Raw genomic sequence first — 72,089 nt, forward strand, 5'->3', positions numbered from 1 at the left:
TTATTTGCAATTTATTATTCCATTTCAGCAAAAATCTTAATCACGCATTCAGTTTTAAACACATCAGTAGACCTATAATTATTATTATGAGCAAACAGCTGCAATGGAACTTCTTTTGTACAACTTGCTTTAAATATTTTTTTATAGAACTCCTGAAGAATGTATTATTGCAATTGCTAAATATAGCAGTATTTGTAGTATTGCAGGTAGTATCTTGCTCTGGTGTCCATGACATAGTATTGGATAAAGTACACATACAATATGAGACTTATTATATGTTGTTAGAATTCTATAGTCCTTCTCTTTCTCAGGTTTCAAGAAGTTCTTCAGCCCCCTTTTTCTGTCTGCTGCAATTAAATTGAAAAAAGTGTATTGAAAATACGCATTTTGCAACCAGATTTTCTAAAGTTGCTCAAACTTTAAATTTATTTGATTTCCTTCAGCATCTTGTTTTATAGCTAACATCTTTGACTGAAAATCATTTCTAGCTTATATGAACTCAGCCAAGGTTTACCTTGTTTTACTGCTCTGTGTAAATACAATTGCAAACATTGGACAAGGCCTTCAAAATCTGTTTTAACAAATATAGCTGTGTTGTACTGGTCATCCACTTGACCCATCAAGTTTAAACAACTACGATTCCTCTGCTTGTTCTTTCTAAATTTAAGCAATCAGTGAAACTACCCTTCACAGCTACCTCTGCATTGCCTCTGCTTTAGTCTCACTATACAGAAGGTTCATACTTCTTTGATATTCCACTATCAAGTGTTTTGGGGGTGAGTCAATACTGCAGCTGATGTAATCAAATCTTACAATTTGAAGCAGGACTTAAACATATTTGTTGAATCTTAGTGAACTTAGAGTGCATCAAAAATGAAAAGATGAAGTCAGGGGCAGACCTTATCCAATATAAATGTATCTGCACAAGAGGTGTACATCAGTATTATGAGTGACAGACACTAGCACTGCTAGGAATATTCATAGTGGAATTTAAGTGGATTATCTGGAAATATTCTTATCTTTTTTTTTTCTTCTATAGTGTTTATTTCCTGGAAATGAAAGACCTGTCCTGGAGCTGGATCTTAAAAATCATATTTTCCAAAGAAATTTGGGGAAAATTTATACTTTTTAGAATTATTTAGGAGGCAAGTGATAGTCTTCAATTTAAGGCTGTATTTTATTATATATATATGTATATGTATATGTATATGTATATGTATATGTATATGTATATGTATGTATTTATCTATATCTACATCTATATTCTTATTTACATCTATATTTATATTTTTATTTATTTATTTATTTTTATCATATTTTTATGTATCATATTTATTATTTCTTTTCCCCATGAACTGAAATGTTTGTCTTCACTACACCATCCTTCCAAAAGAGAAAAGGACCCCCAAAAAGAGTTAGATGCTTCAAAAAATCCACTGGAGAATTTCTTAATGATTTTACTAAGAAAAAGCTTAGAAACTTTGGCATAGATGACAGAAAACTGGTGAATGGACAGACAGAGGGGCAGACAGAATCCTATTACAGTCTTCATTTCTTTAACTTCAGAAAAGCTACAATTAATTTATATATAATCTGAAGCTGTGTCCCTGGATCTCTTCTAGAATTATATTCTAATACATCAGATCTGCATATTAGATCTGTACATATTTAACATAAAGAAGTAGAAAATGGGAGATAAAAATAAGAATGATTTCAGCAGAAGCAAATGAAAGGAGGGAGTTGTAATCCCTGCTTCTGCTGCGGCAGAAATGTTGACTGAGAGTTGACACTGAGGCCAATACCCAAATTATATCACTGAGAACATATTGTGAGCCAATTTAAAACATTTCAGTACTATTTTTGACTCGTATCTCCACAATAGTCTCATTAGCTTTAAAGTTTCAGCCTCGACACTCAGCAGCGGTATCATTTACAACTGCTGCTTCTGCTATTGACTGAGGAAATTAAAATGCACTTAAATAACATTACAGAGAACAGGTTTGTAGAATGTTGATTGTGGATTGACATTACCAGGGGAAACAGTATTGATAGGTCATATTAATTTATGGGCTTATTTCCCTGACAAATAATATGCTATTATTTGAGAGGAGGAGGAAAGTGAGAAGGAGAAAACCAAAGCATGATTCAGTGTAAAGACCTGGGCATGGATTTCCTATATTTTCAGTAGAGTTCAGGAGGTGCAATATTTTTTTTTTTTTTAATGTGTGTGTTTAGGGAAGAATGGGAAAATCTTTTATACTACCTAGAAGTATGATCCTCAAATTTACAAGGGAAGCTCCTTGCGTGGATAGTTGAGAGTAGGAGAATGGCTATTTCCCAACCTTTCTGGACATATGAAGATTAAGAATTCATTTGCTTTTGCCTTAGATTGACCTGCCTCTGCTTTGAGCAGGAGGCCTTTCTTCTGCATTCTCTCACTACTTCCTCATCTAATGTGTAGAATAGCAAATGGAGCTAAATGAGCTTGTAGAACAAACTCACTGTTATGCCATTAATGTTTAAAGTCCTATTAACTTTCAAGATAAAAGGTTTGGTGTGAAATTACTGAAAGTGGGCTGTCAAAAATATCATTTTAAAAACACACTTTTCTCATAATTCTAGTATATACCGTTATTATCACTATTATTAGACATGCACGTAAATACAACTTAAAGGTTGTTTAGACTTAAAGGTTGTTTAGACTTGTTTTTAGTATTAGAGTTTATTGTTTTAATAGTATGGTAGCACTGAAAACCATATGTACATGTTTATAAATAGCAACCATTAACTTACTTGCAATGCAGACAGTATTACCATAATGTTAAATAGGATCTTTATTAGTTCAGCCTCATTATCTTAACAATTTTGGAGAGAACAAGAATATTGATGAGACAAGATGAGCCTGCTTGTCACTTAAAGTTGAAATAGTGAAGATTTTAATTTCATCAGTAAAATCATGTTTCTAACTATGTCTCATGCAATAAATAACTTTATTTGGGAACAGTGTTATACTGAAACATACTCTACAGTCATCATGGCAGATAAAAATTGTATACCTTAGATGTAAATGTAAGATTTTTTGTTTTTAAATTAAGCTGATCTCACTAATTGAAGTCATGACTCCAAGTATTCCTACCGAAAAGAGCTTAAGTCTTACATCACATTTCTGCCAAATACTAAACAGAAGAGATGAACAGCATAAAAGATTAAAATAGTTTTTTCAAGAAAATGAAAAGCCTCTTTTTAGCAAGAAGAAAAGAGGCATAAAATTTCTTTATGAAGTATGCCACTGCACATTAATGAAATCACTAAAAGATGTATGCAAATAAGTAACAGCATAACAGTTTTTATTTCTTTTAGTCCCTGAAAGTGTGGATATTCTGTGAGATTTTTTCAGGAAATATATAATTTATATCAGTTAGTGCTATAATATAGCACTCAGAGTTAAATCTTTTCATAGAATGCTCACAGATTATTAAAAAAAACTTTCTAAATGTCAAAGCTTAATGTTGTCAGTGTATTTCATTTATCTAAATCTTTTCCTCTGTAAATCAGGCTTTGGCATGACAGAATACATTTCTATTGAAGGCAATTTGGATTTGGCATATTACTTGGCTTGGCTGTCTACTATATCTTCTTCATGCTTCTTCCTATGCCCTAGTGAACAAAATCATCTGAGTTTGTCTTATTAATATTTGAAAAGTTTCAAAACTCAGAGAGTCTGCATTGTAATATTAGCTTTATTTTTACCCATCATCAGGAGTGCTGCTGATCAGTTAAGTTGCAAAAGAAAGCTCCATACAAAAATGCAACTTAAAAAAATCCATGAAATTCAATCGGCTTATATATTTGAATGTTCTTTCTTTTTCTCTTATGGTTTAAGAACTAGCACCTAAGCTTATAAAATGCTATATATAGATGATGTACAAAAGATAGTTTTAAAAAAAAAAGATAAGATAGACTGGGAATGAATAAACTGAAAAATATTATTTTAAAAGATGCATCTTTCCATGTTATTGAAGAATATATTTGTGCATGTTATGTCTTGACACTCTAGAAGAATTTCAAAGTGTTCTTGGCAAAGATTTAAACGTATCTTATTTCATTACAAACTTTAGAATGTGACCGCATGTATTTAGCACCATTTTGAATAAGCAAAATGTCTATGGAAGCTTTTCAGTGAGCAAATAGATATTTTGGAAGTATATTAAATGAATACACTATGAATGATTATTGTTCTATCTCAATTCTTATCTGCAATATGAAGATTAAATTCACATGCCTTAAACTAAGGCAAAATGTGTCACAAAAATGCTGATCTCACAGGTGGATTTTCTATTTCAGACAAGAAATTAAAGTCGGAAGAAAAAGAAAAAGAAAATATTCAATAGTGAATGGGTAGTAAAATATAAAATTCATGGGGCCAACCCTGTGCATTTCTTACATTTGTAGTCATAAAGCTCAAAGCTACAAAAATGTTACTTATACTGTCCCTTACATGGCTCATTATTACAAAAAAGCTGGATAAAAATGATTCCTAGGGAAAAAAAAGCCCATATTTGAAGAGGTGTCTATTCTTTAATAACTATGTCATACCTTGAGTTGTTTGAAAAGCAGTTAGTGATCACACTAATAAAGACTTTAATTTTATAAAAATTAAGGTGGGGAGGAGGAGGCTGATTAAGATAGTATGAGCAGACTTAACTGGCATGTACTTTCTTTTGCATACTTACCTTAAATTATTCTTATATAATTAGCTTATGCTTTTATATCAAACTTTATTTCGTACGTATGAAACATATATAAACATCTGCAACTACCTATTCCCACCACTTCATGATTTTGTGTCATCATTTTAACAGGTTTCTATATAACAGCATCATGTGGCAGTGTTGACCCCTTCCCTGCTGACTTCAGATAGGTCTAATTTAATTTGAGCCACCCAGCTATCTACTGAATTGGTGACCAGCTGGAGTACTGTGTCCAGTTCTGGGCTCCCCAGTACAAGAAAAACGTGGAGGTACTGGAGCTCAAGTCCAGCAAAGGGCTACAAAGATGATTAGGGGACTGGAGCATCTCTCCTCTGAGGAAAGGCTGGGAGAGCTGGGCCTGTTCAGCCTGCAGAAGAGAACACTGAGTGGGTAACCTGATCAAAGCGTATAAGTATCTGAAGGGAGGGTGTCAAGAGGATGGGGCCAGACTCTTCTCCGTGGTGCCCAGCGACAGGACGAGAGGCAACGGGCACAAACTGAAACCCAGGAAGTTCTGTCTGAACAGGAGGAAAAACTTCTTTCCTGTGAGGGTGACAGAGTACTGGCACAGGTCGCCCAGGGAGGTTGTGGAGTCTCCTTCCTTGGAGATATTCAAAAGCTATCTGGACAGGGTCCTGGGCAACACGCTGTAGGTGACCCTGCTTGAGCAGGGGTGTTGGACTAGATCATTTCCAGAGGTCCCCTCCAACCTCAACTGTTCTGTGATTCTATGTGAATTAATTTTTCTTTTGTTGGGGTCTGTTTGGTTCCCTGTCAAAAAGTAACCAAGGCAAAATTCTCCTTACTTTGATAAACAAGAGGAATGTTTTGTTGGTTTGTTTGCATTCAATTTTGAATAGTGGATGTCATATCCTAGAAGAGGTTTTCTTTCTTTGGAGAAATAAATCTGTTTGCAAGTATAACTCACATTTTTAGTAGATGTATGCCAAGAATACTGCTCTAACAGGACAATAGATAATATACTTATTTGTCAGCTACAAATTATTGCTGGAATACAGTCCAAAGTATTTCATACTAAGAAACAAACAAACAAACAAACAGACAAAGAGAAGAGTTCAACCATGTAAGGATGTGATAGCCAGAAAATTAAATCAGCAAAGACAAACTGCTAGAAAATTTATACTGAATTTCCACAGTGTGAATCTAGAGAAGAGAACTTCTTAAGCTGTGTGCAATATCTCAAGCTTACTATGAGCACAAATAGATATTTTGGCATGTGTTTAGAGATATTATTTAGGGATTTGGGGGAAGAGGCTGAAGAATGTCAATTTTACGTACAAATATCCTTTTTGTAGTATTCCTAGTTTTAAAAGACAATTCACAGGCAAGCATTTCTTGAATAAATGATGAAATTACTGATCAAAAAGGTCAGACTGACCCAGTACTAGGCCAAGCATCTACTGATTCAAACTTTCGGTTTTCTAACGCATTATGTAACCAAGGATATGCCCACTAGGTCAGAAAAAGAACAACTCTATAAACCAAGTGGTTAGAATTTAGAAGTGGCAGGATGATGCAGCTCTAGGTCCTATTTTCAAAAGGGATTTAATTATGGCTAAAAAGTGTAAACCTCTTGGCCAAGTGGCCTGCCCATGCACCTGGGATGTGAGAAAATGGCAGCATTCAGATTTAATGTGCACCTACCACGTCATGAGGGAGGTACCTCTACATTAAGCTAAATATCACTATGTAAAAAAGAAGCCTGAACAACAGACAGTCCCTCACTAAACTTGCCAAAATACAAAAAGCTGCTGTAAACAACAACTTTAAACAGTCTTGGGAGGAAAGTTAAAATACCGAAAAGAGAAATGGATTGGGAAAATTGCTTCCTACCTAATGTTCTGAGATCTACAACCCTTCCGGTTGCAGTAAGCAGACAGGGCAAGTTCATGTTTGGCATGCCACTAAACAGTGCCATGTACTAGTACATGGCCTGGGAGTGGATCAGTTACCTGTGTCAGACAAGATCAAAATCTCATTGCCTTGGGGATCCTATTTGTTTTGAAAGATAGAGGCATTTACATTGCTGTGGTTTAAACTCCAGCATATTTTAAAGATATCAAGATAAAATAAATGGGAAAATTGTGAACTTTCAATACTTATTAAATATTGTGCTTAATCCTCTAAATCAAATTCTTCTTTTTGGAAAAAAGTTACATAAATTCACAAATTAAAAACAATCAGAGAAAGTATTACATGTATTACAGACCGATAGGGAATTTTAGGCCTTTTCTCTGCGGAACCAGGTATGCTAATTCCTAAATATTATGATCATAATGCCTAGTTTACTTTATTCACAAATACAGGACACATTTTATGTCAATCTGTTGCTCATTGTATCTCTATATCTGTTGATATAATTTTTGTCAAACATTGCTGAGGTCTTGACAGTTCCTTCTCTTGAATACAGCAGTTATTCCCTTTCTCCTCTCTGGAGTTCCAGCACGGTCCTCCATTCAGAGATGTCTCTTTTAACCCAACTCTGATTTCTGAACAATTCAGTGATGGCTTTCATGCTTACATCGTGTAAAATGGCATAGTGAGCTTTACTAATATGGACACTGGCTCCACAGAAAATCATTCACCAGTGATCTGTGAATCTTTTCTATAAGTCCCTCTCTTCACTGCTTTGTGCAGAATGTGATTCCTGTGGGTCTCAGTCCCAGTAAAGGTTTAGAACCTGTCTTGTAGAGCCAGGTCACCATACATAGGGACATACCTGCAAAGCAGCTTGTGGAAATTGCATGTCCATTTCCTGAGGAATGAGTAAGAAAGCTTGTACCACTATTTCATCTGTCTGCAGAGTCTCTCACACACTTGGCTGAAAGTTTCCTCCTTAAAAAAAGAATTGTAGTGAATGAAACTTTAAAATCAATACAGCTACACAGGAATATGTGTAAATGTATAAAAAAAACTACCTTTTAAAAGAACCTCAAGAGGAAGTGCATGAGCAGCTCTCATAAAACATTCTTTAAAATTCAGTAACTGAAAATATGGATGTTGCTGCACGATATCAGCCCAGTTATCCCCTGTCATAAATGAAAACTTCCCTATTCTCTTTCCTTAAATATACAGACAACCTAAAAAATCCTCTCATTACGTGAAACTCAGACCAGTTCCTCTTCACGTTTTCCATCTCAACTTACCCAGTGGGCTCAGATGAGATTGCAAAGGTCAGAGTACTTGGCAGACTACTGCTCCAGTGGGGTATTCCACCCAGAGAAAGAACTGCAGAAGGTACCTTGACATTGTCTGGAATTAGATAAGAGTATTATAGGGAGAGTCCTGAGATGTTTCAAAGGAGCATCTCCTGAAAACCTACTACGCACAAACCGCTTCTAAAGTGATCGCACTTACAGTGGAGTTACATGAGCATGAGGCTAGACCTATGGGCTTGTAAATCAGTCCCTCTAATCTCAGACCTATCACAATGTTTATGTATTGTTTATCAGTATGGTATGAGATCAACTAATCAGGCAAATCTAATTTAATGAGGAATTTTATGACGGAATATAGCACTTGACAAAAAAACGTAATGAAAGACTTAACTCATTTATCAGGATACCGTTTACTTTCAACAACAACAAAATCCAAATACAATAAGTACAATCTTTGTTTACATACATTGAGATAAATATTTTTTCTTTGTGAGCTTCTGTGCATTTATTCTGAGAAATAAGTTCACTGACAAAATATTCATACAAGATGAAATCTTGAAAATATCATAATAAATCCAGACAGAGCAAATTCTGAAAATGTTATGTTCCATATTCATACCAGACTTAAATCATAAATATGGTTTCCAACCAGAAATATGTCACATAACAAATGTATTGAACTTAGAAAATGTTAGCCATGAAAAAAACATAAAAATCATCTTGAATGATTTTTTCTAATTAAAAAAAATCTTTCAATTTATTCATGGCAAAAATATTTAAATTCAAATTTAATTCAAAAATTCATTAACTGGAGATAAAAACAAAATAAAGCAAAACGAAACAAAAATCTATTCTGTAACATGTAATTACAGCAGAACGGTCCAAATATATATTACCTTTTCGTGTGTATGTTCCACTCTTTCATTTTTTGAGATGGGAGAGGGTATAAAATATGATCTTAAAAGACTGACCTCAATGAAAAATCAAACAACTGTCTGGAAAAAAGTTAATTAAGACATCATATAAAGTTTAAATATTAAAAACAATTTTAACAGGAGAAAATGGCAGTCAGGACATGGTGCTACTGATGTCAAGACATTCTGAATTCAGTGTTCTATGAGTGAAACGAACAGGCATGGATCTTTTCATTTTAAAGGAGTTATTCCAATGTACACCAACTGTTTTGAACAAGACATTGTTAAAGCAATAGGGTAATCCCTGCTGTAAAATATCACTACATGAAGAATGTTAAGTTTTTGAAGTGTCCTGGTGGATACCTTCCCCATAGGAGTTTATATGATTATCTGACTCTTCTCTGTATTACAGAAACTTTCAAAGGTGACTCTGAAGTGCCCTCTGCATCTTTCTGTTGCCTTGAAATGGCATCCTTTTGTGGCTGGTGGCAGGAATAATCCTCAGGATGTTTGATGCTTTACGAAGGGCACCCTTGAGGGTGAATGATTTTATCACCTTTAACCAAGTTTCGCTCTTGTCTTGAATTAGGGATGGTCCAGTCTTTCTCAATACAGGTGAGTCAAGCTGTATAATACAACAAGGATACATCAGAGAACAGAATCAGACAAAAGGATATTCTCATCCCAAAAATAAGAAAAGAAAAAAATGGGTTATTAATGGTGAATGGAATCTATTCAACTTCAGAAGTGTAGTTTGGTTCTAGGGATGAACAAAAGAACAAGCTGAAAAGTATTTTATTTTACCAAAGCAGCTAACTCAGCTCTGCAGGGCAATAAGGCTATCTGTTCAGCTATTATGAAATACTCATGGGTACAGGTCAGAACAAAACTTAACATGAATATAGTCTGGGTGTGCCAATTCCTAATGAGTTAAGATATACCTTCACTCAAAATTGAACAGCCTAGGAAGAATGATAACCTCTGACTTTTTGAAGTAGACACATGGGTGAACTAGATATGTGAGTGCTGAACCATAGAAACATTTGAACCAGAAAAAATGAACCAGAAAGAATGTAGAAACAACCAATGCAATTTTCAAAAAGCTCTATACCAAAAGTCAGTGATATCAACATCAAAATTGTTTCCTTAAGCACTTACATGCAATGTCTATTTACACGTTCTGCAGTTTCATAAAAGTGATAGTTTCCACTGAAAGGAGGCGAGGTTTGTTCAACAACACCTTCTTTTTAATTATGTTTTATCAAAAAAAAAAAAAAATAATGCCACAAAGTTTCTCTCTCAATCATTGCTTACTGAAGAAGGTGAGAGGTTTTCAAGTTGTCAACTTGTATAAATGAAAAATTTAATTCTACTTTCAAAGTGACTTTTTGTTTAGACAATTTAGTTACTTTATGCAAAATCTATTAAAAATAAGAAATTAGAAAGACTAGTTTTGACATACTAAAGTGAAACATTTTTATGGAACAAAATATTTTTTCTGTGGCTGATAGTTACTTGTTTATGAACATCAGCTCAAACGTGGGTGGAAGAATAAAAAATAATCTGAGCAGCAGCTAAAATCGATCTTGAACTGTATTTTCTTATGAAAAATATTCTGTTTCTAATAAAGTGATTCACTGCAAGTGGGTATATAAACATAGATTTTCTTCTAGATATTCTTTTTTTCCCTCTATGCTAATTTTCTGGCTTACAATGTTTTTTACTATTCCTTGTGTTTTACTGCTAAGCGACTTCAAACAGATTATCATAAAAAAGATTTGCATGGCAAATAAGATAGTTCCTTTACCAGTCTTTTCTGGATGTTTTGTTTAGAAGATGGATGAAAAAATATTTATTAGTGAATAATAATACTGCCAAATTGCTACAAGTGAGACACCGTAACTCTCTTTGAAGAGAACATTAGGTACAATATTCTTGATGCTGATACTAAGCATTTACAGATTGTTCAAGTATTGCTTTCCTAACTTTGAATTTTCTCAAGCCTAGAGTTATTACCTTTCCAATTTCATTTGCAAGGAATGTTAAGGCTGTGTAAGAAACACAGTGCTATTATTAATTACCATAGCTACCTTTAATAATCAAATATTACTATAATTAGGGTTTGTTTGCCCATTTTTCTCAAAATTAGATATAGAAAATTCTTAGTATTTAATACTAAATTAATAAAAATGCCTTGTATAAATCCGACATAGACTGATCTCAGAATTTAGGTTGATTAAAATTAGTGTGTCTCCATTGAAGTCAACGGAGCTGAATTTCAATAGCTATTGATCTGGTCTGTTTTTTCTAAAACTGCAAATTTGAGGCTATAACCTTGCGGACTGCCTGATCAAGGCATTTTAGAACTGGGACATATTAACTAGGGCCATAAAATTTTCAAATTTAAACCTTTTAAATCTAACTTTTTAAACGCCAGATTGCCAGACAGGAATACAAAATGAACAGCTTGGCTCTGCACTATGTGCTGGCAGTTATATATGTCAGAAATGAGAAAATAAAATGCCCAGTATGATGGATAGGAAGCATGCTAGCCGAGACAGAAGTGGTAGGAGAAAGAGCTGAAAAACTACCATTGTAGGGAGGACAGGTTCTTATACATTACCAGATGAGGCCAAGAGAGAAGGACCTAGGTTCAAGCCAATGTGGCCCATTACAACCCCAGGACTGCAAGTCCACGTTTATCAGCAGTGAAGTTTGCACTGATGAGTGCTAAGCATATGCCATATGTGCTTGGAGAGCCAACTGCTGAGGGGTTTTGCTTTCCCATTGTAGGTAGGGGGCTCCACGCTTGACCCCTCCACGCTTGACTTCAACCTTAGTCTCTTCAGGAGGGAAGCTGTTTAAAGCTCACCCATGCTGTTCTCAGAAGGATATTGCGAGATAACTAGTATAGACATCCTGCATTGTAGGATAGACTGTCAACTACTCTAGATTAAGAGAGATGCTTCCTTACTGCTGAATTTGGTGTAGTGTGCAAAACAATTTTTCAAGGTTTATGAGCCAGAAGGACAGTAAGAAACTGTCTGTGCCTCTATAACCTACCGGATAGGGCACTCACATGGGAGGCAAGATTCCTATAACATAACCTTGTTGCAAGAAATCTATCCATCTTACTTGAAACTTTTTAAAATGAGAAGACTTTTTTGCCTTTTATAAGGAGAGCCCAGAATCCAAATCCCTACTGCCAGCAGAGTGCCCTTACCAGAAGGGGGAGAGCTGATTGTACCTTCTTGCTTTTGTGCTGGGAAGGGTAAAACAGAAGCTCAATGCCCCTCAGGGTCAGAGCAGCTAAAGATGAGGTTTCCCCACAGATATACACTGATGACTTGGATATAACAGGCAGCTGACATTACAAAATCTACTATGCATACCAGGCATGTCAAACATACGCCTATTGGATCAAGCCTTCAGGGGATGTTGACCCATTTCTTTCTAGTTCCTGGATCCCAGTGTGGCTTGAAAAGGTATTAAATTCTTTGCTGCTTGCATGAGGAGACTTCTGACAGGAACAGAAGCAGAATGCAATCAGATACTGAGTTTTAGGCACCTGCAGGCATACACAATTACTGAGCTGGCTCTGTCAATCCTCCTTTTTGATGTATATTTGCCTATACCCTTTTTTAAGTGCTTAAGCCAGTTTTTAGATGTTCCTTTACACTAAAAACGGTTTTGTGTTCTTGAGTGAATCAGAGAATATTAAGTGGCATTTTAGTTGCTTTCATCATGACTAATTTCTGAGAAAAAAAAGGAGCTGTCATTTTTGCATTTTCAATATGCACTTGAAATTAAAATTTAACAACTAAAAATACAGAGGAAGATGCATATTAATTTTATTCTTCACGTCTCAAGTGTTCATATCATTAGGGTTAGTTATGCAGCAGTTTTAACAGTGAGTGAAGACTGCCATCTTCTGACTTCTGCAGTACAGCTGCATGATTCAATATACAGCTTAGTTTCCCTTACTCCTGTTTATCACAGTGTTTCCAACTGACCACGTCTTGATCCTACGCTCTAAAATACTGTAGCGCAGCCAGGGCATTGCACCCACAGTATGCTGCTGCAGCTGTGAAAGAGAAATGCCATCTGTAACAAATGAAACTAGCTCACTCTATTTTCTTGCAGTGGTACCTGTCACACAAATTTGCCGTTTCATCCAGATATTCATAGGTATATATTCTATCACCATCAGTTAGTTAATCAACTGATCATTTTCCAGGTATCACTAAGATTATTTGGTTCTGATACGAAGACATCAAAGCATATAGGTATGTTAGATTTCCATCTCCTGTTACAAGTCAGTGGTATCCAGGCAACCAACACTAGTAACTTTAGAACTCCAACCCAAAAATTTCAGCTATTTAGTATGTGAATTTAAAAGTAAGTAGCAGACATTTATCAATCGCCCCAAGCTGTTCGCTAAATTAAACCATCAACAACATAGACAGTATAGAAGGCCTGAAGCAAATGGAACAGATACAAGTATATACTTTCTGGCCAAGTTGTCATACATTTATTTGCAACTCAAACAATAGTGTGAGATAAAATAAATAGTCTCTTTTAGCAGCAGGAATGCAAAACCAGCTGCATCTAACCACTGTTATTTACCACACCCTTTATTCAGACTTATGCCCAGGGCATGCTGCTGACAGAAAGCACAGAAGGATCATTTAAACTCCAGGTCTGGGTGATCCAACTCTAAATCTTATCATAACCCAGATATCACAAGTGGTAATACAACTCTTATAGCAGGAGTTTGATGATCCTACTGCTAACACAGAAGAACGTCTGGTATATGCTCTGGATGAAAACACGTTTTTCACCCAGAGGTAACTGAGTGCTGGTAACGCAGCGAGCTTCCCTGCCTAAAAGGAAACTTTTTGGTTGGTCAAAGCTCATCTAATGAACTTATTTAATCACTTTATATCTGACCTATAGTATCTGCACCTATGCGCTTTCAGTGTGTATCCCCGTATACAACACAACTAACACAGCAGATTCAGAATCCTACAGACTGGTCAAATTCCATCATTTGCTCAGTAATTCTGAAGAGTAAAAGGAAAGAATATAAGCTTTTGAATGAATAAAGCAAATGTCTCTGTTTGCAACTGCTCTTTTACCTGTGTCCTTAGGTTAAGGACAACCTTCCTTCATATTCTCTCTCGTGACTCTCAGCATGTTTTTAGCTCATTTAAATAATCCAATACTTTCAACTTTTTCCTGAGGGAAAACCTACTACCTAGAAATAATTTATGCTGTATTATACAAGCTCACCTTTTGCGTTAGTTCATTTCAGTGTAATAAAAGTGCTAATCCAAGCTCTAATTGAACATAGGAGTATGTATGTGTATGTATCTGTGTATTTATGGAAGTATGGATAACTATTCTTTATGCATAGTGTTCAGTCATAAAAAAAAAAAAAAAAACACTGACTCGCCATTTTAGGTAGGATTCCCCTTATCTGCCTTCTCCCTCCAATTTTAATGTGCCACCACTTCAGCCATTAGGTATCCATTTAGTCCTTTGGGAGGAGAAATAATAGAGAAGCCAAGTCTCTGAGACCACATCTGTAGTCCAGCTGTGTCCAGTCCTGGGCTCCCCAGTACAATGGAGTCAGGGACATAGCGGAGTGAGTCCAGCGAAGGACCACAAAGACAATGATGGGGCTGGAGCGTCTTTCATATGAGGAGAGGCTGTGAGAGCTGGGACTGTTCAGGTTGGAGAAGAGAAGGCTCAAAGAGGATCTGATCAGTGTGTATAAACATCTGACGGGGGGAGTAAAGAGTCTGGGACCACACTCTTCTCAGTGGTGCCCAGTAGCTACACAAGAGGCAATGGGCACAAATTGAAATAAAAGAAATTCTGTTTAAAAAGAACTAAGAAGAAATTTTTTTTTACTGTGAGGGTGGTTGGACATTGGAATAGGCTGGTCAGAAAGGCTGTGGAGTCTTCATCCTTGGAGATATTCAACAGCTGAATGGACATGACCGTGAGCAACCTGCTGTAGGTGACTCTGCTTAAGTAGGGGTTGGACAAGGTGATCTCCAGAGGTGCCTCCTAGCCTCAACTGTTCTGTGCGACTCTGCCATCTTTTAGCGTGCTCTGAATGTTGACACAACTGGCTGCATCATTACATGGTCAGCATAAAGAACTGTGTATGGCAAAAGACAAGCAGATGAACCTCTCCGTCTAGATAAAATACTGAAATCTCTGGTAATGACAGGTGTCATGACATCACCCAGTCAGAGGGATTTAACAAAGCAAGTAAAGTTTGAGTGACTTCAGCTGTTAGAATTTTTTTTAGGCAAATTCTAGTCTATGACCAGCTGTGTTTAGCTGATTATTATTTTATTCACATTAGAAATAGGCCTATACCTACTATCAAGAATAAACCCTCATACTTCTAGGCTATGCATAACACTTCTACAGAAGTACTTCTGGCTTTAATATATTTCAGTTTGAATGGACAGGACAAAATATGAAAGAAAGTGTTATCTTAGGTTATTTATATAAGTAAACCCTTACTTTCAGCTCCCATGTAACAAGTTTAGGAGCTGACCACTTAATTATTTTTCCTCTCATCCCCATTTGAGTAAAAGAGGATTCTCACTGAAAATGTATAGTTTTCTGATTAATATCTCATTATCAGAATGCATATTGTTTTTACTTACCTTCTGAGAGATATGTGCAGCTGTGGGAAGATGTAAGTCTATCAGAAGGGCTCTGTAAATAATTGATTTTTCAAGTCAACAATCAAATTGAAAAATAGACAAACAAAAAATGAGTTAGACTAAGTCAAGTGCCACTGCAGAAAATCCTATATTTAAGTGTTAAGGATGCTTGCCACAAACCAGTCAGCTAAGCAGATCTACATCTTTGCTGGTTAGCAGAAAAAAAGAGAAGCAAAATGTCGCATCTATAAGTCATGGTGTAACCTGTATTGGTTATATTCTGCTGACCTATTTTTTCGCATTATACAAAACACAAAATAGAATTATATTCAATGAGGCATTTAAAGTTCCCCAACATCATATTGTTAATTTTATAGAAGATTATTCAGAATGAAAATGATTATGAATTGGGTCACAATCCCACTTCAGTGCATGTTTAATGATTTACACAAGCTAAAATAATCCCAGCAGAACACTCAGCACAGGGCAGATGGATTCAGTTCCAAATCTCACCAGGCAGAAGAGGGACTATCACCTCATTTCCACCTCCTAGGAGTAGGAGCATTGTGCTACCTTTAAAGACACTTAAAAAAAAAGAAAAAAGAAGTTAAATCTGTTATAAGATTACTGAACGAAAAGCCCTGCTCGCTTATTTTGACACAACTGAGAGATGGGTCAGTACCAACTTTATTTTTGTAAAGATTTTCTTTTTCTTGCCTGAAACTGTTCATCTAATAAATTCCAGTTCAACAAAAGCTGATAAATAACCCAGAACTATTTTCACTGGCTTCACTTCTCACTACAAGAATAAATGTTACTTAGCACAGTAGGTAGTCCATAACAAACACAACGCACATTCCACTTCAGTCCACCAATAGCATTAGAAAATTAATTAGCAGCTAGTCTGATCTCTATTATTGTTTAGTTATCACTGAAAAAAATTCTGAGGTCAGTAAACTTCAACTTCTTTCTTAGAAGACAGAGAGGGGAATAACCAGCCATAACATGTCTGACTACAAGAACATAAATGAATGCGTAATAATATAATATTTAAATTTCTTCTGACGTAAGATTTGCAGCGACAAGGATAGCACCTTCTCCTGTCTCACACCATGCACACAAACTTATTTTGGGCTTAAGGAATTCTGCAAAAGATCTTGAGCAATTTCATTCTTACCGAATTTCATTCTTGGACAATTTAATTCTTTCTTGCAGAATGAATAAAGCAGTATGTAACATTATATGTATGTTCTATGACACTGTATTTCAGTGTCTCATTGTCCAGAAGCTTTCTCAGCAGCCATGAGTATTTCATAATTTAATTTGCTTCTTAAACTATTACTTATTCTACTTAAAAGAATACATTTCTGATAATTCAATACAACTGTTACTTTGAGCTGTAAGGAAGAACCAGATTAAATGAGAGCCAAAAAGAAGTTCACTATCTATCCAGAAAATAAACATGTTCTGAAATCCCGTATTACACCTGTTAGTACTTTACCTTAACACCTCATCATTCAAATACATTCACCTAATGGATTCTGATTTCACTTTGAATGCTCACTTGCATGCTAACATAGACATTACTAACAAAAAAAAAAAAAAAGTGATCCTGAATTGCCTACAGACATTAGACTGCAGCAGCATGAAGTACATTCAAATTCTTTAGGATTTCATTTTTGATAATTTTTCCAGTGCTTACACAGGAGAGTGGGGGCTTTAGCATTCAAGGCTTCATATGTATGTAGATTTTTATCACTATTCCCTGTCCCCTTTGTCCCCCTTACTCCACCTTTGCCCAAGGTAAACACAGATATTCTTCAGAGAATGAATGATAATAAAAGTTAACCCAGGAATCACTTTATTTTCTAGATGAGAGGCACCAAAGTTACTTTGCAGTTCATTTAATATTATGGACATATCCCTTCTTTTTCATAAAATGGAGGATAATATCTTGCTGTTGAAAACATATTCTGAAAGCTATCAACAAGAAAGATACTCAATAAGGGATTAACTCTTTTTCGTATTCGCGTATGTGCCGTCATATATGCACCATACTTCACAGTCCTTTCAGTGCTGTCACAGTCATACTCACAACTTGTCTAGCTAGGATTCTGAATTGATTAACTACATTATATTAATGAGAAAAGCCTCTGGGAATGAGCTTCTGTAGATATAAACAAACAGTTTATTTTTGTCCAGGTATCTTATTAAGCAATTGCACATTTTTCTTCATGTTTTTTCTTTTTTTTTCCTTTTTTTTGGGGGTATCTTTAAATTAAGCAGTGGGATTGGAAACTCCAATAAGTGATTTTAATCCTCTCAATGTTCAAATCCTCGAGGAGAAGGTTGAATTACTGTATAGCTTACTATGAACTGTGTTTGATACAGCTGTCTTCAGCTTCCTAACGGGTGTTTACAGCACAGCTGGGCCAGACTCCTCTGAGGTGCACAGTGAAAGGATGAGATCGCAGCACAGGAAATGCCAATTGGATATGAGGAAAAAAAAAATCACCATAAGAGTAGCTAAACATGGACACCCAGGGAGGTCATGGAGTCTCTGTCCTTGGAGATTGTCAGGGCTGATCTGGAGGAGGCCCTGAGTAACTGCATCTGACTTAGATGGTGGCCCTGCTTGGGACAGGAGGTTGCATTGGGTGAGCTCCAGAAGTCCCTTCAGATTATGATGCTCTTTGTTTCCATATCATATGTCATGCAAAAATCGTAGTTTGTCCTTTTACACCATTATTTCTCAGGTACAACAGCCTGTTGCAGTAGAAGAAGTCCTAATCTCACACCCATAACACTTCAAATCACTTTGTGCCAAATTGGTTGAAAATAATATACTGGAACTGGCTATTATCGCTTGTCTACAAAGTACATGCTCTTCTAGGGCCATATTGGATTTCTTCAGAATTCCACTCCGTGCTGTGGTTCACAATATTTGAAATAGCTTTTATTATTTAAATTTTAATTGTATGGAGTTTTGCAAAAAGAACACCATGCAAAGGGACGAATAAGAAAACACAGAAATTACATGAAAGCAAAAGCCTTTGGCTTTATGTAGCGTCCTGTCGTTAAGCCCTAATAACCTTCTAGATCATCTCTGGAGGTTTTGCTAGGAGAAATATATTTTTTTAATTCACCACTTTTCCCTCTTACATCACTGGCAAAACTGGGATTGCTGTTGATACAATGGGTTCAAGTAATTATTCTCACATTATTTTAGGGGCCATCTGAAACTAAGAATGTTTTTAGTTGTTTCTTGTATCTGTCCTATAGGAGTGTTCTCACAGAGGGGATATTACACATCAAAAATATTCAGGTCCGCAAATTTTAAAACATTCATACACTTATGTGATATTTAACTGTAAAGCCTGAAAACAACAAGTAAGAGGAAGAGTACTGTAGCTGAAGACATCACAACTTTAGCATAAACTATGTAGATTATTCTTTGTTACAAATAGTATCTTATTAGAATTCATTATATATAGTTCAGTATGTACATGATGGAATATACAATGCATGCAGAGAAGAATATTTCTCAAATGCAGACCATTTTAGAAGGATTATTATGCACCTAGATTCAATACAACTATAATTGAATTTAACTAAATTGAAATGGAGATGTCCTAAATAGAGACACATAGTTTGAAAATATATTTTCATCTCATGTGAAGGGCCTGAATGCAATGCTTGTGGAGTTTACTTTTATTATAAGTTTAATGCAGGTTTAATAATGTAGGTTTAAACATGGCCTAATTCTTCATCAAATATATTTCAGCAGCAGGAGGGCCAGTGTTCAAATAATAGTTAATTGAAAACTTAATTAAATTCTTCAAAATGCACATGGAAGTGTTACGACAAAGTTTAAGGTCATGCAGGTTGCATCTGAAAGCAAGTGATGAAGATGAAGAGCCTGATCCAAAAAACATTCAAGTCGTTTATTGAAGTTGCTTAAAGCTGATGAAGAGCATCTAGCTTTTAATACATGCAGCAATAGTTTCTGGGGTAATTTTGCAAGAAAGTGTAACCTGCCAGCTTCAAATTCCTGAGTTTCTCTATTTCCCACACTGTGAAACACCTTTTTACAAAACTTTATCAGAAATTGCTAGAAAAATATTTTTCCAGCAAAAGTTGGAATTGAAACTAAAAGATTATTGTTTTCAAGTAAATAAATAAAGTTTTATAGCTTATATACTTTATTCTGCATGGTCAGTCACAACTACTGGTGCAGAGCAACTCATGCACTTATGGAAAACTTACAGATTGTAAAAATACTCCAATCCATTCACAATGGAAAATGTTTGTTTAGTTATTCTCAATTATTTTCTCCACCCACAGGTGACTTCCAGAGACTCATTTTATGCTATATAACTTTAGTTTAGTGCTATTTATAGCCGTCTTAGTGAAGAATCCTGGTGATGGCTCACTGACTCATTTTAAAATCTGTTATGGAGGTATACATTAACATTGAAAGTTGTATATACAGTTATGATTATGTGTGACCTTCACTTTATAAAATACTTAGGACAAAGATTCATTTTGGACATATAAAACAACTCTAGAGATATATAGAGCATAAGGGGAAAACACAACAAGAACATTTTATCAAAAGACTTGTTAGCAACTAAAAAAATATCCAAATCTGCAAATTTGAATGTAGAAATATTGCCTTAACAACTGGAGATGCACTGGCCATAAGCTACATTGTGCTTGCACGTGCACACCTGTGTTTGCACATATGCCTCTATTTGTGTTGGGATGAAAGAAATTAAACCTGCAGGTCTAGGGAAAGACGAAGGAATAGTTATCCCTTGTATTTGCAAGTTTATGATTTTCACTTCTGAGAAGAATGGTTGATGTGTAGGCTGTGAGCTGCTTCTACCTGCCTAGGCAACAGAATTGGTAAGATTCAATTCTCTTACATATGCCGGGAAGTGCGAATGTACCACAGAGTGGTGGCACAGCTCAGAGACGAGGACACAGCTGTCTCGGAGGAACAGCGCTCTGGGCTAACCGCTGGTAAGTGGAGAGCCATAAGGAAATTCTATCACTTCTGGATTGCTGGGCTAGCTTACCGGAAAGCACTGCAGGGATGTCTGCACTGCTCTATGCTGCACACTGCAAACGTGAAGAAGAATTTTTTACTGCTGATAGCATGGTTTCAGGAAGTAAGATCAGTAGCATCTTCCCTATGCCCGTATGGGAAAAAACAGCTATCGTGATGGAAATCCAGAGATTAAATGAGCCTAAGAAATAATTAAAGGAGGTTATGCCTCTTGTTTCAGCTGATCTTTTTTTTTATGCGACAGAGTAGCTAAAATGCATCTTTCATTCCTCTTTCAGCTAGTTCAGTCCACCATTGCCAGGTTCTGTGACATCATTTACATCAGTGCAAAGGAAATCTAAAATGCTTGATCAGGTAGCAAATTGTGCTCACTCTGAGCTAGTGCAAACAACACAGGCCAATAGTGAAACGGTTACCATGAGAGTTTTTTCCCGTAAGAATTTGTGTTAGGTGAGAAAAAGACTTACTTTGTAAACAAAATTGTCATAGCACAGATAACAGCAGCTAAAGCCTAAGAAAAAAGAAAAAAAGCTCAAGACCTAAAAGGATAACTTAATTTGGGTTGTGGGAAGCAAGACCTCAGGGAACAGCAGAAGCCAGTTTAAATAAATTACTCAAAAAAGAAGAGATTTCACTTCTTCTTTTGTATCTGTATATGAGAAGACTTACATAAAGCTTAGATGTCCCCATTTGCTTTTTTCCCTTGGATTATTAATAAATCTCATCTACTCTAGAGAAACCTGGCAGGGGAAGCCTACCCACTCCTCTCTGCAAAAGACCATGCAGGTATGTGTGCTGCCCGCCAGCGCAGTGAGGACAGCATACCAACGCCAGCATACCAATGACCAGCTGTCACCTGTGGGAACCTGCTGATTGTGCTCTGCCCGGCTTAGAGGCAAACACAACTGCTGGCAGGTTTTGTGGTCAGACCCCTTGTCAGCCTGCCTGACCCTTGTTAGCAGCAGGGACTACCTTCTGCCCGCCTCGCTGGAGTGTGACTGGGCACAAAAGCAGGTACTAGTATGCTGCTGATAGCTTGTGAGGAGGGATGAAAGCCGGCTAGATGGATCTTACCATCACAGCTGAACTTCAATAGCTGCATGTTGCTTTTTAAAGAGTAAGAGAACTCGGGCAGGAGCTGAGAAGGGAAGGTGGGAGGGAGTTAATTTGACTTCATATTTACGTTGAAACAGTAATTATCTTCTTATTAATGTGTATAAGAGCCACGGCCATTTTTCATGCAGGATGATACAGAAAAAGGTTCTCCTCCCAAACCCTTTTCTTGGTGTGCGTTTCAGACTGCTATTAAACAGAAACACTTAGTTAAAAAGTCATCTCTTCACTATCACTGTGTAGGCTGTGTTTGCCATACAGAGAAGCTGGCCGTGTGGACTGGCTTCCTGAAGGTGCACCCCTTCTCCTCTCCAGCTCTGCTTTGGACATGCAGAGGGCAGCGCCAACTAACTCACTTTAGAGTCCACCTCCACTTCAGTGTAGACACCTTCCCAAAGTGGAGCCAAAGTCCATTTATTTTATGCCTTATTTGTTAGCACACATCAATCATTCCAGGCAACGCAAACCAATATACGGCACAGAGTAATCACAGAACAAATGCTTTACCAGACTGCTGAAGATATATGCGGTCTGTGCCCCAAAGGGCTTACAGTGCCTTGTTAATGCGCATATAAATATGGCATATGTCTCCATGGTGGCTGTTATTAAGGTCAATTTCCGAAGCAGCTATGGATTTTATTTTTCCAGCTCCACTAAGTATTTCATTAAATTGTTTGATCGATTCCTCCCTTCTGTCTGGTTCTTGCTCCTGGATGCTTTGCTGTCTTTCTCTGAAGTATAGAAAGGAAATTTCATGATTAAATAGGGAAAAGAGGACTCCTACAGCTTGATTTCCACTGTCAGCAGCAACTGTAGCACATTATAGAGCTACATGTATCTGCCCTTTGTTTATTAAAATAAAGAAATTACACTTAATACAAAGCAAAGCTCCTAAACTGTATACCCTGATTTTCAGCAGAGATATATCACATTCTGGTTGCTATCAAGAAAAGTGAAAATGAAAAGGAAGGCCACAGATACAATTCTGAGCAAAGGCTTACAGCTAAACAATATGTTTCAGCCATTTACAAGAGTGCCTTAATATTTGAGACAATGCATCCTAGCTCGCTTTTTATATACTTCTCTACACTAAAGCTCTAATTTAACCTTCCCTATTTTAATGATAACGAAACTAAGCACAGTACCAATTTAAGAAGAAACAAAAACATAAAAAATCTGAAGGCTGTTATTTTCACCATTGTCTATTCACTGAAACTATTCCATTTTTTTAGCTTTCATTGTAATTGTTTTTAAAAGCCACCACCAACACATACTTTTCTTAATGTTACTGGCCGGATAATGGAGCAATTATCTCTCTATCTGAATTTAATGTTTCCAAACCCTGCCCCATTCATATTTTGTATGTTTAGAAGTGCAGACTCTACAGCTTGACCTTCAACTATAAAGCTGGTAAAAAAGCAGCCACATATTAGATTGGGTTCTGCCTAGAGAGAGCCCCGTTCCAGCAATCCCATTACTTTTAAAAGCAAACTGAAACAAAACACAAGTTTAGAGAACCAGAATGACATTGCCTTGACAACTCTCCAAACCAGCCCCTATGGAGTTGTTCTTCAGTCATTTCCTCCCTAAACTGCCAGGTTGCTCAAATTTCTGAAGCAGATGCTCAAATAGGCTGAGCCTACGCCTGCTCCAGCTAAGGAGCTGGAGCAAACTGAGCATTTATAATCCATAAACAGTTGTTATGATGGATTAGGAAATGACCATTTGGTGTAAAACAGATTTCATCCAGATGTTTTATCCCCTCCTTTTACACCCTCTCCTAGAAAGCCATGGAAGACTGGAAAACAGCGGTGAACAGAAGCATCCACTTGTGTCTGCTGCTGAGCTGGAATTCTGCCCGCCCCAAAGGTAGGTGTCCGAGGTGGGCCACCCTCTGTCTTGTTTGCTTCTCTGTTCTTTCAGTAGCAGAGAGCACATATCACGCTGAGATCCTCCCTTGAGTAGTTCGACAGATGGGCTCGACCACGTCATTTTATTGTTTCGACTCTTTCATTTCAAATAAGGTTAGGAGTAGTCACACAAAGGACATACCTTGGCATTTTGCTCTGTGTGGGACTGATTTCCTTACAGGCAGCCTGCTGCCCTGCAGCCGTGATCCCCCCTCAGCTTAATTAGTGTGCACAGATGTTCGGCACGTGTGTAGCATAGGTTGCTGGCAGGTTGATCACACTAGGACTCTCAAATATCAAATAACCCTGATCATTGATCTTCCTGACTCCCCGGGGAACTTTGAGAAACATTTGCCTTACATGTGCTTGTCAGGTACATCATCTCATCTGAGTTTGAATCTGAACTTTCTCCTATCTCTCTGCCTTTGTCTTACTGTCTGTCAGTGCATGGGACTGTGCAATACAAAAGCACGTTTCATTTTTCTTAAACCGTTTCCCCTTATCATAGTGACACATTTGTTTACAGCATTCAACAGAGGGTAGAGGCAGTGAGATTCAGGGTGTTTTCGCATTTTTCCTTTTGTTTCTATTCATAGCAAGCTGGTCTTTGGCTCATAAATGGTTTGTTTCATGAAATTCTGGGATGCTATATGAAAGGCATAAAATACTGCACTGGTAGCAGAAATTGCAAACATAAAGAAAACATTGTATTTTTCTACTCCTGCCTCACCTACGCCCTCTCTTATCCCTTTTCCTAACATTCAACATTACCTTCTATGTTTTCTGATGCTCCTCCAAACAGCCTATGAATAGTTCTTGTACCCAATCCCTTTTAGAAAATCTTTTGCCTAGACAAACACGTGTCTTTCCAAGTTTCAGTCTATTCATTTCTAAAATTGTGTCACCTTATTGGTCTGATTCTTTCCAGAGTAGATGCCATATTTTGCAGTCAATCCAAACTGACTTCAGCAAGACACTAAAAAAAAAAAAAAAGTCACTTCTGTGCTCTATCTTCCATTTGTCATTTTCTAACCATTTTCACCAGGGTTTGTTTAGCTTATCATCAAAGATCTGGACGTTATCATAAACTTCCTTTCCTTCTGTTTCTTCTTATTTTCTTAGCCACTGCTGTAGTTCTAATGAATGTCTCTTTAAGCTAAATACCTTGCTGCTAAAAATAGCTGTCTTACAACCAAATTGTTTTCCAACTCCTTGCTTTCCCTTTCTGAGTGATATGCAGTCTCACAGCTCTTACATCTTTGCTTCTTTTTTTCCCTCCCTCTCCTACTCTTCTCTTCACTACCTGCAGTCCCAAGAGAGCTTTGACTGTCAGGACAGAGACGATAAAATACATTCTCTTGCACTGGAAGGTAGTATAGAGAGAGGAGTACAAGGCTGCGTTTCCACAGGCAGCGATATTCCTAACCAAGTAAGTTAAGTAAATTTCACAATTAATTGCTTCTCTTATTTTGCATACGCAACATTTTCATATTCTCTGTTATCCCTTCTTCATCATCTTTGACCTTTCTCACATTCAGAGTAATAAGTTAGGAGATTTCACTATATGTACTGTTGGAACCCAATTAAAAATAGAATATTGTCGATTTCAGAAGACAGAATGCTAAGATTCTCAAAGCAGTTCTACCACTCATTTCTGGTTTCATTCACAGTGTGATAGTGTCTTGGAAATAGGGTTTCAATGCTTATGTCTGTAAAATAAATAGCTCATCTTCAAATCAAGCCTGGAACAACTTCATTTGCTTGCTCTTTCAACCCTCTAGGGTACAGAGAAAAGTTGACAGCTTCCCAGTGAGTGTAGCTGCTATGGAATTCTCTTTGCAATTTGCAACGCAGAAAACATGCCACTCTTAAAGAAAAGTTTTAATTTGTTACTGCTTATAAAACAATATGTAAGTGGAAAGGATTATTCTCATTTGCGGGCGTTAGCTGATTTCTCTGAGCAAGACAGATCCAACTCTCATCTCTTGACTTCAGATCAGAACACTTTTCCTGTGTTGTAGAATACTGATGCTTTTTTCTCTGTTTATTTTCCTCTGGTAATTCTAACATATTCTTGATATATTATTAGTATTGTAGAAAATTAAACAAAAGAAAATAACAATTGGAAAGCAGTGTAGGTAGAGAATTCTGCAGTGTATAGATTGATATAGACAACATAGACAACATAGATAGTTGCAAAGGATGATGGTCAAGATTAGCCATAAATATGACCCGAGATGGCAAACAACATTAGCCAATTGATTTACACTTGCCTTGGGTACCTTTTCCAGTAGTCTGAAATTGCAAGGGGAATTGTATTGCAGATGCACTTAAGCAGCTAGTGACAAGGAAAATCTACTACAGAGCTAGGAACTGATCTTCCGAGCCTTATGAGAGTACTCTAAGGACTCAGTGTTTTTCCTCTGAAAATTGACCTTCCACATGCATATTCCAGCAGGAACTGCTGAAGCCAACAGAACCTCATACTAACATCGAATCAAAAAAAAAAAAAAAAACAATCAGGTCACTTCAAAAAAATATATATGAAGGCAAATTCTGTCATCATTTTGAAAAGTTGGACTATTTATTATAATATAGTGAAATACCTACTTTGGCATGTTTCATTTCCTCATAACCAGTTAGCTCCTCTGAGTGATAGCAAGTGGAATAAGAATCAAAATGATTGCTATATTTATTTCCTTGGTTAGGTTCGTCATGATAAATTTATAAATGACTTTAACATTTAAGCAGCAGGATGTGATTAAAATAAAAGATGAATTTGTGTGCATCTGTCCACTGTGGGGAGTTATTATTTTGAGAACCAACACACAGAACTTCCTACATTATTTCTTAATAACTTTATATGTAAAACTTTTCAAGGGAAACTAATGGAATGTTGTACAATTTCCTTTCCATTTTAGGCTTCAAGACTTTATCCTGTAATACGTTTATTCAGATCATTACTACTTTGTTTTTCACTCCATCAATTTTTTAGAAAAAGCAAGCCCATCTAGGGCTGTGCAAGTTAATTTGTCTTTGCCCTTCTACTTTTTGATTTGGAAATGCACCCTAAAGTCTTTGCTGGTAAAATTTATCTAAAAAATGAAAACTGTCCTGATTTTGGTGAACATTTTTATTTTCTTTTTTTCAAAGGCAGCTTACCCAAAAATTTTATGTGAATTCCTGAGCGGCTGATAGATTCCACTGTACAAAGCACATGCTTCTCTTACAATTTCTGTTAGTCTTTAGGTGGATTTCCTTATAGTTGACCAGAAATTAAAGGGCAAAACACTTCCTACTGTAGTGGCTAATTTATCTATCTTTACCATTTTTGTCCTGTGGTTTATAACATTGTTTCTGTTCCTTCTTAAAAATGTTTGTAGAGTTTCCTTCAAAGAATTAACATAACTAGTTTGTTCTTTTTTTTATCTCTGGCGCTACCTACTTTATTCATCTGTACTTGCCTTAAACTGATTCTAAATGTGACTAATCTAGAATAACTCAGAATGATTTATATAATAATTCTTTCAGTGTTATGTAACAAGAAAAATGCAGACAATTCTCATCTTTGACTCATATTTACATAAGCCCTTTATTAGCATTTATAATGCAAGATGGCTTTAATAGCTTGTGTTATCAGGTAAGTCAAACATGGAACTTGATGGATATATTTTTATTTGTAAAAATTTGCTATTGTATTTGGAAGCAAAAGCATGGATAAGGCTTTCGACAACTTGTTTGTTTATATAATAGTTGTGTATCTACATTAGAAGTAATTTTGCAATGAAATACGAGTAGGCAGTAGCAGTGTCATGCTGAGGAAAGATCACCACTGAAGCTCCTGTCAGGATATTCCTAATAGCACTTAATATTAATGCCGTAATAAAGAATGAGATATTTAGTTTTAAGCACTTTTACTAACACAGTGAAGACATACATACATACATACATATATGCATATATATAAAAATATAGTTTTCCTACTGGTAGAAACATATAGTGTGCATGTAACTGGTGCTCATCTCTCATTTCTAGAAACAAAAAGGTATCTTTATATACCTTTGCATCTCACTATGAAATTACAAAAATGAAAGTTATGCATATTTGTTGTTAGACACCAGGATGAATGATCAATTCAATGGTGATAAATCATCAGTTCAAATATGATTGTGTTCAGATGTGGTGCTCTATTTTAGATTCATCATTAAATATATATATAAATTTCATATGCAAAATAGATTGCATATTATAGGTTAAATGGGGACTAGATATAACAACTAAAGTTCACAGATATGTAAACCTAATCTTAGCTATAGACTATAACCATAGCAGTTCCAGTTTATAGGCTAAAATGTTTCAAATTTGCTCATTTTGGTGATTTTACTTTTGGCAATTAAATTATATCAATTTTTTATATATCATTCAGAATAAACATGAAAACATGTGTTTGCATACAAAAAAACACAAATGAACTTCTAAATTTGAAATGCTATCCGTGAGGACTAAGTTCCTTAATGGTTATAATAGTTTTGTTCTTATATTATTTGACAGCAAAGGAAAAACATACCAAAAATTAAACAATGCACCACTTCATACAATATATTGTACGTATTATTGTGTAGAGTGGTACGTATGATATTTGTGTGAGAAGGAGCTGGCTGACTGAGAATCTCCACAGACAGCACTCCTGGAAAATTTCAAAACCTCATCATTAAAATTACAAGCCCTGTGTCGTGTCCCATTTCCGGCATAAACTTGAAGGATCTGGACAAAGCCAAGACCATCTAAATGGACTTGAGTCTTGTGACTTCATTTTGGTTCTTCTATCTCCTGATTTTCATGTAGTGCACATCCAATAAGTCTTTATCAACAATATATTTCCCACCAGCCAAAGCAACCTCAAGGTACGTTGCAGGAAAGTCTCCAGTCAGAGAAATCATCACCTCAGCATCAGATGGTCTCACGATACTGTAAGTTTTGGTGATTAGAATTGCAGAAATACCTGGACTCTAAATAGGGTAGGAAAAGCTGTCTAATAGCCTCACGCAAAGACAAAGTTGTCCTTTGTTCTGCAGGCTTGGAGATCAAAAATAAACCAGTCAAAATGCCCTACTTGTGCTGTGGCATCTTTTGTAATCAAGAGGAAGGAAGCGAAGTAGTAATGCAACAGGTATTAAAAAAACAAGAAATACCTCTCTATTAATTAACAGTTAAATAAGCAGAAGTTCTTCTATTTCATGCATACCTATTACACACAAAGGCAATAATTCTGTTATTCATCTTTGGTTAGAGTACCTGTCATCTAGGGGCACCAGATTTAGCTGTACTAACAAGCTTATGTAGTAGAAAATTAACATATGCACACATAGCATTAAAAAACTCTTCTTTGTTCTACATATGAAAGAAAAGGAGAATGATACCTGATATCTTTTAAACGTGGAAGGTACACAAATACGAAGAAGACACAGCTCAGTTACATAAATAGAAAGATAGGCCCATGGCTAGTTAAAATATGAATGCAACTTTTTAAAGCTAAGCCAAAGACAGTCACTGCAGTAGACAGACCTTCCTCACTGCTCCTGACTGAAAGGAATTTGCAGATGAACTGAAGGTGATTGTTTTTTCCATTCCAAACACAAGACAGAGTTCTTTAATCAGACTTTTCTAACACAAGAAGGAAGAAGGGGGGGGAGGGGAAGAAATGGCATGTACAACCAATTCTTCCCCTGAAGAGAGACCAAGAGAGAATGAAAACCACACAAGACTACCTATGCACATTGCTTAATGTATGTCTGGAAGATACTTTGATTTTATAGTGTTAAAGGTGACACAAGAACTCATATAGGAAGTAATTTCTTGTGCATTAACACTTGATTCTTTCTTCTATAATCTTATCCGTAATATTCTTGACTGCTTCATAACATTAAGGAGGATGAGAAACTGCATAATATTTTTCATGAATTAAAAGTGTACCTTACACTTGTTGTCTGTAATATATCGCACTAAACTCACTGTAGTCCTTTGAGCTTTCTTAGGGCTCTGCAGGTGTTACACAGGCACATTTTACAAAACCCCGGATTTCTTTCAATCACTGCATAAATCTTTCCTACTGAAGAGAGAGCATGGCACGACCTCTGTCTCATCATGAGCACTCTGAGTTCTCGTTACAGGATGCATATTTAAATACAGAATCATGCCTTTTCACTCAAAATGTCAGCCTATCATTTTGCATTGTATTTTCTCAATTAATATTTTAACCTGTCATTTATTAAAAATGACTTAATGATTGTGTTCCTTAGATAGGATTTGTATTCCCTAAGAGAAAATCTACTGGTGCATCCCATTCTAAATTTCATAGCTTGTTTTTATCGCTTTATTCCAGGTCTCAGAAGTGCAACAAAATTAAAGACTATTTACTTCATTTTTCTTCTTCAAGCAAAAAAAAAAAAAAAGACTGATTTCAAGTTCGCATTTTAGGATTGATGGAGCCAACAGGATCTATCAGCTTGCTGCACAAATGAATTCCAGTATAGTCCTAGTTTCAAGGAAACCTACCCCTGTCCCTAGTGAAGTTGTGGGAGTCTTGATTTAACTTTAAAGTTGGGAGCATCAGAGAGTGAAAGCTCTTTTCAAGAAGTGCTTGCAGGATTGGGCTAAAGTTCTGCCTACTTGATCATTAATATAATCTTCATTTTTTTTCCCTAAGACTTCGTGAACAGCATGGGAGTTATGTCTGCGAATTATAAAAATCTAGCTATTATGAAGTCATTAACTTTAATCCTCCTAGAAAGGAGTGATTACTCCAAAGTTAAATCACTGAGCCTAGCCTTTGGTTTAGTAAAATTACATCTCCAATAAATATCTCTCTTGTGGTTTAACCTTACTTTAAATAACTTTAATTCAGACTGATAATACTCTGAAAATAAGCAATATACATGAACTGGGGCAGCACTTAAAGCACAAAATGAAGCCACTGCCATGAGGATTGGCGTAGCTCTATAGCTCCCCTTTAGCCGCAAGCACAGGAACATGCATACCTGAAACAGGAACAGGGGGAACAGCAAGGACTGCCCTCACTGGTGCAATAGCCATTTGACATTACAGAATATGCAGGTGTCACTGCTTGCCTCTGGCAGCGAGATATTTCCCTGCACAGCTGCAGCAGCCGGGGGTCTGCATCGTTCCCCGTTCCTCAGCGCCCAGCCCTCGCCTGGACCAGGGCTGCCCGCATGCCCCCTGGGGGTGTCAGCTCCCTCTTCCCCCACAACGGGGAGGACATCAGAGAATAAGTCCAGGCTTCTCTGTCATGAATTCTCCTGCAGTACTAATCACGGATTTTGTGCATATCTCCAAAGTGTCTCCTCTTCATCTTAGATTCTGATCTTCTCTAGGCAAAAAGCAAATCTGGATTCCTTACGTACTTCAGAGTCTCACCTCTAAATCTATGCCTTTGCAAACCGCTTTGCGGTCTGTAACCACAGCTCAGTGACCCCATTCCTTAACCTTGGGAAAGATTGCAAATTATTCTATCTTTTTCCACCACACAGTTCAGACAAGCAGTTTATCTTCCTTGCTCCTGATGCTTTGGGGAACTGGTTGAGACTGGACAGTCTGTCTGGGCATGAGGAAGGAAAGGCAAAGGGAGAAGAAAGAGTCAGGCTTACTTTCTACTATTTCTCTTGATATCAAAATATAATAATGCATTTTGACTGTTTCTATACATTTTTCTTCTTAACTGTGTTTCAACAAATTAACTTGTTTCCCCGCTAGCTGCCCTCCCAGCTCACATATTTTCTTATTCTTTCAAAATTACTCCATAAAAATAAAAATAATTATAAATTAAGGTATTGCTTCCCAATAGTTTGTCAAGACAAACGGTAACAGATCATAAAAAGACACCATGTGTACATTAAAAAGATAAAATTATTTCAAATTTACTCATTTTTATTTAGTGAGCCCGTGACAAAGTCCTTTTTAAACTATATGGCAAGGTCCAAAGGAATGCTAATTCATTAATATCCTAACATATATAGTGTAACCTTGCTAATTCAAGCTAATTGCCTGAAGTTTAGTTGCAGATTAAGGAAGGTTCTCAGTTTTTCTACGTATGGGCAAGGTTTCAAGTTGCATAGATTAAGCTATGATGAAAGGCATGTCATTCACTACACTTAGTTTCCATGCAGATTTTAAAGACTGATTTCAGGAAATAAAGGCATTTGTAAATCACATCACTCAAATGAGTACAAGTTATTTACTTCCTGTCCTATTTACAGCCAGGTGCCCAGAAAAGCTACCGAGTTATGCTAGCAGAAATGCACAGGAAATACCCTCCAATCGTATCACGTATGAATAGAATTTCTCCACATTTGACTGAGCCTAATGTGTTCCAGAATCCACATTTACATGTGTTGATTTTAACATAATGCATTTAATGTTCCCGGCAGATAAAAGGAAATTCCAAAACTGTTGTACATTCTTCTATTTTTTTTTTCCGTGCTACATTTGCACAGCTTTAACTCAGACTGGAACAACTGATTGGTGATTAGATGGCAGTGACCCAAGACAGTACTTACCTTGGCTGCATTAGCAGTAATACACGAAAATTATTTTCACAGGGATGAAGTGCTCTTAACCAATTTCAACACTGCATTAGGCTCAGACAGGTTTTTCTTCAATATCAGGCATTTTTTTGCCTCTACTTCTCTGCAGAAGCAAGACAAATTCTGTTCTCAGTTAGAGAACTCAAGTATTGCTTCACTGAAAAAGGGAAAGCTACAATAGCTTAATGGAAAGATGAATTACAGCTAACATTCAAAGCCAGAAAGGTGATCTGAAAGGAAGGAATTGTAATTGTCTGAGTTCAGGGACATATATTTGTGTTAATTCATGCCTTATGCAACTATTTTGTTAAATGCATCCATAGCCACTGCACTGACCAAAACAGATAGCTTAGAATTTGAAATATACTTTATGTTTTAGTACAATTGCCTATAAAGAATTCTCTCCTAGTAGCTTCTTCTTTCAGACACTTAAACTGCAATTTGTCCTGATCTGTGTTGTCCCGCTGACACCAGCATCAGAGATTACATTCTGGTAGCATCTGAAGCCAGTTCAGAAGTAGTTTTCCTAAATTCTATGTTTTAATCAGCATTAAAATTATTACCAATGAAACCAAAATATCTTAGTGTAAAGGAACATTTCTTCTATTGGCTATGATAATTGCAATTTGCATGAAACCTTTTGAGTTCATACATTATTTAGAATTCACTAAGGTTCACTGAGGTTATCAGACAATTGTGTTACAATTATCAAGTTAGAAGGGCATTTAAGGATCTGGACAAAGATCAGAGTGTAGGCAATGAACCAACATAAACAAATGAAGAATTCTGCGCCAACAAACTTCCAATGCATAAATAAACAATAGAAAAAGGGAAAGGAGAGGCAATAATACAGCAAAACATGGGCAAACCCTCATAGCAGGGCAGATCCAGAAATAACACCAGGTCTCCAACACACTACTCTCTTAATTTTACTTCTGTCAAAAAATCCACCCTGAACCACATCCATCCTGCTAACACATAGAAAAAGCATACACATTTAGGAAAGAGAATGCTATTTATGCATTTATTTATATTGTTTGTGGCCTTTTATTACACATCTTTATACTTAGCCTGGCTTTCTTCTTACCATATTCTTACCATTGACATTCTGTAATGCAGATTTGGTGATGGTAAAAATATGACCTCTCTTTACCTCTAACGATCTACTCTCTATAACCTCAAGAAACTCCACTTAGATCAGCAATGTCAAGCTCCTCAAAAGATTTGTTGATGCTAATTTGACATACATCTATATAACTGCACTTCAATCCAGCTCCTCTTTGAAAAACACCTGTACTAAATAGTCCTTTCAGTTGTCATAAAAATAAAAACTTGACTGTCTCTCTCACCTAACATTCCACTGCAAGCCAAGATAGTAAAAATGAAAATTTGCATCTTTTAGAAAAATCTGATGATTTGAATAATATTTCATAAAAGAAAAAAATCGAGAACATATTTTAGGAATTTCCTATTTTATAAAATGCTTCAGTGAAAGAACATATTTCAAAGGGAAACTGTGTCAAAACATTTTCAGGGACGTTACCCACGGTTTTCTAGAAAATAAATCTCTGGAACATTCTTCATTGTTCTGGAACTCTCAGGACATATACATTACATACACTTTCATGTCAAACACAAATATTTTATTTATTCTCTTATGATGTAACTATGTCATATACGTAACAAGGATTTATTATTTTGTATTTTAGAACACTTACTTAGATAAATTTTTTTAGCTTTGAAACAAATCCTCACGGATTTATAGGCACTAACTCTGACAGCACAGATCAGGTTTATCTTCATCAATTTCATAATTTGATAGGTTTATTTTACTCATAAAACAAGTTTCTATACTGGCACAGAGAAGACAGAAAATTCAATCGCCTTCAGAACATTTTCTCATTTCCAGATGATGGGGGTAATCTCACCCTTCCTTTCCCAGGCATAACTCTCAATAATGTTGTTGTTAGGCCTCCCCTGCTATGCAAACTTCCTAAATACAGTGGGCCTGAAAGTTGTTAGATACAAGCAGAATCCTCCCCACTTCACCAAAGAAATACCTGCTAATACCACGCCATGATCTGTTGATTCATTGCTTCTTCATACACGGAGACACTTACTCACTTTGTGTACGTCCACAAAGGGTCTATGTGTAACTCAGCAGTGTCCTGGAGGTCAGGTTTCAGACCAAAACAACTATGTCACTGACTTTCTGAAGACTTCTAGGATGGCTAAGCAGGTCTCTTCAGGAGCAGAAAACTTGCACTTGGGGGCCTGTTTTGGGCCACAGGAACCCACAGCATCTGTGGGATGTGCTGGCAACCCTCGTGCAGTGCAGCTACTCTTATGCCAGAGTGATACTAGAGAGACAAGCGCCGATCCCAGTGCTTCCTACAAGGGTAGGTCATAATCCTGGGCACTACTCTTGCAAGTCTTACTTAGCCAGTCGTTTCAGCAGAGTGACATAATGAATGACATGAATATCGTTATTTGCTTATAAAACAACTTGAAAGAAAAACGCTCAATTTTAAGGCAGAAGTTTTAGGAATGTTTTCAGTGAGCAATAGTTTTAAACTTCTTGTACCGTCTCATGTGATCGTTATGTTCACATTACTCAAAGACTCACTTTAAAGCAGAGATAACTGTAAAAAGACAACATATTAAGCTAATGCCTGTACAACATCTGTTGTAAAATATGTTCCTTAAAAAAATAGTGTAAGAACATTCATTTCAGTTTAATGCATAATATTTACACAGGAAATTGAACCACCTTGGTCTTTCTGGTCACAAATGCAAAATTTAATGGATTTCAGGATTTCTTTTTTTTTTTTTTTTTTGTTATGCATTGCTTTTTATATAGCTTAAAGAGAGTGAGGGAGAAATGGGAAATTTTAGACCTGTTTAACATTATGAATATTCACAGTGGATTTACAGCATGTTATTTAGCACAGATGTTTCTGCAGTTGTGATATAACTGGAGGATTTTGTGTTAAATTGGCCTCAAAATTTCTCATTTTTTTTATCTATAGAGAGGTAGATACAAACTGGCCCAAGAGGCAAAGCGTTTGGGAAACTATTCAATCTTTCTTAAACTCTAACTTTGCTCAGCTCACTTATTTAGCTCCTCAAATGCCTTAACCTATTGGGAGAAGGATTTATATATTGCAAATTATATATGTAACTCTCATATACATACTTAAATAGACAGACACATACAGATACATAGAAAATTTATAGAGCAGAAGCAATCAAAGAAAATACCTTTGATTTTAATGGTTCTGCCACTTCAGATCAGAGCAATATCTTATCAGTAAGTCTGCCTGGTGCTTCACAGATGCCTATAATAATAGCACAAAGAAGTGAAAGTCTAATTGTAGCTCTTTTTTGGAAGAACACATAGCTCTCACAACTTGTATTAAAAAAAGTATAAGATTACCTTTAGGGTTAGGACTTTCCCAAGATGCAAAGGATATATGACAAGCCACTTTTATATTTAATTTGTAGAGATAATAGCAAGTGATTTAGTCATATTAAATCACACACTTTTCAACAAACTTGAAAACTTCAACACCTGTGACCCCTCCATCTCTTTTTACTCATGACTCTCCCTCTCCTCATTTCGTATCACATTGGCGACAAGTCTTCATGTCGCTTAGTAGCTCTGGACTCTTTTGTTCCAGGTTCTCCAGTTGCAGATCTCGTAACTGGGGTCGTGGAAAGAGCCCAAGTCATTTACCAAAAAGAGACAATAAGCGACTCTATTTCAGTAGCCACATGCCTTAAAATTGTGAGAATCATACATCTCAGACTGTCACTGACTTGCTACATTTCTTGTTGATAAATTAGAGAACCTCTAAGATTACCATTTTCTCTTTAAGCCAAGTGCCTATACATGTAATTCACTAATTCACCAGGAGTGAGATTCTGAAACCTTTAAAGTAACGAGCTGTTCTCACACCTTGTTAGGTTATTACATCAAGGAGTCAGGATCTGTTTCTTTAGCAACTAATAACATTTAATTATTACTACTCCAATTATTAATATCAAAGCTCAAACTTGTGAAGCTATCAGCTACTTGCTGTAATAACTGATTCACAGTTTAAGATCGGTGCCAACACATAAATGTATCCAAATGCTCAGCAGTTTCCTCAGGAAAAAAAAAAAATTAAAATTTGTTGGAGCAATAATTGCATGTCAATGGGATTAATTAATATTTGCCAAGTATTACTTACATATTGTACTATTATTCCAATCCTATCTACCAAAATAATTATTCTGTTCAGTCATTCCGATGACTAAGTAGGATTATTTTATACAGTATAGACTGAATTGCAGTGTTTTATTCGACAGAGCCTGAAAAGCTCTATTTTCAAAAAAAATTATTACTTAACTGTTATTACAGTTAAATAACAACCATTACATTTATCTATTCAACCACCAGTGTAAATATAAGCGCTGCAGTTCAAATTATGTTCCATTGTCTTAAAAAAACAGAAAACATTTGCATCAGTCTTCATAAACGTAGACAGATCATGTTTACCACAGGGCAGCAGACAGTAACCTCATTAAAGACTGCTTCTGCTGAAGTCAGTTTATATTTAAACTTTCTCAGTTAAATGTGATCAATTTTATAAACTATTTGTAGCTTAAAACTCAATTACGGTAGGAACTCAAGGAAAGTTAAAATATTGCTGTCATTCTGTATACTGGACTGATATTGATGGGTAACTACAGTATGAACACTGAGGTGCTATTGTGTTTTTACGGTATTGAACAAATCATATTCCCTTCCAGCTGGAAATTTTAATACAGTCTCTATTCGTAAAGATTATGTTGAAAGAATAGGAAAAAATTTTCATCTTAATTTATATTCCTGGCCACGCTTACAAAGTGGTAGGCACAGAACAAATATAAGAATTATATACTACAGAATTTTTATGGTATAAGCAAGACAAACAAAAAAAAGGAAAGAACAGACAAAGATAGAGTGTACTAGGCAACGAGTGTGCTTGTAATAAAGCTTTCTCATCCCTAAAGTTGAAATGAATGATTGCGTCAAGTTCCTTCCTGCCATAGGCATTTTTAGCTAGTTTTTTGAGGGGGTGCCTTGAGTAGAAAGATCTTTTCAAATGCATGGGCAATACAAATACCGACCTAGCATGGGACAGTACACCAAACTCCTATCATACATCTCTTACTCCTGTGGTAGGCATCCACGTATAACTTCAGCTGCATATTGACTTTACTCCTTCTGAAATAAACAGCACAATTCACAAAAAAGTGTAAATGACTGTGAAACTTTTGAAATTTAGCTCATTAAGGTTAATTAATGAAACACCTTTAGCCCATCTTTCTGCCTTTGGGTCTTGTAGGAGCATTTGCTGCCAGGATTCTTGCAAGAGGGATCTCTGGCTGGCTGTTAGTTATAGAATTAGGAGTTGTGCAAAATATATCCCTTTCATGGATTTTATGCATAACTGTAGTGCCAAGCAGATGAGAATTAGTGCAATTAAACGGTTTATTGCTTCTTCCAGTAATAGTGTATAAACTAACAGAAAAAAAGAAGAAAAAAACCTCTAAGAGCAAATCTTTCCTTTCTCTCTATACTTTCCCTTCTCTTTCTTTTTTTTGTTACTAGTGTTTCTTTACTGAAACACTAAGGAAGTTCGAGGAGGCAGTACATAGCTTCCACGTCCCAATCAGTTTCTTCGGACTCATGCAGCTTCAAGGACGTAGAAATTTGTGGAGATGTAGCTAGTATGCAGTAGCTAGGCACATCCACAGGCTTCTGAGGCCTGGCCCAGGGCCATTTGATTACCTTACCTCTCTTCTGCATTTAGCAAAGGACAGGCACTGCAGAGTATCTCATTTGCATTCATTAAAGATGTCACCTAAACTTTGTGAATTAGCAGGAATTTTGCAGTAACCTTCAACAGAGACAGGATTTCAATAAATATTTGTGCTTCAACAGTAATGCAAAAGTTAAAAAAAATTGTAAAACTAGTACAGCTGCAAGACCTAAGAGAACTTTGATTATGGCTAATTTGACAGAGGAGCTGTGATAGAATACGGATTGCTTGAGAAGCAGGCTGAGTTTTGCTCTTTGTGAAATTGGTATGTTATAAATTGCCTAGCCTGGCTATTATCAAATTTTTCTTTCAGTTTATTAACTTGGCAGAAATTTTCAAGAACTAATGGACCTGTCTAAGACAAACAAATAACAGGTAGGACTGCTACCTCTCATGTGCTACGGGTCAGAAGGACCAAATTATAGCCTCTTTCTGCCAGATGCCATTGAAGATTCACAGTTTTGAGAAAATAAGCTCCGCATCAAGAGTCTTGGAAAAACATCCTATACGTTCTTCTCAGAGACATGCTACTCAGGGCAGAATAACCAGTAGACTGTACTATTACAAAGGAAATTCATATAGGACATCTAAGTCAGTTAGAGTATTAGCCACAAATTATTGGCAATTGCTGCAAAACCATTAACAAGCAGACCTTAAAAGAAGCAATAAAGAGGGAAACAACTTTAAAACTAAAAATGTTAAGATAGGATCTTTCCTCTTTTTTCTTTTTTTTTCCCCCCAGTGGGTGTTAATCACCTTTCTGCCATTCATATTTCAGGAAAGTTTCACCATAAGTTACAGTTAGGAAAGACAGTTAGGAAACAAGAGAGACTAGTTACCAAGTTCTTTAAACAGCCTGTGCCAGGTAATTTAGATCAGCAGGTTTCTTCTTTCCTTCTCTCTCTTTTACTACCCGGTCCCTCTCACTGGAGAGAATATAGTTCCTGAAATTAGCGTTTGTATTTCATGGCCCTATCCCATAGATTTTCCAGCAGAAATGATCTACAGAACTGTTGACTTTTTTTTTATCCTGACCAAGTTACTAAACAGACTGAGATGGATGGAACGGCAGTTTTTTTGTCTCTAAGCCCACTGAGTATCACCCCAGTGTCCCATGGAAGCTGTCTGCACACCTGCCGTTGTTGGTAGGATTTCTACAGCAGCAACGGTGCTCTGCCTCTTTCCCCTCTCACTACATGCTTGATTAGACGTCAAAGCTAAAAGTTGCAATGCAACCCTAAAGTAAAGCTTTTATCTGTTGGTGATTGCCCGGGGAAAACAGTTTCATTCTGAGTACAAAAACCTGACCCCAAAAGCTTTCAGTCCATATACAACCCAGACAGGGACAAAGAAACTTCTGTAGACAGTATGCAAAAAATATATATGCATAAATCTAAGCATTTATCCAGTTTTTGGTTTAACATCACTTAACTTACTTTTTTTCGGAAGAAACCATAAAGAAAAGAAAATCTGCCTGTAATGGTCAGACTGAGCTTATAGTCTGGAAAGATAAGGAAAGATCTAGGGCAATAGATGATTCTGACCTTTCCCTGCTAACACATGGCACACTCTTGGCCTACAGAGAGACCACCAGATGTTAAGGAGTCAACTTTAATATGTATATTAATCCACTCATATCCTTTTAGACACTGCAGGAAAAATATAAGACAGCGTATGCACAGTAAGTCACATGTTACAGACAGTTATCATTAGGAACTAGAATGAAAACACTTAACTCCTATGTTCCCTATTGCTGAAAAAAGTCAAGCCCCAGTCTTGCATGTGGCATTAAACAGATCTCTCCAGCTCATTAGTTTCAGGATATTGTGGACATAATAACATCAAATGTGTCTAAAAACTGAGTATTAAAAAAAAGTATTAATAAAACACATTTCAACTGTATCTTAGTCAATAACACTAAAACGTAGACAGCTCTATAAATAGAAATTCAAAAAATATAAAACAATTTGGAAGGTACTAAAAATAAATAATGCTGCATTTATTGTACTGTCATTGATACTTATAAGCACCACACTTAATCCAGTATATGAGTTCTATATACTCACAGAATCACAGAATCACAGAATCACAGAATCACAGAATCGTTTAGGTTGGAAGGGACCTCTGGAGATCATCTAGTCCAACCTCCCTGCTCAAGCAGGGTCACCTAGAGCATATTGCCCAGGATCACATCCAGACGGGTTTTGAATATCTCCAGCGAAGGAGACTCCACTACCTCTCTGGGCAACCTGTTCCAATGCTCTGTCACCCTCACAGTGAAGAAGTTTGTCCTCAGGTTCAGGTGGAACTTCCTGTGGTTCAGTTTCTGCCCGTTGCCTCTTGTCCTGTTGCTGGGCACCACGGAGAAGAGGCTGGCCTCATCCTCTTGACACTCCCCCTTCAGATACTTATACACGTTGATGAGATCGCCTCTCAATCTTCTCTTCTCCAGGCCGAACAGGCCCAGCTCTTGCAGTCTCTACTCACAACAAAGCATACACGTAAAAGACTATGCAACCATAGTTCTGTGTGATATATCGGTATAAAGATATGGAAAATTTACATAAATGTATCTGCCCACAGAAAAAACATGCTAATGCATGGAACTTGTCAATTTATTTTAAAACGCTGATATAATTGGGGAAAAAAAATTTTTTCCAGTACATACAGAAAAAAGTCTTTATTTGCCTGCAATATTTACCCAGAAAAATGAAAATACTTCAGCTACATCAGTCTTTTGGGTGGTTTTGAAAGAGTCATATTTCTATGAAATGCAGTCTTTCAAAATGAATTGGACTAGTGTCATTAGAATGGGTGACAGAACTTATTAAATCCACTGTGTTGGATGAAATCCAGACTGTTCTGCCAGCTTGTTTTACAATGGTGTCCTCGCTTCTGATAAAAAGTCTTAGCTACTGAGTATAACATGAAGCATTCTGATATTAGAATCCGATATCCTGGGCATCTTCTTTCTATCTTATAATAGAAACTAATTCAAGTATTTCAATTTCCTTTGTCTTTTAGATATAACTGTACATCGAAAGTGCTGTTCCATTTATTTGACAGGTAATATTATATAGACACAATAAAGGTTACTAACATTTCAGGGAAAATTTGAACAACTTTGAACACACAGTTTATATTCTGAATCAGTATTTAATGTATTTATTTATTCAGGAAGGAAAGAAGACTTGTTGATTCAGAGAAATCAGAATGGGAAATTCATAAAATATGTGAAAATGAAGAATATTTAGAACAAGATATTCAAGAAAGAGATCATTTCCTATTTGTTAGTTTAGATATTTTGCTTAACTAATATTATGTTCTTGGGGAAACACAGAGAACCTGACAGTACCCAAATGCTTTTATTAAATATTTAAAATAGTCATGGCTGAAAGCAGGTTCAGTGTTTACTCCTGAACTTTGCTATCTACCATGCTCCACAGAGAAGACCCCTTAGAAGGACCTCAAAGTCAGCACTTGCACAAAACTGTGAAAATGAAGCGGTGCTCCTTGGATGCCTGTCTCTGCACAAGCCCAATATTGCAGGCTTCAGAAAACTAAGCATCTGAAGGCATGTCTATATCTGAGCCTACCTGAAGTCCAGAAGGCAGCCTCTGAAGGACACAGTCTGGTTGGTATTCCAGAACGTGGCTAGCACACAGAAACAAAATCAAGGCTCATTCTCCTACTGAGGGGGAGAGTAGTAATTATCTTATTGAGACAGAAATGTTTCATTCAAACATGTCTGGTTTATGAAACATTGCCAAATGCAATGCAGTTTTTTGACAGATTAAGACTGTGAGCCAAATCTCCTCTTCCCGAGGTGACCAAACCATTAGGATTCAAAAATCCTGACTCTGGATGACTCCTTCTGGCTCAGAGTACTCTGTGTGCCTCAGCTGTATCAGTTTGAGAGAGAAGTATTAAAAAATGTCTTCAGTATCACCCTGGGAGGTATAAAGACGAAAGAAAGTGAAAAAGTCTCTTTCTTTCATACTGTTGTATAAAAGGCAGGACATTTGCACCTTCTCCAACACAGAGGATTCCTGAGGATTTTATTTTTCTGAATAAAATGACTCCTGTCCCATTCTCAGAGGAATGTTTATAGATACTTATTACCAGGAGAGAGTCCTGCCAGCTCCTCCTTTTTAGCCTGATAGGCAGAACTGCCACTGCAAGCCCTGAGCGCCCACTGGCTCTGCCTGGCTAGCACCAGTTGCCTGCACACTGCAGAAGAGCAGGCACCTGATTAGCGGATGTTTTAGATCCTGTTCGACTGCTCCCAACTCCCTCTCATAAAAACGCGAAGGAAGCCTAAGTATCTCATTGAGAACTATGGCATTGGATCTAGCTGCAAATTTCTCTCTAGCCAGCTCAGACCTTCCCAAATGACGCTGCTTGTGTCTGAATGTTATTGTTCCCCTAGCTCCCGCTGCCTTCAGATATTTTGAGGGGCAGGAAATAACAAAACGGGGCCTGCAGCCTACAGAATGGTCTTTCGAACTACAAATGCTAGCTAAGAACAAATGTCGTCATCAAAACCATGTCTCATCTCTGGAAACGAGCAAATTGCAATAAGCCAAAACTTTTCTTAATACTAAGCTTTCAAATTCTGTTGTTTATCCAAGTGCTTCAGTGCCTCCGAGATGATTCCCACTAGCAAAAGTGTGCATGACTCTGAATATTAACACGGATGCATTGAGAACACTAATTTTTTTGTTTTTTACTGATGCTTCAAAAGGGCAAATTTAAATAAACAAATAAATGAAATCAGTGCACCAGTCTGGCCCAGAGAATTGACCAAATAAAAATTTCTTCCTTGACCCCAAGGAGCTTCGGTTATACCTTAAGTACCTTGATACAGAGATGTCTTCACAGGCAGGTCTGAATGGACACATATTCTCTGGCAAAAATTTAAGCTGGCCAAATGCAAGCAATTTCTCATCTGAAAACTATACAGTGCAGTGCTGCATTCACCCAAGTAAGTGGCCCTGAGGAAACAAGCGCTTGAACAACGCTCAGCGCTAAAGGTGCTATAACTGCTCAACTCAGAACGATGTCCGAGTGAACAAACATCTGCAGACATCTGTTTGTATAGACAAATAGGGGCCCCTGTGCCACCCAGGAAGGGGGCAGGGTGGCTCGTGGCGGGGAGCAGGGCAGCAGTGGTGGAAAGAGTGAAGGAGCAATGGCCAAAAAACCATTAAGATTTTGAAAGAAAAGAAAGGAGGACTTTCATATACAAGTCAGGAAGGATATCACTGACATGGAAACCAACCTCAGCTGTCTGAAATAAAGAAGTTCTTTTGAAACAGGGAGGAGTATGGCTGTCACTAACAGGCAGCTCTGAAAGCAGAACGTTTTTAGTTTCAGTGCAGCTAAAAGTACTTTCAGTCAAAACGACAAATCTCCACATCTCATCAGAAAGCATTTAGCATTGTCAGTGCTTCTGTCATGCTGTTTTGATTTAGAATACAAAACCGAAATATTTCATCAGCACATTATGGAAGGAAGAAATATGAGTTATGGAAACACTTTTGTATATACTGGGAGCTGTTATGCAAATATCTCAGGTAGTCACAGCACATAAAATCTGGTGTACAAAGCAGACTAAAAATTGCTGCTTACAATACTTACCGCTCCAGGGGAGGGGAGGGGAACAGTGCATCACCGCTATACAATTTCCCTTTAAGTCTTGTTATTACAAGTTATTGAGAGAAGTGCTTAAGTCTTCAGAGTAAGAAGGTCTTTGATTCAAAAGGTAGCATTACATTTACAGGATTTCTACAGCCTTGTTCAGATCACTTAGTCACTTCTATATCTTTCTGTAATTCTTACTTTTCTTCCAAATTAGGTATGTCTTTTCTGCTTATGTTATAAAGTCTTCAAGGTAGATAACATATTTATTCATGTTCAGGATCTGGCACAGTGGGGCTGTAGTCTCTACTGCATTATACATAATATAAATAATAATGTCAACCCTATCCTTTCTATTTACTTTTTGCAGTATAATCATACTTGATTGAAATCCTGCTAGCAAAAATATTGACTCAGACTATAATGTCTTCATTCTATGTCACTTCTTCTTTTTCTCTCACTATCCTAGCCCAGCTGAATGACATTTAAACAAAAAAATGCAACCCCCCCTCTCAATACAAAAAAACTAGGCAGATGCCATGCCACTTTGATGCATTTTCTTTTCTTTTCTTTTCTTTTCTTTTCTTTTCTTTTCTTTTCTTTTCTTTTCTTTTCTTTTCCTTTCTTCCCTTGCTAGCAGTAGTCACTCCCCTGATATATGCAAACGTGAGGTAATTCATGCCCTCATCTCATGCTGAAGACAGTTCTTCTAATTTTAGATTTCCTCCTCTTCCTTCACTGAGACCAATCAATGCCGTCTGTCATCATCCTACCCACTCTCACTAAATGGGCAGACTACCCGATAGCTTTCAAGGCTGCAGTCAATGTTACCCTATAAATGGCCTGTCTAGGAGCTCTGGTACTCCAGTTATCTGGCTATTTCCCCTTCCACACTTTCTTGTGATAAAATACATCATAGGTACCTGTTCTTGTTCTTTTTTCCTTCTGGAGTCATGTTATTGATTTTTTTTTCTATTTAACTGGTTTGCGCCTCTATTTTATACTAAATTTGTTTCAACACAGAAACAGATTAAATGAATCAAACTATCTTTCTACTGTCAATTAGACTATATGGCCAAGTGCAGTTCACAGATTTAAGATCAGAAAAGAGGGTAAAACAAACTGAGGAAACACTGCACTTGTAGACCTAAAAAAAAAAAAAAACCCTCATGCCGGTTACAGTTTTTTTCCCTGTTCTCTCTTCTTGCCTCTGCTGATCATTAAATATCACAAATTATAAGTTTTCCTGCAGTCCTGGTGCTACAAAATAATCTCCCTTCAAGACCCAAGAAGCAAAGACAAAAAAGTTAGAGACACTGCTAAGACTCCTATCTTCTGGGACAGGCAGGCTGGGAATGGAAAGTTACTATCCTAATTCCATTTAGTTACCTTTTTGTTTCTTTCAAAGTAATTGTCTTTAGTTCAGCTATTAACATTTTTTTCACTCTCCTGATGTTTTCGTGTGCCAAGTTCCAGAATTCAGACTCTGAACTAGAGAGAAAAGGATTGAATCACTTTGTTATATTACCTCCTACTATATCCATCTATATAATTTCAGAGTAGTTTGAGAACTGTGCATAAAGCAATAAGCATAACATATTTAATGCAAGATTCTCAACTTGTTTGTTTCCCCAGGGAAAATTTCCTATTTGTTTGATGGTTTTCTTACTTTCTTTTAAACAACCTTTAAACTAAAAAAAAGTCTCTCAGCCTGAATGATTGGCCTATAGGATATCTCAGTTCATGATTTCCTGAACTTGTAGCATTTTTAGTCAATACTTGTTTTCATGAAATTGCAAAACACACTAAAAATGTAACATAAAAAGAAAAAAAAAACTAAATGAACCTTCAACAAGCTGCTGAAGGGCAGAAATGTGCTTTTCACTGTCACACAGTAAAGTTACTTTGTGACAGCCTTCAATCTCAGATGGCTTGTTTGGAACGTGTAGGTGCTCTGAAGTAAAAAGTTTGCTAACATTTATTTGCATCATTTTTAGAAGTTAATTTAAAATTTAAATCTTATCCATGCTGCATTTTCTAAGAGTGGAAACTACAGTTGTCTGACTGTTGCAAGCGAACGAACACTGCTTATCTTTGCTGGAATTATCTGATTCTTGCATTCACACTATGAAATAATGGAGCAAGAACTGACTATTGTGAACTGATGTCTTATTCTCAGCCAAAAATTAACTTTTCATTATTGTGTGCATGCTCTTCACAATAAATAGAATTACAGACATAATGTTAAACAAAACAAAGGCTCTGGAAGACCTAAAGGGTTATAAATTCTTTATTCAAAGTATCATTTCCATGTCTGGTTAAAGATTTTAAAAATTAAATGCATTAAATCCTGACTATTTTGAAGTGAATTGCAAAGCCTCCGTTTGACTTCACTAGAGCCAGGATGTTACCCTTTGTGTTCAGTAGACAAATTTGCAGAACTGCATTCCATGTAATCAACAACAGTGCACAGCACAGTGTTGGAAGTATGCAGCTATATTAATAGTGAATTGATTCATTTTTAAAAGAATGTTAACCTCCCCCTCAGTCTGGCACTACTACTAGAAGCTAGAGTAACACCTGGGAAAAATAACTGCTATGAATGTGTCAACTACACTATTAGACTTATTATAATTAATTCAGCTTCTCAGGTCTTGTTCTTCTTAGACTAACCATCAGACAATGTCCTCTTCAATTAAATTTCATTTATAACATCCTGAGCAGGGGTTACAAAAATAGGAGACTGATACTTGTCTCCTAATTCATAGCTAAAAATTTTTACTGATTTTCAACACTGAAGCACATTGAGATGCCACGCTGATTATGGTAGGTGGTACAGGCTGTTCAGCAGTTCTGGGAATTAGGCATTTCAAGGAGATGTATAAAATATTTTCAGGAAAACTGTATTAGATAAAATGGGGAAAAGATGGTGGCCTTGTTTTCTCAAGCTGGTAACTTAATTATAAACAACAGAATGATCTCAACTACCCTACAGCAACATTTTCTCTGAAATTTTTCACAATCATTTTTGTCTATTCTGATACTTAGTGTTTGGGGGCGGGAGGGAGAAAGCAACATTCTTATGTCAAAAAGGGATGAAATTATAAAGGTGTTTAACAAAAAATCTTACCTGTGGATGTAGTCCTTTTTTTTAATCACCCAAGTATTCACCCTACTTCAAAGACTGCATTACTACTTGCAAATACAAGCAGGTTGACATTGGCCATGTTATCATAAATCAGGCATTTTTTAAACTTGAACAAAATCTTTCTGCCCAGCATACATTTAAGATCTTTGCATTAGACTCAAAGCAAGACATACCAAAACTTAAAACTAGAAACCATAGAAATAAATAATATTCTTAACACGCTAGAAAAAAATCCACATTTTTACTTGGAAAATAAACACATATACTTTACCACTGTAAAAAATGTAAAAGGAATGATCTTACAAGAGATCACATTCTTAACAGTCTTAAATGGACTTAAATAATGAAAGTCAGCATTAAGCAATAAACTTGCAGCAGAGGGAAATTATCTAATGGAAAGTAAATAAAGAAGATGGATTTTTAAATTTAAATATCAAAGGAGAGAAAGTGTGACATTCAAAGGGTGATTTAATTTTACAACAACTCTGAGAGTGTAATATTATTTGGTGAGGAAGGGTTTACTATATTTAGTTCTTGAAAAATTGGGGAGAAGAAATATGCGATAACAGATTTTGAAAAACTGACTGCTCATTTATTCAGAAGTTTGAAATATTCAGTCATGTTATGTGAAAGAAATATCTTATTGGCATGAATGTAAGATTATAATTCTCTTTAACAGATATACATTGTTAATTACTGTGAAAAATATGAAAGAGTGAACTTAACAATTTGGCTCTCCATGAACTCTTGTGGTTGATAAACTCAGCTACATAATGCTTCTAAAAAGCAGCAAGATAGGAGCAAAAGCATGTCTCAGGCAAAGTAATTGAAGAAATGACATGGATATTAATTGAATTTTCTCTACTTGTGAAAAATAAAAAATTAAATGTTGGCATTTGTTTCAAATTCACAGACTTCTCTATGCATTCACATTGACCTATTTTAGAGCAAAGACAATTTATGGAAAGCGGAATTCCTGCAGCTAAATTCCTGCAGAAAATCAGCAACATTTTTTGCCTTATATACCTGAAACTTTCATGCATGCAAACATCATTCTTTAAAGGAAATGAATGTGAAACACTGCTTTTCATAACTTGCAAAATCCAATCATGCCATGAAAAGCTGTAATTAGAAACATTGTTGAGTTCAACAGCATTACAACTATGAAATTGATAGCAAATTTTCAGATTATTATCATGATAAATTCTTTTGTACAAATTAATTTTTCCATCTCTACACTCAATCAACAGAAAAAAAAATCAGGGATAGAAAACTTCAACTCGTGATAGAGCATTTCACCATTAATATGAGTCCAGCTTCCTCCTTAGGTAGGCCTGGCATGTTCTTAGTGCAGGAGCCATGGCAGTGAAATAACCTCTGCTTAACATCATTGTTTTGCTCCTTGAAATCTGAAGTCAATAATTCGCAAGTATTGTGGCCATGCAAGATACAGTAACTCCAATTCCCTCTTGTCTGGCTGTTCCAGAAACTAGGAATCATCAGATTGTTTAAGCATGTTACTTCCTCTTCATTTCTTAGCAGGGCACTGCAAATAGCAGGGAAAGAGGTCTTTGATTTAGAAGGCTTCTTCTCTTCAGCTCTTTTCTAGAAATAAATATAAAATCAGAAACAATTAAGGTGAATTAGCCTACTACAAAATCATGGTAACGTACTACAGTTATATAAATATACTTAGAGTTATGCAACTGTTCAAACTTTGTTCAAAAACAATGCAAGCACTGTATCTTCCATTTTTCACAGGAAGTCCAACATGAGCATTAAGTGTTTTTTATGAGTCCATTTTTTCTTTTAAAAGTACCTGACCAAAAATCAAGTAAATCTGGAAACTGAGCTAAGAACTTATTTTGAATCCAAAGCAGCATAAAAATATTAAGGCTTTAAGTGCATATTTTCTTTTTTCTGTAGTAATAACAAATCCTTCTTCCACATATACTATATATTTGTTCATATCAGCCATAAGTTGCATAAAACATACTAATTTCAAAATTACAGTATAGTAATTGCTTAATCATGCAATGCTGCCTTCATTGATATAAATTGTGAATACCTATTTCCTCATCTGTTTCTGGCAACTAGCTGGCTTCCAAAGCAAAGACACCACTGGAACTTTCTATCATTGCTGTCTGTATAAGACTGCTTTATATTGGTGAAATGTTCTGTTTATTACACTTGCCTACACCTATTAATTTTTTCTTATCAATCCCCAAGCATTGCCTTGGAAAAGTAGAGCAACACATCTACCAGAGTCAAAATTTTCAAGACATGATACTTACCTAAATCCCATAGCAATAGCTTGTGAGGAGTGAGGAAAGCAGTGAAAGGCTATACAAGCCAAACTGTGAATAAGAATGCTTGCTTTATTTTTTCTTAGCTTATTATTTCTTTAAAACCTAAGCAGATGAGATGGATCCCTCTGGAAGAGGGTTATAGCTCCTATACATGGAAGCAAATGAGCAAGCTCAAACAAGGATGCTGTCATGGCCTGCAGCACGGAGCAAAAGATCAATGAGAGACAGCACCGCAGTAAGGTCAGGGAATCTGTAGTACCCCCAGTAAGGACTGCAAGAGGAGGAGGGCAAAAACAGCCCGCCCTCAGAGGTGACAGAGGATAAGTATAAACTAATGTTACATAGCCCTGTGACAGCAGCTTTCAAGTTCGGCTGGTGTTGAGGAGACAGATAGTTCCAAGGCTTTTGCTTTGGACAAGCTTGACTCTGGTCCACGGGCTGAATGCCCTTCGGCTCTCAGGGTACGCTCTTACCTTCATCTAAGACACCAGCTCACTCACTCTGACATGGCTTCAAAATGCACCAGAGCACAGTAACTGGGAACAAATTGAGGTTTCCTGCAAAGGTGCACTGCTGATCTAAACCGAAAAGCTAATGGAGATGCACTCAATAAAAACTTCCTTAAGACAAGGAAGCAATGGTAAAGAATTTCCTCTAATGCAGAAATCTTTTATGTTGATTGAAAACAAAACTGGTAGCAAAGAGTTGTCTTCAAGGGCACAGAGAACTGGAGGAGTGCTGTATATAAATCCACAACTCTTCTATTTGTCTATCTATCTGACTTAGTCAGTCTAAGTTTTAAAAAGTATAAGTATTCTAAGTCAGTGTAAAAAACCTCTGGTCTTTTTTTGAGGAGCTTTCTCTGGAAGAGGTCTAAGTGAGACCACCTCAGATCTTTGGCAGTTTGGGCACCTTCATTCCATTAGCACTGGCAGCTGTTACTGGCATCAGATAGAAGTAGGCAGCTGACGTTTTGAATACTGAAAAGGTTGAGTTGCCACACATTTTAATGGGAAAATCAATAAACTTCACCAAGTCTGCATATATCATGTTTACAACTTGATATAAAGAACTTCATTGTATTTGCATTTCTGTAAAGTCAAGGGCATAATTTTGTATACATACAAGTCCAAGGGGAGATCCAAGGGGATTTTTTTTTTTTTATAAATCAGAAGAAAAACCATGCATACACAAAGACCATACAGTGAGATATAATATTCCAGTATATATTAAAAGAGTTCTATATCCCTCTCATTTTCATCAGTTATAATAGTACTATTCATCATCAGAAAATACTGGGAATGAGAACAAAATTATGATGATAAAAACGTGAATTTTAAGTTGCCTCTATTAATATAGCCTGACTGAACTTAGGTAGAAGGAAAAGATCTGCTATTTCCGCGTGTATTCAGCTGGCTTACTTCAGGACTACAAGCAGTTCTTACAGGCTGTGTAAGAGTAAAGTGTTCGTCAGAGCAACTCCCTTAATTAGCGAGAACGTGGGGACACAAGCAATGTATTACCAAGGTTAGAGAGGTTGACTTTGTCTTTATTGGTGATGCTACAGTGTAAAATCTAAACTGAGTGCACATGCTGGCTACACGCAGTAGACAGTGAAAATGGCCAATGGGAAAATGCAGCTAGATATAGCACTGTCCTTATCTTCTCCCAGTGTCTGTATCTTTTGCTTTCTCCACCATTAAAAAAAAAAAAAAATCTTTCCCTTCCCAGACACTGTTTCAGCAGTGATGGGCTCTTGCTCTGCCTGCGAGAACTATACTACTTCCAGTGTGAGCAGGAAACAGCGTGTTTCCAAATTTACCTCTAATTTAAAAGCAGAACAAACACAGTTCTCCATATAACCGCACAATGAAAGATAAATGCCAACACTTCAGAACAGGGGGAAAAGCAAACAAACGAACAAAAAGCAACCCCCCCCTCTTTTTTTTCCCCTAGCTTTGGTCACTTCAGGGGCCTTAAGAAGGGGAGTACAGTCATGGTTGCTGTTACTGCTTTTTAATTCTAATGCACCCATACACATAGGCATTTCACCCACGGGGTGAACTTATTCTTTCAATCTTTCTTGAGAGTTTATTTACCACAGTATTTGTTGCTTATTTGTTCAAATCTGTTTTATTTGGCTTTGTCTCATTTTGTCCCAAGCACAGATCCCATTACCCACATCCCCCAACAGATGAAGAATCGGAGAGGCTGTCTCACTCTTCTTATACAAATAAAAGGGAAAAACTGCATGGTTACCTACAGTAATGCCTTCCATTTCTTCATGTCCGTGTGCATGGGAATCCAGAAATGAGAGGATAGTATATGCCATGTTTAAGTCTTAGTTTTAAACTGTTAAATGACAATTAGTTTCTGTAATTTAGGTGCTAATAGTTCCTTTGCAAAGCATAAACTTGAAGTTATCAAAGCCAAATACAGAAAACTGATTCTACCCCACACCCCCAAAAGCCAATATGAAAAGAACGGCTACCTTGAGTTTGGGGAGAAAAATCAAATCTACCAGAATTATAGCTGCACGGTGACAGAATACACAGCAGCAAAACACTTAGAAAAAATTAAAATCAGCCACAGTCATCTATAACCATATTATATGAAAATATTTTGTCTTCTTGAAATCAAATAAAGGAGAGTAATACTCCATCAAAAGAGCTATTATAACAGTTATGAAAACTTCAGTTTCTTCAGATGACAAAAAATAACAACATAGTTAAACAAAAAATGCACAAGAGCAGAAATGTGGAGAAAAAAGTCATTTCATCAAAAAATAAGTAAATACCATTTAGTAGGAACAAAGTGCATATTGCAGCATCAGCGAAAACTACTGCAAAGAAGAAAATGCAATCATGAAGACAGTACAAATCTATGAAACTTTGAAAAGAGACAGAAATAGAATCTTGAGAAATAAATAGATCATAACAAATTAATAATTCTAACTATGACATCATTTAAAAGAGAGATTGCATTAGATAGTCTCTCCTTGATTATAAATTCTTTAGGCTGCAACCCCCTTCTCCATTGTTCAACAGCTTTCTCACCAGTCTCATATAGTCATGAACTTTGCTATGACATAGCAAAGTATTTATGTATGTATCAATCTTTAATCACATGGGAATCGTCCAAGACCCAGTTATTGTTCTTCCTCTGATCTTACTATTCAGACTCTTTGAAGTCCTTTGCTGACTGATGACATCATCTTCTCTTTACAAAGTAACTCTATGAAATGCAAATAATAGCATATGCAAATATACTGCAAATAGTTCAAAGCATTTTCTCTATTACTTCTCTAATTTCCATGTCTCATGATAAAATTATTCACAACCTATAAGACCATACTGCCCTGAAAAAGATCAGCTATTTATTAACGTTAGTGTGTGGCCTGCCAAAAATGTTTGAATGGTTATTTGAACCCAGAAAAGTTACCACACTCTGCATAAGAAAATAAGGGTAGGTGTTTCCAAGTGCACAATTTTTTTTGACAATTTTTTTTTAGGAATGAAAATCATTTCTTAACATCTCATTTTGGTTTGGTCTCCCAGGAGATTCAAACAGGATTATAAATGGAAGTTAAGCATTAGTATAGTTCTTTAACTGTTTCTCTTTGAACTGCAACAAACATTTGTTGATGCTACTTACTAATTTGTACGGCCATAACATTCTAATCAGCATTGGAGACTGTGTTGCGCTTACAGAAAGTCATACTCTTCTCCTCCTAACACTTCATAACAATTTTTCCTTTTCACTGAACAGCACATGTAACTACTTTATCTAAAGATTACTTATAACGTGAAAAAAAATGTAATTAGAAACACCAAATGTAAACCACTGATCTTTCCTTGCTTTCATACGTTCATTCTGAACATATTTAATTGATTAGGCTCAACAGTAGCTTAGCCACTAATACACAGTTTTGAGTTTACTACTTAATGGCACATTAAAAATCTTCTTTGTCTGGTGTTCCTAGACTCAGTATAATAGTTCCCAATGCTAAATCATTGCTACATTGTATTCCTGTAGGCTCATTAAAAGTTTCATGGTAAGACATAGGGATAAAATATTTTGGCAGAAAAGCATACATTTGTCTTGCAGAGAAACAGGATAACATGTACATGTTCCCACAAATCAATGAAAAATAGTTACCAGAAGACTACCAGTTAATTTGTAATTGTGAAGAGTAGATTAGAGACTTTCTGAGGAACCTGCAGAGAAAAATATATATATATGAGTTGTTTTAATAATTAGGTGTCACATGCATTTTTCAATGTAATAATAGCAAACAGTCCAAAAATATGTTTGAAATTGTATAGCTATATTAACTTTTCCTTCCAGTCAATAACAGTTATTTTCTTGGCTTCCCTGCAATGATGGTACATCTCAGGATTATTCCACTTACTGAGGTCAGACAAGTAAATATCACAAAGAGATTGACAAAGTCATTATCCTCTACCAGTCCTTTCTTCCTCTCAAAGGAACGTGAGAATTTACTGGTATGAACCACAGGGATTGCACCTTTAATTTTCCCTGTCAGTGGAACTGTGAACAAAGGAACTCTGAAAACTGACAGGTCCAGCAGCCCTGAGTATCATGCACCGGGCCTGTACCAAAATGTCTCTTGTAGGTGAAATCAAACACTGCTGCAAACCCAAAATAAATCTTTCAGTATAAGCAGGCTATAAAGTTTTGGCTGGAGGATAAATTTTCACAAAATTAATCTCTAATTTCTGCATCTTGATCTACAAGAGAAATCAACAAAATACCTTCAAAAACTAGACTGAAACCTTCAAAAATAAATTGAAAAAAAGTTATGTACTAGATAACAAAAATCAGGCATTAAGAAATAATCTGATTCTATAGCATATGACAATTGTTTACAACTCACCAGCAGCCTACCTTTCTATTGAAGGCTGGCACAAGTGACAAATTCCCATTTCTTCTATTTACCAGGAAGTGTAACTTCTCTGTTTTTTTTCTTTTTTCCTCAACTGTATCTATTAGTCTAAACAAGACTAATACTCTTTACAAACCTTCACTTACTTATATCCATATGACTGCTTTTAGCTACCACAACATTTCTATTACTATTTTCCTCTACTCAGACACTGGAAAGCAAAAAATACAAAACACTTCGCTAGTTGTACCTATTTTATGGCTTAATTATGACCAGTTGCGGTAATGAAACTTTGCAGTCACAGGTCTTATGAAGGTATTGATGCTTTTCTCTTGATATTCAGTTCTCCATTCTTACAAACTAGCATTGTAAACAAAATATTTTGCTCGATAGATAGATATTTCTAATCAAATCTCTCCGCATTCATAACAGTACATATTATGAACTTTGATATATATCTTTCTAAAACTATAAAGAACTTGTAAGATCCTTTTCAAGAACTTTATTTTTACTTGTGTGATCATCTCTAAATCCAAGTTTTAGAATGGACTTAACTCATTGGTCATTTTACCGGTGAGGTTTTTGTTTTTTTTTTTTTTTTTCATTGCTTCAGATAACTTTTTATATATATCATTTACAATTAGTTTCTCTATTCAGCTTTGGAAATTGCCATAGATAAAGACTTTAGCTGAAGGAAAGAACGGTATGAAATTTGCTGTCCTAGTGATGAAAAAATTGTCTCTAATAATGGAATTTCCACTACGAAGACTTAGATGTGTTTGTTTATTTCCAGGCACGCCTCAAGTGCAAATAAGATTTTCCGGCAGGACATGTAAACAGTAGTAACAAGATCTGAGTAATTTCAGTGATGTTTCCTCTCCTCATCACTTAAACTAAAATACAAAATCATGTGACCATTTGATGTTGCAAGGTGGAACAAAAATGGTTAAGTGATAAGCATCACTGAATAAGAATTAATGATCCTGGAGGAAGGAAGACGTACCCTCCGTGGAGTTGGATTAGGTTAGAGAACACTTAAATAAACTGGACATATTCAAGCCCATGAGACCTAATGGGATGCACCCACAAGTGCTGAGGGAGCTGGTTGATGTCACTATGAGGCCACTCTCCATTTTTTTTGAACAGTTGCGGCAATGGAAGAGGTTTCTAACTGGACTGGAAGGGAGCAAATGTCATCCCTACCTTCAAGAAGGGTAAGAAGGTAGATCCAGGGAACTACAGGCTGGTCATTTACCTTGATCCTTGGGAAGGTGATGGAACAACTTGTTCTGGATACTCTTTCCAGACACGTAAAGGACAGGAAGGTGACTGGGCATAGTCAGCATTGATTTACAAGGGAGAAGTCGTGCTCAAGCAATGTGATGGCGTTCTGCGATGAGGTGACTGGCTTGGTGGATGAGGGGAGAACAGTGGATATTGTTTATCTTTACCTTGGCAAGGCTTTTGACATTGTCTCCCGTAACATCCTTGTAGGCAAACTGATAAAGTATGGGCCTGATAAGTGGATAGTAAGGTCGACTGAAAACTAGCTGAACTATCAGGCTCAGGAGAGGCACAGAAGTGCAGCTGAATTTTTTTTCTTTTTCTATGAGGGTCCTCAAACACTGGAAGAGGTTGTCCGGAGAGGCTGTTGAGGCTCCATCCTTGGAGATATGCAGCTACTGACTGGACACAACCCTGACCCTACTCTAAATAAACTTTCATGAACAGAAATCTCTGCTAATGACAGGAGTCAGGACATCACCCAGGCAGAGAGATTTAACAGAATAAATAAAGTTTGCTAATATAGACCCTCCTCTGAATTGGGGAATTGGACTAGGCGATCTCCAGAAGTGCCTTCCAACCTCAGTTGTATTGTGGAACTAATTTGGAAAGGACTGGAGTCAGCTACAGTGCAGATCACTGATAGAGTCTGACTTGAAACCTGCATCTGATGACCTGAATGATAAAGCAATGTAATGTGTTGTTGTAGAGCAAAAGGGTAGAAACTTCTTGCTTGTTGCACACTCTCTAAGACAGCTACAGGGGCTGTTGAAATCCTTCAGATGTACAAAGCAATCTGTAAATGCTGTAGTACGATCGAGTTTTGGTTATGTTCACAGCTGGTTGCTGTGTCTGTGTTTTACAAAACAAAGATCCCTTGGTCTTCCATTTGACACCTTGGATGCAATGATGTAATTCAGCATGCTAAGAATATCAAAAAAAGGATTTACTAATTTTATTCTCAAATTTCTCAGTAAGGGCTCAAGTGCATTTTATTATTCATTAAAAATGACCCTCGAAATATGATCTCAGGATTTTTTTGTCTATCTGCTTTTGCAAACTTATATTCATTAATACATTTTTCCTGCTATTATGCAATGATATGTTTTATTTACCTATTTTACTCAATACCTAGCTTCTAGGAAGTATTGCAAACCATGAGGAACAATAGCTTGCTGTTGCTCTGCCCAGGCAGCTCTTCTAATTCTTCTTTCTCAGTACAGTTAGATGGTCCCTGGACACAGAGGCTGAGTAATCCTGCTCAGTTCTGAGCTAGGTATCTTTTAGGTAGACCATATACCTAATGTCCTAACAGCAGCATAATCTGAGATTTCATCTGAGATTTAAAATATTTCAGTACACATTCTTTAATGGCAGAAGTGCCTAGCTCCAGAATCATTCAATACAGTGGAAAAAGTAGACCTATAGCGACTGTCACTCATTCTTCAACACATGAGTGAAGATGAACTATTAGTGTACCACCAATTAAAGTTTGTGCTTTTTGATTAAAGACAGTCTTTGAAGCCCAAATCTTTTATGCAGCATAGAGTACATATGGTGGCAAACATACAGAAATAGTTTGTTTCCTGTTAAAGGCATTTTAATAATGTACAAGCTAGGGATTGCTAATATAGCTGGAAAACACTGTCTTCAGTGAAATCCTGCATATTCACCGTTCAAGGAAGCGTTCTTGACCAGTGCTGACCTGCTAAAAGCTTTATTCAGCTCTTAAGGTTCTACTGGCTTAAAAGGAATGCTAGCACTACAGTTACTGCCAGCTCAGGCAGGAGTGCAAATTGTACACCCCTCTACTGTAATCACTAAAACACTGTGCTGTTAGTTTGTCAAATGCTGAAGTTTTTGGGTCTCTATCTTCCGTTTCTCACAGAGAATATCACAAGTTGCATACTGGGTGCTATGTTCACTATATGATCTTTGAAAGGCCAAATCCAAACTAATCGTTAAAGTCTGAAGGACTAGGGGATATTTTGTACTGAGTTCCTGTTAGTTGACTTTATTAGAAACTTCTTGTTGCAGTACAGCATATTGGTAAGGTATTCATTAAGCAGTAGGAAAAAGCGGATGCCAGCCTCACCCATGATTTTGCTCCATATTTAATTACTTAATTGCTGTGCATTTATTTGTATAAAGAGTTTCAAAAGTCCACTCTACCTGTGTACATGTTTAAAGAATATTACAATTACAAATCAAACTCACTAGGTCTGATCTCAGACATTTACTCGTCTCTCTCTTCCTGAGATTCTCAGCAGGAAGAGAGGTGAATTAGGAACTGACTTTTCAAATCAGTAGTAGTTCATGAACGTTCAACTCTTTTTATCACTAATGAAATGCCAATCCCCTGTGCTGCTTCTACCAGGAAAGCTGCTGTAAGAATACATAATGGCAGCAGGGAGTCAATGTTTTGTCAGTTAGGCTCATGCTATTATTGCAGTGAGAACTGAATATTAAAAACTAACTGCATTTTATTTACAAAACAGTTGCTCCCCACTGAGATTTTAAGATGTAGGCTTAATTTTGCAGAAAAAGTCGTTTTCTATTCACGTTTCATACTGTAATAACAAAGCATTCTGCAATGGAAAATGCAACATTCACTGTCAGAAAAATTCTATAATTACTCTACTGGTGGCATAATATAGGGCAACTTTTAAGAAACTAACAGCAAACTAATTTTTAAATTTATATAATAGAAGTCCAACTGCTTAATTTAAGTGTGCTTAATTTTAAAAAAACTGAGTAATAAAGAATTTTGCTTTTATTATTATTTTTTTTAATTATTCACTGAACTTTTCAGATTCAGGTGATTCTTTTATTTCTTCCCATACTGTGACTAAATGTCAGCAGCATTCTGGTGGCTCTGAAAATAATAATTTTTCTTTACTTACAAATGTGCATTACCAGCTTTGGTGCAGCATTTTCCCATTATTCCTTCATTCCTTGTTCCTTTGTTCTCCCACTAACTCTACACTAGCTGACCTCGATACTAAATACAGATGTTTGTATCAGATGTAGGCCGATACATTAGTGAGTAAAATCAAAGTAAAGAATGCCAAAGCAAGCCATAAATGAGATTTGAAGCGGAGAAGAGTATCTTTCATTGAAAATGATTCCTCTTAAGAAAAGATGGTATCTGAAAAAGGAATCTTTAAAATATCTAGTGCCAGATATCTCATCATATCTTTTTCTGCTCCATGAAGGTGGCATTTTGGTGGGACCACATCTCTGCAACCCAGCTTTCCATGGGTGTCCTTATGGTGCATTGTTAAAGCTTCTTCTGAGGATGTTAGGAACATGAAGTACCTGAAATACAATGCTCATGGCACACAGCCACAATTCTGATGACCAGATTCAAACTGCTAAAACAGAGAGTGTGGTGTTTGCCTATCTAGGTTTAGACATTTATAGCACAGGCCTCTGTGTCAGAGCTATTCAGCCTTGCCTCTCCTTGCAGTTACTAGATTCTTCCTGCATGTTTTACTCTAACAAACTCCACAGATCCTAAGTCTTGACATCATCCCATGAAGTCAGAGACACTAAATCAGAAACTCTGGATACACCTGTGCTTTGATCACAGTCCAGGAAGAGGCAGAAGTCTGTGCCTGATATGCATTGGGCTAGCTAGAAACAAGATAACAATGACGTGCATTCAGTCTTTTAGTCCTTGAGAGCAAATTATATTACATCACATTATCTACTTGTCCCATCCTCTAGAACAATGTTACGACAGACATTGGACAAACTTTTTTTTCAGATTAAAATGATGGAATGTAATTGCTTAGGTTTCAACGATAGTTTTGCAATTGTTATGTTTAAATCTGCAGTTTTATGGACTTTTTTCTCATTCTCTCTATGATATATTGAAAGTACAGCCAGAGACAATGGCAGTGCAGCTAAATTTGGAACTATATGTGTTTTTGATTTGTTTCTTGTTGTAAGGGGAACAAGAAAGGAACAAGACAACGTAAAATATTGGGTTCTGAGTCTAAAAAAAAATGAAAGATACTAAGAAATTGACCTAAAATATAGTACTTACATCATGTAGCATGATAATATGTTTTAAAATGATACAAACTCTCACGCTGAAAGAGAATCCCACAAGATTAACCCAGAGACAAACTAAAACAAACTAGTCTCATGTATTGAAATCCTTTGATATTCAATCTATTTTTACAATTCTAGTAGGCTAGCTTAGGATTTTTGAATGCTCAGGATTGCAAATCCAGACGTTTTATAGATTGCTGTACATTGCTGTGTTGCAACTACAACGACTACCTACCGTAGATCCCAAAGTTAAACGTTCCTCCCCTATTTCCCACTCCCAGGTATTCAGAAAGAAAGGGAGCGGCTACAAAGGACAGAAGGAAAGAGAGGCTGAACAGAGAGGCCAGTATTATCCAGGTTTCATAGTCCTAAAAAATTACTCATGCAATTGCTCCGTACTATTACAGGAACATTAAAATTACATGCATCATATTAACATTGACTATAAAATAAATACCTATTGCAATTGTATATACAACAGTACAGACAAGTATATTTCCTTTACCAAAGAAAGGTATAGCCAAACAATTGTCAGTGGATTTTTCTTTATGCATTTAGGAAATCCTGATATTGTATTGTCTGAAATGGTGACCAGAGGAACAGAGCCATTTTTGGACTCTCCTTTTAGAAGGCACAGCATATGATTATAACACTAGCTAGGCAAGTGTGAAATTATGTTCAGGATAAGACCATACATGTAAATTACATCAGTAGTTAGATGCTTTTTTCTGATGAATATTTCAAGGAGTTTTTTTTTTTTTTTTTAATAAAGTTCATTCTTCATCATTGCCATAGGCCTACATAGAAATTCAGGATTACCCCCCTGTTCCAGTCTTTGGATTATAAAAGTTTAGAATTTCTGAACCAATTAATCACAGGATCTGTGTGTGAAAATTACATAAAATAGCATTTTCTCTGACCTTAACAGCAGACCTTACTTTATATTCTCAAGTAATTGTATTTAAAAAATTCCCTATCCCTATCATACAATTTTCAAATTAACATGTTTCAGACATGCACATAAATCACTGAGTTTGAAGTAGTAGAAGCTGTCTGAAGGTCTGCATTTAAACCCAAGAAGTGCCATATACAGGGCCCACATATCATCAGTTTAGATTTATTAATCATCACTTGTGAGTTTTTATTTCCAAATTTCCTTCTTCGATTTTAATCATAGAGAAGTTGATTTTGCTGATGAATGATCTTAAGTTCTTTGTCAGCATAAAATAACTAAGATACGTTTGCTGACAACTAAGATCTTCTACTTCTGAATAAGAAATATCATGTACACTGAAAGATGACTTAATCGGCTATCTGGGGCTTCAGTGGCGTGGGAATACTTCTGAATGCTGCACAATCAGCACCATCTGCTTCTATGTGTTGCTTTTCTTAACGATGTTAACGGGAACACATTTAGATCATGACTGCAATAAATGGGATAGGGATGGGAAATTGAGGTGCTTCTGCATGTAAACTACAACAGGTTTATTGTGCCAGGTGGCATGTCTTAGAGCTAGCCCTAGGGCAGAAGAATTAATAAAAATTAAACTTTTACAATTTTAATCACTGTATAAGATTCATATTAAAATCAAGTAGAAATGTTCTATGTTTTAATGAGCATGATTTATAAGTTTTAAGTCTCTTGAAACCATTTTTTGTTGTTATATGAATACCCATGTAGCCCACTTACACTTACTTTCTTTTCCTTACCTTTCCCCTTCACACACACCTTTCAAATACATCTGAAAACATATAATTTGTTCCGTCTTCTAGGACAAAAACCCACAAAAATATGACGGTTTCATTACACAACTCCTACTATGGTAAGTGCTCCCATTCAGTTTCACTAGCTAATAATAGTCAGTAACTTGAACAAACTACTTTTATCATTTTATTTTATAAAATGCACATTTATGATATGGTATATGTAAGTGTGTGTACATGGAAAGTTAGTTTCTGTCAGTGTGAAATTCAATAAATCATAAGCTACTTTAGACAATTACAGCAATTTAGGGACCATCACATAACAAATTGAAATATGTTTAAAATGCAGTTTTCCTTAAAATACAGACAACATTTTAGCAATTCTTTTCTAAAAGCTTCAATATCTTGATTTTACTTTCCATTTTCCTTAGCAACACATCATTTTAGAAACAATGAAAATACTATTTGGGAGACAGAAGTGTATAAAGGGGGGAATCTGCAAGGGCTGTTGCTTTTAAACCTATATTATACTTCTATTTCATAGTTCAGTTTTACAGATTGTCTTAAGGAAGGTAGTAATAGCGAATGTACTGAAACCTTCTGACCTGATGGAAGATCCAGCTGGCCCAGTTAAGGAATATAATGAGGCATGGCCCTGCTCAGCAGATGCAATGCTACCCCAGCTCTTGTTGAAAACTCAGGAATAAGAATGAATGCAAAAAGTGTCAAAAAAGAGGTCTTATAACCCTTCCTAGTCTTTGGGAGAGTACTGCATGACATCAGGCCAAAACCTGGTAACATGTTAGCATTAAACAGTGTGCATGACAGTGTGTCTATGCACAAGCCCGGGTTCTGGTCCTATTTCATTTTTGAGTATAGACGTAGACTTCGAAGGAGGCTGAAGGAACTGGCAGTTGAGTCACAGTGGAAAAAAAACAATCATACTATGGTATAGCTAGCTTCCTAGCAAGAAAGGAAAAGGGATCTTCCTTGAAAGCAAAGTTTCTCATGGTCAGCCAGGTTCTTCCCTTGTTTGTAGTGCCAAAAAAAAAGGGGGTGGCTAAAGCTAGCGTAGGAATTCCAAGCAGATTTAGTGCATAGGTACTCCTCGGGGGTAAAAGATGGTAAGCCAAGAGAAACTGAGCTTCATGGAACAGGCTAGAGAGACTTGGGTCCAATGAGGTCTACCTTTTCTCCTGTGATGGAGTTCCTAAATGGATCAAGTAAATTTCTTATCCTCTACACCTTGATTATGGGCTGCAGGAATATACTGAACACAAACTGTGCCTGATTATTTTCATGATTGTTTCATTTGCTCACTAAGAGAAAGTTCTGGCTTGCCATTAAAGTCATGCTGTGTTCTCCTTGCTCTTTTTGACCGCTTGTGCAAATCAATGACTTTTTCCCAATTTGCCATTCTTTGTGTTCAGCATAGCTTCCAAATTTCCCAAGTTCTTTTTGATCTAGAAATTTAATTGGAGAAAAGTATCTACTGAAGACTAATTAGTCTGGAGGGCAATCTGAAAGAAACATCAGTGAGAGAAATCACTTCCACCCCAAAATGATTAATTATTTTCATGTCTAGTCTCAGTCAACAGCCCGTAATGAGACACATACAATTAACCTGCTTAGACATTTACGTCATATGTTTTTAATATACAGACTGACACAATGTGAGGGCAGTGAAAGATGAATTCCTCACTTCAGAGTGCCAGATAGCCAGCAAAGAAAAGGAGGAGAGTTTTACGTTACACAAAGCAAGAAGTTGTTTACAAGCCAGTTAAGGCAGGAGATGACTCCAAGCATAACAAAGAGAAGTTTGCTATCTACAGAAAAGAAACAAATTTAATGTTACTGTAGAGCTTAAACTGAGAGTCCTCATTAGAAGGGGAGAACAGAATTGATTTTAGGTGAAAGGAAAAATTGGTTTATACTCTCCTCTCCATCCCCAAAGATGATTTTAAAGTGATGATTGGCTAACATAATCCATGACAGAAAGCATGAAAAATGTCTAAACCTTTATGATCTCATATAGAGAGAACTAGCAACACAGCTGAATGAGAGAAAAAAACTTTTCTGATGGAAGTATAAAAGCTGTATACTACACCTTCCGGTATATGGTGACAAGAAGAATATTTTTTCTTCCATTCCTTCGCCTATATAATTTATAATGTTTGTAACTCTGTTGACTACTTTAGATACAATGAATGAATTAGCACTTTATCTTAACCTGGCTTCAGTGAAACATGATTTAAGATGGTCTCATTCCTAAAGAACTTACAGCCTAGGTTAATTGCATTTTTCACTGCTCCCTTTTTCCTTAATTAAGCTCATTAATAGTTAACAAGAACAGAAAGTCACTAAGATTAGATCTGCAATGAATTCTGCTCTACAAAACTTCACTAATTTAAATGGGAGTATGGAAATATAGCAGTGTTGCATGAATCAGAAAACAAAAGTAAGGCTCTGAGTAGCACAGAAGTAAGAATATTTTTATTAAGCTAGTTTTCAAATGCTAGAAAAGGAAACAAATACATTTTAAAACCTTATTCTGAGAAACTATCTCTTTTCCCTTGCCTATTATAAACAGAAAAGTAAATATTTGCCTGCTGGATGGTTGAGAATTTTCCCACTGCAGTAGAACACGGTTTTCTGAAGAAGTTTCTACTGCACGCATTCTTTTGCAATTATGTTTTTACATTTCAATTTCCTTTTCAGAATTCTACTTCTCTTCTCATAAGAAATGTAAACACTTTCATTAGAGAGCCTGCAATCAGCTTGCTACAAATTCATTCCCAGTTAAAAAACAGCAAGTGGAGTGTTTGATGCTAGCATCTTCTTGTTGTAAAATGTTTATCCTAGAGTTTAAGCAGTCTATGAGAGCATGATTTTTGATATCAGAATAGGACAAATGTTTGTGAGTTTTCAGAATTCACTCTGTAATTAACTGTGCTTAGAAATAACAGTTGAAAAATTAAAAGCAATTTAAAAAGGGGCATTGAGGAAAATCATGTAATTTCCTGAAATTATGTCTTATGCACAATATTTAATTGATTTAAACTAGCAAATTTCTTGGCTGTTTTTTCACACGTTTAGTGTAGCTTTAGAGCTTCATCTTAAAGCTCTTACCATAATCTTAAGAAATTTCTAAACATAATTTCAGAAGAGATTACTTGAGATTACTTCATTTTTTTTATAGGTATTTCTGCGACATTTGTCATTAGCAAACATTAGTCAGCTTATTTGTCATACTAAAGTTATGGCTTTGATCAAAATGTCATTTAATTTTTTTTTTTCAGTTGTTTATATGCAATTGATGAATAAACACCTGGAGTGAGAGCCCACCTCCAAGGCAAAACTAAAAGACTTTACTAGGGCTAAAAATTCTGCATTAGGGAAAGAGACAGTATCTTTCACCCCATATAATTTATTATGAAGTACTTTGTGGCAAGAAATTTTATGAAGTCAAAACAGTTAGACTGATGGTATTTGGAATACCTAGAAGCACATTTCATTTTTCTCTTGAACACAGAGTACAGAGAAGAACAGAAAAGTGCTTTGGTAAAGAAGCTGAGTTATACAGTAACTAAGTCAATTTCTTACTTTATTCGGAGTTAATTTTCTCTTCCTACTTGAACACTCAAAAGCTTTCAAGGACAGATAAAGAACATGTATTATTTCCTTGAAGCTATTCTGAAATGCAAATATCTCTGTAATAATAAAACTGAAATTTTAAATTTCTGATACAAAACAAGCACACATATTTCTTTTCAGCTTAAGTTCTAAACATATAGGGTCTCCTGGCATACAAGGAGTGGAGAGTCTAAGGAGCTGAAAAGCTGTTGCAGAGAGGCTCAAATATAACCGCAGGCAATTACTAACAACCAATTAACTTACATAGTGTGGTTTCCATTCACTAGTTATACCACGTCCTGTCAGCTTTGAGGCTAATTATGCACATTTTAATCCTATGCTACAGTTGTGAATCACTACTTTTTTGAAAGAGCCCACGAGAAAATAGTAATAACAACTAAATTCTGGAGGGTACTATAGTATGAACACGAAAAGGGGGAATTTCAGGGGAATACGATGACTTTCTCCCTCAGCTCTTGTTCTTTCTGATTCTGAGCAGAGATTCTAGCTCTGGAAGCAAATCGTTTTTCCTCAGCACTAGAGTGCCTCAAGCCAACATCTTGGCTGTATGGATTCCCTTTGGACTGGTTCACTGCAGAGTTATTCTACTGCTACAGTTCACTTAAATGGCAATAAAGGCTATAGTCCAAGAAGGTAAAAAACTGAGGAACTACCTCTCAAAACTTATACCAGGCCATATTTTCCTCCTATGAAATCCCCTCTATTGTTGCAGAAGTCTCAAAAGTCATGTAGTAGGAAAAACATTTCCTGTTCCATTTCTCACAAGTAAATTAGATACGGTCATGAAAGACTGTAGGAGTGCTGACTAACAGCAAAATTCAGTGCTCTGTCAGGCCAGACTATTCTTATTTTCTGATAGACCCAGGCTTTAAGTCAATTAGAATCTTGTTAGCATTTAATGAGAGTTAAATGACAAGATTCATTATTTTTAATCGCTATTCTATTCTACAAGCTAAGAGAAATATTCTCTGTGGCTTTCATTCAACTCAGCAAACATAGGGCTGGGAAGAGAAGAGGAGAATTGAGAAAATGGATTATTCTTCCCCCTGGCTTATTTGCATAGTATGTTCCTACATATTTGCAATAGATTTATTCTGGGCTTAACTCATGGAGGTCAGTTTCAAAACTTTTCCTAATGACTTTGTTTTTGGGTAACAAGTCCTGTTAGTTAAATGTGCCCTTATCCATATATTTGTCTGTTTTCAGTGGTTTTGTTTGTTTCCTCAAGAAGTGTTCTGAGTTGCTGTCCCAATGTGTAAATTGGAAAGCTTTTGATTTGCAGCTCCTCAGGTCTATATTAGTCCTGAGACGCTTTCCAAGTCTTATTAAAACAAATTCCATTTCAGCCTGGCAGTGCAGTACATTTCTTATTCATCCTCGTGCTCCTCTTCCTCTTTGTCATCCTTCTAATAAGCAATCTAAAAATGTCCTTTAAGCAATTTTCTAAAGCTAAACAGTTCTTACAGAAATATGTCCCTATGTAAAATAGGGGTAATGATATTCATCTTCTTTGTAAACCACTTGAGATCTTCACATGGGAAGTACTACATAGGTAAGTACTATCATAATAAGCATCTCTCATACAAACCAACAATCATAACGTAAATCAAATTCATTTGCAAGAGAATTGAACAATGATAGAATCCACCTAACGCACTAAGGCACTGGCTCTATGCTGATGTAAAAAAAACAAACAAATTGCAGTCAGGTTAGTTGAATTATATCGCTGCTAACATTTAAGGATGAAAAAAACCCAGACCTTTAAAAAATTAGTAACTGGGGCATTTCAGTTAATACACTGATAAAAGAGCTGTGAGTCACAAAGAAAAGTACTTAATCATAGATCAGACTTGAATTCCAATTTTGGCAACAATTGTGAAACAACCTAGCCAAAAGAGGAGGTGAATGAGTGAAACCAGGCCTCTCTCTGTAGAAAACTAGCTTTCATGCATAAATCTTCCATTAGCAATACTAAGATATAAACTAGTTATAAAGACAGGGTAGACATTTTTAAAGTTGGGGGAAAAGAGATTCCTGTAAAAAGTGCTCCTTCTGATGTCTATAGTACAGAAAAAAAAGTCTAATAACAACTATAGAAAACTTACATTTGTTTCATATTAAACTTTTAAAATATTTTGACAGATTACATATCTGACCTAAACAATTATTTTATGGTTCTAAATGGGACGTAGAAAAAATGTATCTGAAAAAAACCCTGCTAATTATCATTTTCCTGATACACTTAGGAGCCAGCTGAGTTTTTTCTAATCAGACTACTATCTACCTTGATGTTTTGGTCTCAAGCCTCCCAATTCTTGAGCCTGCGGGCAAAGTTGTGCAAGAGAACCACTGTAAAGGAAAATAGAGTTAAGGAGCACTTAATCAAACTGAACATACGCAAGCCTGGGATCCGACAGGGTGCAACCAAGGGTGATGAAGAAGCTGGCCAATGTCTTTGAAAGGCTGTTCTCCATATTATCTTTGAAAGGTCGTTGCAACTGGAGGAGTTTCCTGAAGTCTGGAAAACTAAAAAAATATTAAACCTGTCTTCATGGAGGAGTTAAAAAAAGATGTGGAGAACTATGGGCTGCTGAGCCTCACCTCATTTCCTGGGAAGGTTATAGTGCAAATCCTAGGAAGCCATTTCCAGCCACATAAGGGCAAGAAGGGAATTGGGAAGAGCCAGCACTGATTTAGCAAAGGTAAATTGTCCTTGACCAGCCTTACCGCCTTCTATGATAAGATGACTGTCTGTTGACAATGGAGAGCATGAAGATGTTTATGTTGACTTTAGCAAGGCTTTTAACATGGTATACCATAGCATCTTTATAGACAAACTGGTGAGAAAAGAACTGATAAAGCGGACTACAAGATGAATAGAAAAACAGCCTGGACCACAAGGTCAAAGGCTTTTGATGTGGTACAAAGTCCAGGTGGCAGCTGATTACAAGTGGTGTCCTTCAGGAATTAATATTTGGAGCCAGACAATATTATTTAATGTCTTTCTTAATGCCCTAGAAGATGGGATAAAGCACTCTTTCAGCAAGTCTACAGACAGCACTAAGCTGGGGGATGGTGGTAAAGTGGCGGGGAGAGGCAGTCAGTGCCGGGAGGGCTGCTACACAGTGGTATCTCAACAGGCTGGAGAAATGGCCAAACAGAAACCTTATGAGCCTGTTAAAGGTAAACGCGAAGGCCTGCATCTAGGACCAACTAAACCCATGCAGCAGCACGACTAGAGATCAGTTCAACAGAAAGCAGCTGCACAAAAAACAGATGTTGTTTGCTGGCAGACAAGAAGCTGAACAAGAATCACCAGTATGCCTTTATGGTGAAGATGATCAGCTGCCTCCTGGGCTAAATTAGCAAGAACGTGTCGTGGAGGAGGAGTGGGGAGTGATGCACTTCATTTGTGCGAGAGGAACAGCAATGTTTTATTGAGATAAGATAGTGATTTTAACAAAGTTCAATCGTAGATAAGACAGTGACTTAACAAGGGTCAATGGCAAGGTTCACTTGGTTATTTACTGCGTGGAGGACAGGGTCAGGCAAAAGTGTCAAGGAGACCCTGCCGTTGAGTCATGGGGTTCAACAAGGACCCTTTCTAGACTCCTTCTTAGAGGAGTCTAGGTGAGGCTGGATCCAATCTTAGTCCTAGACTTGGTCAGCGGTTTATGTCTAAGGATTATGCACACATTCAATCAAAGCGGTAGCTTAGTAAAGTTTGAAAAGTTTCAGCACTCTATTAGTCACTTACCGAGAATCTATTGCAGGTAAGGAATCTCTCAGCCTCGAGGAGTAACCTTGAGAGGCGTCCTACTCAAGAGCAGATTCTGTCATGCAGCCAGCTGCCTTGCAGGAGAGCTCAATGGGCTCTGGACTGCCGTGTTATTTATAGGGTAAGATAATTGACTCATAGTCTTATACGCATATTGGCCTTACCTTGGCTGGTGCACGTTCAATTAGTCCTTGGCTATTGTGCCAGACTTCGCGCTGATGCAGCCATCCCCATCGGAATGCAGCCATCACGACTGCTGTTGATAGTTTATAGCCTTACTGAGGGCTACTGTCTGAGCAGGGCTACGTGCGAATGGTCAGGGTGTTTTTTCAGTCTTATGCAGAGAACGTTAAAGAGGTGGATCTTATTCCTACCTCAATGAATAGGAGTATACAAAGAAAACATAGTCAGACTGTTCCTTGCAGGTGCACAGTGAAAGGATGAGAAGCAAGACAAAAAGAAAAACACTGGATTTCACTGAAAATGATAGTTTGATGGAATATATTTGTATGTTCATAACTGCATCATTAAACAATAAACATATTAGTACTGACAGAAAGCCTTAAAATTCTGTATTTTCGTTTGCAGTGCCATGTTTTTGTTTGGGGCCCAGAAGTTTGGAGGGAATAAAAGTACAGCTGTCCAGTAAATACTTAATTTTCTAAAAATTTGGGCTACCATATATCTTGAAACAAAAAAATAAGTGGACATGGACATGGAATAATTTATATTAATTTATCTATCTATATTCCATCTTCCTTTTTCTCCCTCCCATTCCCTTACCTTCTCTCCAAATCCTTAAATAGTCCTGATAGAGAAAAATATATCCTATACGATGTGTAATGTAAATTCCAAAAGAGACTTTTATCAGTTATAACCATTGCTCTTGGTTATATACTACATAATATTTTTCACTATAAGGATGATCAATCACTGGCACAGCTTGCCTAGAGAGGCTATGAAATCTCCATCCTTGGAGATATTCAAAACAACTGGATACGGACTTGAGTAACCTGCCTCAAGAACGGTTGGAGTAGATGAACTCCACAGGTTCTTTCCACCCTGTACAGAATCACAGAATCACAGAATGGTTGAGGTTGGAAGGGACCTCTGGAGATCATCTAGTTCAACCTCCCTGCTCAAGCAGGATCCTCTAGAGCATATTGCCCAGGATCACATCCAGACGGGTTTTGAATATCTCCAGGGAAGGAGACTGCACTACCTCTCTGGGCAACCTGTTCCAGTGCTCTGTCACCCTCACAGTGAAGAATTTTTTTTCTCAGGTTTAGGTGGAACTTCCTGTGGTTCATTCTCTGCCCATTGCCTCTTGTCCGGTCACTTGGCACCACGAAGAGATTGGCCTAATCCTCTTGACACCTCCCCTTCAGATACTTGTAGACATTGATGAGATCGCCCCTCAGCCTTCTCTTCTCCAGGCTGAACAGGCCCAGCTCTCGCAGCCTTTCTTCCTAGGAGAGATGTTCCAGTCCCCTCATCATCTTTGTAGCCCTCTGCTGGACTCTCTCCAGTAGTGCCGTGTCTCTCTTGTACTGGGGAGCCCAGAAGTGGACACAGTACTCCAGGGGAGGCCTCCCCAGGGCTGAGCAGAGGGGCAGGGTCACCTCCCTCCACCTGCTGGCAACACTCTGCCTCATGCAGCCCAGGATCCCATTGGCCTTCTTGGCCACAAGGGCACACTGCTGCCTCATGCTTAACTTGTTGTCCACCAGCACTCCCAGGTCCTTCTCGGCAGAGCTACTTTCCGGCAGGTCAATCCCCCAGCCTGTCCTGGGGCATGGGGTTATTCCTCCCTAGGTGCAGGACCTTGCACTTGCCTTTGTTGAATTTCATGAGGTTCCTCTCTGCCCATCTCTCCAGCCTGTCCAGGTCCTTCTGAATGGCAACGCAGTCCTCTGGTGTGTCAGCCACTCCCCCCAGTTTCATATCATCAGCAAACTTGCTGAGGGTGCACTCTGTCCCTTCCTCCAGGTCATCAAGGAATACATTGAACAAGACTGGACGCAGTTACTGACCCCTGGGGGACACCGCTAGATACAGGCCTCCAACTTGACTCTGCACCACTGACCACAACCCTCTGAGCTCTGCCATCTAGCCAGTTCTTCATCCACCTCACTCTCCACTCATCTAACCCACACTTCCTGAGTTTACCTATGAGGATGTGATGGGAGACAGTGTCCAAAGCCTTGCAGAAGTCCAGGTAGACAACATCCACTGCTCTGCCCTCATCTCCCCAGCCAGTCATTCCATCAGAGAAGGCTGATTCTCCCTTTGGTGAATCCATGCTAACTACTCCTGATCACCTTCTTGTCCTCCACATGCTTAGTGAGGACCTCCAGGAGGAGCTGTTCCATCCCCTTGCCAGGGATGGAGGTGAGGCTGACAGGCCTGGAGTTTCCTGGCTCCTCCTTCTTGCCCTTTCTGAAGACTGGGGTGACATTGGCTTTCTTCCAGTCCTCAGGCACCTCTCCTGATCTCCAGGACCTTTCCGAGATGATGGAGAGTGGCCTAGCGATAACATCCGCCAGCTCCCTCAGCACTCGTGGGTGCATCCCATCGGGGCCCATGGATTTATGGATGTCAGGTTTGCACAAAAGATCTCTAACCTGATCCTCCTCCATCAAGGGAGAGTCTTCCTTTCTCCAGACTTCCCCTCTTGTCCCCAGGGTCTGGAATTCCTGAGGACTGGCCTCACCAGTGAAGACTGAAGCAAAGGCGGCATTCAATAACTCTGCCTTCTCTATATCCTTTGTTACCAGGGCACCCGCCCCATTCAGCAGCAGGCCCAAATTTCCCGAGTCTTTCTTTTGCTATTGATGTATTTGAAGAACCCCTTCTTGTTGTCCTTGACATCCCTTGCCAGATTTAATTCCAAATGGGCCTTAGCCTTCCTTGTCGCATCCCTGCACACTCTGACAACGTCCCTGTATTCCTCCCAAGTGGCCTGTCCCCTTTTCCACATTCTGCGTACTTCCTTCTTCTGTTGGAGTTTCGCCAGGAGTTCCTTGCTCATCCATGCATATATGGTTCTGTGACTCTATACATTTGGTTCTTACCAAATTATGTGGCTCACAGTGACATCTAAAATGGAGCTGCGTTCCAAGCAGAAGTCATAGTCTCTCACTAATGATTAATAACAATCTCTATAAACACAATACAAAGAATGTGGTACTATTAGTATGAGAAATGTTTCTACAGCCTCCAGTTAACGGGAGTATTACAAACAATATATTGTCATGGGCAAGAGGAAAACAAACTATATATTGTTTATATGTATGATATGTATACATGTAGCTAAGAATTTGTTAGTCTAATTAAGATCTTAATGATCTAATCAAAATACAGCAATCAGTGCAGTTTTAGTACAGTTACTTCTTAAAATTTGTACACAACAGCCTCATCAATAACAGTGCCCTTACAATGATTATACAAAGAGCTATCTAATATCTACCATTTTCTCTGTTACTATGCTCATCATTCGGAAGTCCTTCTAGGTCCCAAGGCTGACAGGGC

This window comes from Struthio camelus, chromosome 1, assembly GCF_040807025.1.
Source record: "Struthio camelus isolate bStrCam1 chromosome 1, bStrCam1.hap1, whole genome shotgun sequence".
NCBI classification, from domain to species: domain Eukaryota; kingdom Metazoa; phylum Chordata; class Aves; order Struthioniformes; family Struthionidae; genus Struthio; species Struthio camelus.